Raw genomic sequence first — 71306 nt, forward strand, 5'->3', positions numbered from 1 at the left:
GTGTTGGCATACATCTATATCGATTGATAGTCCGTCGGTATAATGGCTTTTATTGACTACAAAGTAGTCGGTGTGACGGGTCTGTGGTATAGTGATTTTTACTACTGTTTAGACGTTCCTTCAAATTTCTACGCACACTTGTTAATGTTCCAGCAGCAGGAATGCAGAGAAAAATTTCCACATTAACTTTCGGCCTCACAGAGTTTCCTGACACAAATTGCCGTCCAAACAGGGCCTTTGTCGGTATGAGTAATACCCTCGTGGTCGTTCTAGACAGTGGACAGTCTCGACCACGCGGCTCCGCAGTGTCACGCACGCTGTGGTCGAACGACGAGTAGCCGGAGACGGCCGCGGTTCCGCGGGCAAGACCAACGCAGGAAGGGGCGGGCCCAATGTAATTCAAGGGTATTAGTGAATACCTATGATTTTTAGCAAACAAATTTGTATGTGTAGTATATCATATACATAGTTTAAAAAATAAAAATTTCACTGTATATAGGCCTATCATTTCTCCTTCTCTCACCCGATCCAATAAAAATAGCAAGTCCACCTCCCCCATCCTTCTCACAATCAGATGGCTTACATAGCCCTTACGGCCAACAACTGAAGCTTTGCTTAACCGAGCTAAGAGCAACTCCAACAACTTAATTTTTCCATTTCCCCTTTCTCATCATATAGGGAAATCCTCTTTTCTATTTTCAACTTATAGGGGAGAAGTGCTCCAGTAGCTAGATTTTTTCCAAACCTCTTTCCCTCCTCCTGTCACGTGGGGTCAACCTGTCATTCACATCTTCTCTTTCTTTCCCCTCCCCCAATCCCCTCCCCTCCTCTCCCCCACCCCGAGCTCACCCCCGCATCCGGCGATGACCTCGGCGGTGCTCCCCCCTTTGTTTCCGCACGCTGCTGGCAAAGGCAAAGCGGTGGAGGCTTCATGGCGGATGCTCGGAGGCCTCCGCCGCCGCGTCGGCATGCTCCGAGATCTCCCCCGCCACCTCGTCGGCCTGCTCCGAGATCTTCCCTGCCACCCGGTCAGCCTGCTGTGAGATCCCCGGAAGCCGTCGTCCGCCCCTACCCCTCGGCGCCCCCGCCCGGCCGCCCCAGCGAACCCGATCCCCAGCGGCCCGCCGACGCCGCCGCGGGCCGTCCCGGCGGCGCCAGAGCCGGAGCCTTCCCCCTCGGGGCGCGTCGCATTCAGGCCGTCGGACATGACCACCGCCGAGGCGCGGCAGCTCCGGGCGCGCCTCGCCGGCGAGCTCGGCCGCGTCCGTGCGCTCCTCTCCCGCGTCGACGCGTTGCCGCCGCAGCAGGACCCCCCTAGGCCGGACCCGCCGCCGCGGACCCCCCTAGGCCGGACCCGCCGCCGCACTGCTGGAGGCGATGCAGAGGTGGTGCGCCGAGATCTTGACGCGGCTGCGCAAGTCCAAGAACAGCGTGTGGTTCAACTCCCCCGTCGACGTCGAGGACCTCAAGCTTTTACGACTACACGGACACACGCGTCTGTTTTGCGGAGCGTGCTCGTCGGCGGCCATGGCGGGGGCGGCCGTCGGCGACGGCGGGACGAGGAAGCAACGAGGAAAGAGAGACGCAGCTGTCTCCCCTTTCTATTGGGGATTGGGGAAATGTTATTGGGGATAGAGAAAAAATATAGGGAAAAGGGAGATAAAAAATCAATCTGTTGAAGCAAGTTTTTTTCACCATCAATCCCCTATATTGAGAAAAAGTGGAAAGAGAAAATGGGAAAATAAGTTGTTGAAGTTGCTCTAAGTGGCCAGACTCCTCACCCCCAAACCTCCCATCTCCATAGCTGAGCCCGAGTCTGAGCGGCTGCCAAGGAACCCTAGACTGCCAGGCGCAGGTAGGCGACAACGGACTCCGGCCAGCCACGGACATAGGATGGACACCGACGGGCCACTAACGAGTTGCGTGTAGACCAGGCTGAGCTCTGTGCAGCAGTTGGCAGTGTCACGCCCACGCGCTAAGACCATGCACGGCCTAGGGCAGTCTCCACATGTCGCGGGTGCACTCGCACTCGGCTAGGGACCAAGGCGGCAACACTGTAGTAGGCCACAGTACAATAAAAGTGAAAAATATTTTTCATATTTTGTGAATTGATTTTTGCAATTGTTAAATACTCCTGAATTTTTGATAAATAGATAGTAATGTAGTGATCAAATATTTAAAAAACTTTAGGCTTTAAAATTTTGAATACCCATACCTCGTATCCTGGGCCCGCCCCGGCGTCAAGTCGGCGAGCCGACCTCCGACGTGTGCGAGAGCTGAACAGATCGACTCGCGTCGTTCCAGCTTGCAAAAGCTGAAGCGGCGACGGCGACGGCGACCGCAGGCGGTCTTCGCCGATGTCGCTTTCGTGGAAATCCATGTGGCGGTGAGCTGACCGGCAAAAATCTAACGATAAGTCGGAAAGGGACGACGGGCCGATACGGCGGCGACGGCCGACGGCGACGGATGCCACTGCCGGGCCGCCGGTCGGCCGCAGGTAAAGCAGCCAGCACCGGTCCAACTCCGTCTCCCGCTGCAGAGCCGTCACCTCCGGGACAAAAAGAGCCGTCGTCCAGGGAGTTCGATCGGAACCGCCGGGATCTTGTGTGTCGGACGTCTTTTGTGTACCGTGTTATGCAGACAAACATCCTCCTTTTCAGCTTTCTTACAAATCCCTTTCGAGTACTATTCTTCACCTCAAAGGACAGCATAGCTAGCTGATTAAGCATCGAACCTGTATTCAGCACACAACGCGCACGGCAGGCTAGTTATGCAATGCAAGGGGAAATGACATGTTATCCATTCAGTAATACTATTGTGCTGCCTTGTTCTACTGATACCTTAGCTTGTTCTGTCAGTCCACGATTAACATAATTGATCCCTTAACTGTGAGCATCATCATGATGACATGGAGAAATTTATTAGCTGCGCCGGATGGTGAGACTAGGGGTGCAAATTAGTGACCCTCATGTGCACCTCCAACCCTCTTTAGTTCAAAATGTTGTCTTAATTTTTTAAAATAAGATCTGATTTTAGAGAAGTAGTAGTATAAAATTTTGAACTAAAGAGGGTTGGAGTTGCACATAAGGATCACCTCTAGGTGAGGCTGTTTGTATCTCCTAATTTGTGGTTCCACTTTAGTGCTATTTTTAATTTTACATTCTGATTCTGATACCAATTGACTAAAAAATTACGCATTTGAATTTAATTTGGATTACAAAAGGTGAAACTGAAATGCTCGGTGAATGCACACTTTTATGTTGGCGGATGGTAAGGCTATCTGTATATCTCGGGGAAATGGACATTGATTTTAAATTTTTCATAACATTAATTTTGATGTTGTTTTTTCAAATTTCTAATTTTTAATATTGATAGTCTCAAATTTCACAAATTTTCATCGAATTTGGAATATTAAAATCTTAGAAATAAGTTGCTTGGGAATACCGAACATTATAACAATGAATGATGAATATACATTTTGATAAATGGAAACCAATTTTAAGGGTTGAATTTGAAAAATGTTAAAATTATAGGCATACACAACATTCATAATCCGATCCTGTCTTTAAACTAGAAAAAAGTTTCAGTAGCACTACCTTTGTCCCAGAAAGAATGCAATTCTACTGTTTGACTGAGTCAAACTTCCTTAAATTTAACTAAGTTTATAGAAAATACAATAACCATTTATAATTCCAAATAGGTATACTATGGAAATATTTATTTATATTGAAAACGTTTTTAATTTCAATAATAATTAAATAGTATCTTAAGCAATGTTATCTTTTTATATATATTTGATTAAAGTTGAGATACATCGATTTGATGGAACGCTAGAATTGCAATCTTTTTGGGATGAAGGAAGTACGATTTTGAAAATTTTCAATGTAATTTTTATGTGGCTACATATTTAGCTTTATATTAAGCACATTTCAACATTTTGAATATGGCATAAGACAAAAAAAATATATAGCTGGCCAAACGTATAAATGAGAACAACCGTATTAGCTAGAATCCTTTTGACCTATGAATCCTTTTGACCTATGATATTGGATATGAATCACTGACTTTTTTTAAACTAATACTTGTATATATCTCAGGCCAAAAAAATTTATTTAAGATGGTGGTTTTCTTTCTGCTCCTTACTGGTGCTAGTATTAATTTTGTTACATTCTTGTACGAAAAAATAAGTGTCGATGGTTGAATTAGGTGTTAAAGTTTGGTATCTTCCAAGCATAGCAAGCAAGCAAGCACTTTATTATGTACTTGAAGTTGTAAGCTTTTACATATCTAGAGGCTATCAAAAGTTGTCATCATATTATAGAAAGTCGCCTGCTTATTTGCTCTATGTCTATATTAGGATATCATCAAATGCTATTAAAACATTTTGTCTGATCAAGTGTATAAACTAAAATTCTCCTACACTCCCTGATAAAGTTGGTGCAGTTGTGCCTGATCCGCATAGGATCCAACTGACCTCCTGCGTGGGTCCCAGGGAGGTACTTTCTTTGGTCATCCTATTCAGCTCTTCTCCAATTAGGAGTCTTTTGACCTCTGCTGTCCAGTTAACCTAATCAGCATTCCCACTAATGCTCAGACTAATTCAGGTAGCGGTAGATATTTAATACTCGGCTAGCTAGTTCCAAGGCGCCTCATTTTTAGGTCAAAGATTTTTCAGCTTCCTACGCCACTGTGAACGCAAGGGACGAAAGGGGCAAAAGGTGAAGCCGAAAGAAACACGGCAGAATCGTTTTTAGGACCTTTATGCCTGCGGCTCTCTTTCAAGGGAAGCCCCTCAACTTAATAAAAATTGTGTGGATGGGTTTTGCAGCTTCTATGAATTCGTGGGTTTCCCGTGTTAGAGGAAATATACGGAGGATCTTTCATATATATTACTAAATTTATCTCTGCCCATGTTTATAAGTTTTGCCATAGGTGATACCGAGAAAAGTGTGAATACTTATCTTTTTAAAAAAATATATACAAGTGCTATTAAATGTTTACAATTGTTTCAATCATTCTTGGCATTGCTCGTCTCCTCTATATAAATGGTTCCAACAAGAGCAGGCAAACTTGTGCAGCCTTTTAATTAAAAAAAAACTTGTGCCACCCATCTAAAAATAGCAACGGGTAAAATCCGCACGGATAGTAATTTCAGAGACCCACCCCCGCAAGTCAAAACCCGCGCCCGCAACCCACGATGGTTAGAAACCCATACCCGCACCCGCTGTCCGCGGATACCCGCGGGCACGTCCGTGTACCCCCAAACTTTAGAAAATCAAGCATAAAATTCAATTTAACAGCAAACAAAAATTAATAATTAAACAACAAATAGCATATATATTAATTTAAACAACAATCAAAGAGCAATCAAAGAGCAAGGGGCTGCGTCCTGTGCGGGTCCCCTGGGATGGAATCGGCCTCGGGCCCTGGCAGCCTGGCCGAGTGGCCGCTGCGCGCGTCGTCTCTGAGCGAGGAGGGAGGGTGTCGGGGCCTCGGGGGCGCCTGCGCTCGCCTGGGCGCGTCCGCGCGTGGCCTGGATCCGAGCTCCGAGGAGGACCAGAGGAGGGAGGGGCGGAGGGGCGAGGGCGCTGGGGCCTGGGCGCGACACTGAGGCCTGGGGGCGCCGCCGGGCGCTGCGCCAGGGGGTGGGGGGCGGCGGCTGCTGCTGGTGCTCGAAGTGAGGAGTGGGGGAGAAAATCAGAGAAACCCTAAAGATGATATATATATATATGGGTATTTGGACCTCACGTGTCAGCGGGTTTGCAGATTTTCGGGTTCGGATATTAAATTTTCAAACCCGTTATACAATACCCGTTGGGTATAGAGTCATACCCGCTCCGCTCCTGTGCCTGCGGGTACAAACCCAGACCCGAATCCGCGTCCAGCGGGTAGAGTATCCGCGGATTCGCGGGTATTTCATAGCCGTTTCCATCTTTACCCATCAATTTACTATTTCCACCTTCACAACCAAGGGAACAAATCGTCCTTGCACCAGTAGCCTTCTCACTTGAACGCCCATCTTCACTAAATACTCTTGTACTAGCTTGTGAACCTCTAATCCATTGTCGGCCCCCATTGTTAGACTGAAGGCCTTGCCCTGGCGGTCTGAAATGAATTCAACTATATCTTGATCGGTGCAAAGTGCTCGCGGATTCAATGCAAGAAAGGTACCTGCAAAACCGCATGTTACTTTAGGGAGTTTTTAGTTTCCTCCTGCAGTGTGCCCATAGCCGTAGACCGGCCGTACCGTTTTTTCTTGGGTCGCCATTATGTTGGACCACTTTCAAGTATTCGATTTAAGTTTTGCATTATACTCCAGGTGCATGCACAATTTTTATCTATCATCACATCACACAACAGAAATTTTTTGACACACAGAAAGTACTATGTGATTGTTCACACTGCTAGAAAAATCAACACTAGTACCGGTCAGCAACCACCCTTTAGTATCGGGCTGTTGACCGGTACCGATTGGCCGGTACTAAATGGCACGCCATTTAGTACTGGTCAAAATGCCCGGTACTAAAGCGAATATTTAGTACCGGCCGATACTAAATAGTTTTACATCCAAAAAATAAAGAAAAAATATCTTGAACTCCCGGGAGGCCCACACAAATGCCCGGTACTAAAGCGGACATTTAGTATTGGTCGACAACATCGGCCGGTACTAAACAGTTTTACAGCCAAAAAATAAAGAAAAAATATCTTAAACAGTTTTACAGTCACAAGTCACGCGAATTTTTCACGCGTAAATACGCATGCACGGTCGCGAGGATTCGAACCCATGACCTCCGGTCTCGCGAGTAACTTCCTTACCATCCCACCTATGCACCACATGTGACTAGGTAAAAGATGCATTTCTTTTGAAGTAACCCATAAAGGATCATTTAGTGCCGGCCCAAAACACCGGCGACATTTAGTACCGGCCGGTGTCTTGAATCGATACTAAAATGGCTCAGGGAACGTTCAAATTTGGACCCGGCACTAAAATGACCCCGAGGCAATGTTAGTACCGGACCAAAATATACTCGGTACTAAAGGCCGCGGACGAATGAGCCATTTTCTAGCAGTGTCATGCACGTACTTCCTAGGTCGCATATTCTGAAATTGGGACTTATCATATATGGTTCCATATATCACCGGATCCTATGGTTCATAGCACATGGGAATACTAATGAACACGAGGTTTATCCTGAAAAACTGCCCCGGTTACAACTTCATCCCTGCTCCGGCGCCCCCGGCCGCTCCTGCCGACTTCCACACACACACTCCCGGCTTCGAAGGAAGCTGCAGAAAGGGAGGAGAGAAAGATGGCAACTGAACTGGAAAAAAAAATCCAAACAGAATTGGGAAACCCGAACAAACCAACCCATGGGATCCCGAGCCAAAGTTGTTACGCGAACTCCATCCGGATTCAAACCCTTCTCTGCTAGTCCCGTGGATCGCCTTTAGCATTCGTTCTTTCCTTGGCCGGGGGGATTTGGTTGCAGCCAGCGAGCAAGCGAGCGAGCGTGCCGGCAGCCGCGGCGCAGGAGGGACCCATGGCATCCTACCAGTTCCTCCATGGCCAAGGAAAGCATGGCGCTTTAGGGGCCCCCCTTGCTTGCTCCCGTCCATGTCCATGTCATCCCGGCCCTGTCGACGAAAGACGATCGCCTCCTCCCTTTGATCATCTACTAGTAGTATATAAGCGCGCGTGTTGGTGGTGCCTGGGAAAGGGAGGCCATCGCTGGTCGCCTCGTTTGACAAGGTGGTCTTGGAGAGAGAAAGAGAGAGAGAGAGGTGGCCTGGTTGGACTTCTAGAGAGAGGTAGAAGAGAGAGAGAGAGAGGTGGCTGAATTGTATGATGAGTGACTGGGAAAGGGAGGCCACGTCTGGGAGCTCGGAGTAAATGGTGAGAGGGACGCCGGGAGGAAGGTGGTAGTTCGGAGACGGCGCCGCGGCGGCCCTGCCTTCCAGTCTTTGCTGCGAGAGCGGCAGCGGGTGGCGGAGCGGAGGAGCGCTGCTTCTGCTTGCATGGTGGGAGCAGGGGAGGAGGCCGCGCCAGGTTCAGGTCAGTTTCCGGAGCTTGCGGGTTCTTCAGTTTCTCTTTTTATTCGTGTTCTTGTTCAGGCTTTGCGTTCGGAGTTCATGGCGTCCTGAGAATAATGTTTGTCCTTGCTCATCTTCCCTGATAGAAAATAAGGAGGTTGTTTGGATGATCTCGCTTACATCCTAGAAGTTTCTGAAGTGATGATAGGAACTGAATTGCGTGTGATCATTTTGGGCTCATCATGCATGCATCTTCTCTCTCGCTCGGTTTTCATGGCTTCCTGCTTCTCTGAAGAAGGAATTCACACCCGCAAAAAAGAAAAAGAAAAAAAAGAAGGAATTCACGACGGACCGCGAGAAGCAATTCAATAAATTCGGTGCATGCTGATTGTTGACACTGCACTATGTTCCTAGTTTCTCTACTTTTCAGATAGCTTCTAAACGTTAACTGTTAATTTGCTGATATCTAAACATGTATGCTGTCATTTCTGAATTTAAAGTATTTACATGCCAGAAGTCATATATAATCAGTAGGGGATTACCCCTCCTGTTTCATCAAAAAAAGAAGTCATATCGCTGAAACTCAGTGTTATTGAGGAACTCCTGTAGTCCTCTTGATGCCAAACTCATGTAGTGCCCATCTCACCGTGTGCAACGGAGCTACGTTCCGCCATAAGCCCATAACTCTGTAGGTTGACTCATACCTGTTAAAGACTTAAAGTTAGGTTAGGTACGGAAGCAAATTCAGTAGTCCAAGATGCGATCAGGAAATAAAGTCATCTTCCAAGAGATCAGTCTGAAGTTAGGTACTCTGAACTTTGAATAGATAGAAGGCACATTGGAATTCCTGACAAGTTAGGCTGGAGAAACTGCCAGGAAAATTTACATGCGTTTCACGTTAGAATTGATAGAACACACTGGAGAAATTACATATTCTGGTTGATTTAAACACTCTTTTATGTATCAGAATGTCAGTAACTGCCATACAGTTTACGCCGCACAAGTGGAAAAAAAGTTACTTCCTTGCAGATCTACATCCTTTGGTTTTTGCATGCAATCTTTATATGTCTGAATCGTGATCGGAGTGTAATTCTTGGAACTTTTCTGATGGCAGCTTGCTAGCATGGAACCGAGGAGGTTGGAGCAGTTAGTGTTCCTGCTCTGCTGCTTCGCGGCAATCACATGCAGGTTACACGCACTGGCTCAGGCCCAAACCACTCTGCAACACCCCACTGGAGCAGGTGAGTAACCCCTGATGTGTATCATAGACAAACCTCGCAGATTTTTTCGCCTTTCCGGTAACATGCGAATCTGCTTTACTTACAATAGAGATTTGTCAAGAGGTAAAGCAGCATGCCAGCACCGCAAAGTTATCCTGGTTAACTGTTCTGGTTGACATTCCTCCTGTCGATAGTGCATTGTTCCTTTAGCATGTTTTGTACTGTTCTGCTTGACAATGTTCTTTCCTGCGGTATATTGTTGGGTGTGAGTGGTACCTGATCTTTGTTGCTCGTGCTGATCAGCGGGTAGGATTTTGTCGGAGGCTGCGAACAGATCGGAGAGCGCTCTATCGGTAAGAACAAGAAGAATTGATCCTCTTGATGGTCTGAGGAAGTATGAGGGAGGGTACAATATCACTGACAAGCATTACTGGAGTGTAAGCTCTCTGCTTATCTGAACGTACTCCCCAGAGCTTTAGGTAGTAATCGCCTTTTTTGGGCTAGAAATGATGTCCAGGCCACAGATAAATGCTATTAGAGAATACATCATGATGTCAGGGCATGGTTTTCTGGCAGATTAACATGGCACTACAGCACTACTGAATACACAAAAATTCTGTTCTGATCATTCAGTCGTGATAAATGTTCAGAATGATAGATAGAAACATAGATATCGATATAAGGATTAAAACTGATTGCCGTTGTTTTTTACTTTTTTCAGTCGACCATATTTACAGGTAGATCTGGATACATGATTGCAGCATTGTGGGTTATTTGTGGTGTCATTTTTCTGGGAACTATATTAGTCTCCAAGATTTTCTGCACAAAAAGGAAAGAAAGATACACTGACTTCGACTATTTCCTAGAGAGATACCAAATTTTGACTGTCATACTCTGTATCATCCTCGCAGTTTTTGTCATGTAAGTTGCTCACACCAAGAATAATAAACTAATTATCAACAGTAACTGTTGGAAATCTGTAAACATACGCAGCACTGCAGTTTGTGATTCCGCAAGCATTTTATTTGCAGAGTTGCATCAGCTGTCGCCCTTCGCGGCACGGTAGAATTCCACTCAAGAGCAGAATCTGTGAAAGAGATCATTGGGACGACTGCACTTGAGGCTACAGCAACCATTTACAACATAACAGGAGCTATTGAGATGATGCAGAACACATCAAAGCTGTACAACTACACCAGTCAAGCATGGGATCATCTGAACTCCACGGTAGATGTGCTCAACTCCGAAGCAATGGAGATTCAGGCGAAGGCGGAGAAGAACATGCGCCTGGTCACTAGAGGGATCAACACATTGTAAGAATTTTTTGCAGAATCGGAAAGAAATATAAAAGATCCAGATAATATTACTTTTGGTATAAACTTCTGATCATCATTGGAACTGAAACATGTGATGAATTTCAGGGAACTTGTAACCATTTTAACCGTGGTGCTGAATCTTGTAGCAGTTCTAGTGTTGTTGGGTAAGCAAGTGACTCAGTTACTCAGAATGTGCAATATAAATCTTTGAATCATCATAGGTTACTACTGCTGAATCTAACACATTGCTTCTCTGAATGTTGCAGTAGGGAGCCCTCTAAAACTGCAAAAACTGTGCTACTTGTGAGTACCTTACCTTCAAACTTCAGAAACCCATCTGAATATACAAACCTGAATCATGCGACCTTTCAGCCTGTATGGAATGCTGACTACAAGAAACTATCTCCAACAGGTGCACGGCCTTCTGCTGGATACTGACAACCCTCTTCTGGGTGTACTTCGGCCTGTACTACTTCTTCGACAAGTTCGCCGCCGACACGTGTATGGCCCTGGACGAGTACCAGCTGAACCCTCAGAACAGCACGCTGGGCACCATCATTCCCTGCAGCGAGAAGCTCTCCGGCAGCATAATTCTGCACGACGTCGGTGCAGGGATCCATGACATCATAGATCAGGTGAATTCAAACATTTACACAATTAAATCAGAGTATCCGGTGAAGCAGCTGGACTACATCTGCAACCCGTTTGCTGGGCCACCTGACTACCGGTACCGGCCACAGAACTGCCCGTCCGGCGCCATCACCATCGGCGACATCCCTCAGGTAAACAGAAACTTCTATACACTTTCAGAATTCAGAAAAATTTGGGCGGTAATCTTGAGTTCTTGACATGGCGTTTATTTCGTCCTGTCTTGAAGATCCTGAAGAGGCTGACGTGCTCGGACTTCGGCGGCGCCGCCAACTGCCGGCCGGCCGACCTGTCGTCGGCGATCGACTACGACAAGGTGCAGACCTACACGAGCTCCATCCAGAACGTGCTGGACATCTTCCCGGGCACGGAGCGGCTGGTAAGCTGCGAGCTGGTGAAGGCCGGCTTCGCGGACGTCGTGGGCAACCAGTGCGCCCCGCTGCGGCGCGGCGCGCGCACGGCGTGGGCCGCGCTCGCCGCGCTGTCCGCGGCCATGGCGCTGCTGCTGCTCGTGCTCGTGGTCGCCGCGGCCGGCGGCGCGCGCCGCCACCCCGGCGACGACCGCCTGTCGGTGCGGCACCTCACGTCGGCGACCAACTCGGAGATCTCGGAGGCGGAGTTCGCCGAGATGCACGCCAAGAAAGTGCGGATCCGGGGCGGGCCGTGAGCCGCGCGAAAAGCTGACATCGGAATTCTTTTTTGCTGTGTTCTTTTGATCTTTGCCAATTGCGGAGGAGAAAAGAGACGAGGATGTATACTGCCGGCGGTCGAGACTGATCCAGGAGAGATCGTCCACCGCCGGCGCGCCATTGCTGCGAAAATGTTTGGTTCTATGTTCCGTGGGATCGGATGGTCTGGAGAATCCACCCATTGTGTGTTTGCTGGGATTTTTTTTTTAACTTTTTTTAATAATATTTTAAGTTTAACCTGATTGTCGTTTTATTTTTACCAGATAGCCCGTTTGGTCGCGTCAGATCCATTGGCACGACATACAGCCTTTGTCGCGCCAGTGCATGTGGCGCGACACGGGTGCCACGCTGGCGGAGCCAACAGTGGCGTGCCACGCCAGCCGCTGACGTGGACATGGCTGTCGCGCTAGGCGGGCTGGCGCGACAAGTGCTATGTCCTGGGCCCGCACAAGCCTCCTCCTCCACCACCCTCCCTTTCTCCTCCCTCCGGACCGAGCCCGAGCGGCACAAAAGGGTTGCCGCCGGCCGGCCGGCCCCTCAGTCCGCCCCCCACCCCCAAATCCATCGGTTTAGGGGGGGGATCGCTCCAGCCCCTCCCCCGAAGGTATTGCCCTTGTTTTTTCGGCCGGCCCCTCAGTCCCCCCCCCCCACACACACCCCCCCAAATCCATCGGTTTAGGGGGGGATCGCTCCAGCCCCTCCCCCGAAGGTATTGCCCTTGTTTTTTCTTTGTTTCATCCTGTGCATTGGTGGATTTTAGTGGTATTTGTTGGTTAGGGTTTGTTCTTTGATTTGTAGAAATATATTGTATATGGTAGTATGTTCATGTATGGTTGTTTAAGTGTTACTCAGATGCTTATCTGCTCCCGAATTTAACGAGAGGAATGACTTGCATGTCTCAAATATTACATTTGTTAGGGTTAGGTAGTGGTAATGAGAATATTAGTCAAAATTAGTTGGATTAGTGGCACAGTGGAACCTCTTGTATCATGTGCATGCTCAAACTTTAGATTTAAAATTTAATTTAGGCTAACTATGCAATTCAATGTATAGTAAATGTCCCTTCTATTTTGTGGACGAATGTACGTATGGGTTCCATTTGTTTTTGTAGTTGGTTTGTTTGCACTAGTGACGAAGGTAAATCAGTTTCTTTTTGTTGTAGATGGACGAATTAGTTCGGTTCTTTCACGGGGGTATGGTTAAGGAAAATGGAGAGTTTGAGAATATGATAGAGGATGTCGAACTTTTCGATAGTTCTCCATCGTTCAAGGATTTGGTAGACCGAGTTGTTGCAAAGCATTGTTGTGGCATAGATGAAATATCTCTGAGGGGCAGATTTGATTGTGGTAAAGTTAAACCACATTATGTTATGTCAACATTGGAATCGGAGATGCATTGGAAGAAGTATAAGGATATAGTAGTGCGTGCAAATGTGGTTTGTTGGGAGATGGTTGTTGAAATAACCCATAGATCTAGATCACAAGAATCAGTTGGGAGAGTAGATGAAGTTCCATTTCGCATTAAGAATATAACTCAAGAGTCAACCGTTGTAGAAGATGTCCCAAATGTCACTTGTGCTAGTGATTTTGTTGGGGATTAAGATATGGCCGTCGCTAACGATCATTTCGACAACGGTACCTTCGAGGAGGATGATGAAAGGGGTGGTGGAGAGGATGATGATATTTATTGGGGTTTAGAGGACAATGAAAACGATAGTAGTAATGAAGACGGTGATGATGAAGGCACTGGGGAAGAAGAATGGGAGGATAATGCTAGTGTGCCCCAAGTAGAGCAGGAAAATGATGACGGCGATGGATCCAGCTCTAGTGATGAGGAAATAAGTGGTGATGAGGAGTGTATGGATGAGTCAATGGGTCGGGTTATTAACACTGGTGATGCACGATTTAGTTATACTGCTGAAGAGATGCGCATGATGAAGCTAGCCCACGTTGAAGTCCCGTCGGTTTCAAATGCTAAGGATCTTAGTAGGATCCATAGAGCCATTTGTGACTCATATATCTTTGAAAGCGAGTCTGTAATTGACAGTGACAGTCCAGAGATTCGCATGGGCATGAAATTCAATTCACTTCTAGAGTTGCAATTTTTCTTGGCTGATTATGCAGTGTGTCATTATCGTCCATTTAATGTGGTTCATTCATACAAGAGCGTACGGTACGATGTGCTATGCAAGTAGGGGTGCCTATGGGGTGTATGGGCACAGATTGTTAGGGGCACTGGTCAGTGGAAAATCACCAGAGTAAGACAACCTCACACATGTGCATTCTCGAGACCGAAGCAAGTTCACGCACAGTGCACGACACGTTACCTAGCACATCGCATTCTTGGTATTGTTCGGAAGAACAGCGACACATCAGTTCCTTCGCTTATGGAGTAAATTTTCGGCATGTGTTCTTACCGGGTCAAGTACTCGAAAGCATGGCATGCAAAACAGCATGCTATAGCTCTTTGCTGGGGAGAATGGCTAGAGTCATATGCAAGGGTGCCTAGAGTCTTGACGGGCATGTCTCTATACAATCCAGGGATTAGGTGGTTCATACACACAGGAACCATGATGCTTCCTCACAACGGAGTGTACAAGCACGTTTTACAAAGGGTGTTCTGGTGCTTTCCCAGTGTGCTGAATCATTCCAGCATTGCCGACCTGTGATCCTCGTGGATGCCACATTCTTGACGGATAAATACAAGGGGACACTAATGATGGCAGTAGCCGTGGATCCAGAGAGGCAAATAGTTCTGTTAGCATTTGCTTTGACCGAAGGAGAAAACAACGATAGCTAGTCCTGGTACATGAAGCTAGTGCGGCTGTATGTATTGGGTCCCTCCAGACAAGTTGTATGATATCTGACTGGCACCATGGTCTCCTAAACTGCGCTAAAGAGCACATGGATGGATTTCCCCCTCTTGTGCACAGGTGGTGCATGCGACACTTTGCAGCAAACATGTGGAGGCGTCAAAAAAATAAGGGACTAATTAGAAAACTAAAGTTGCTTTGTTCAGTGCGCACGGAGAAAGCTTTTGAAGAAAAACTTGCATATTTGGAGAAGGAAATGAATGAGACGGCCAAGGAGTAGCTGAAAGGCAAGATGGTAGACAAAGATAAATGGGCTCTTGCTTATGATGAAGGGGGAAGCGGTACGGTATCATGTCCACAAACAACGCTGAGTCATTAAACAATATATTCAGCGGTATTCGGTCAAGACCTGTTGCAGGCATTGTAGAGTACTCATTCGAGAAGTTGAACGAGTACTTCGTCGATAGATGGAGTAAAGCCCGGAGTTTGTTGGATAAGGGTGAACAATGGGGACTAATAGTGAAGGAACACCTTAAGGATGCTGAGGATAGATCGGTGAACCAACTTGCAGCACCCTACGGCCCTGAAAGAATGATTTATGGTGTTAGAGGTGCAGGTGGTACAAATATAGGAGGAGAGAGTCATGGAGGACGCCATTACAAAGTGGACCTCAGATCTGGCGAGTGCACTTGCACGACACCACAGCTGTTACACCTTCCATGCTCGCACCTAATAATGGCATGTAGAGCTCGAGGGCTATGTTTCAAAAGCCCCACTTATTTGAGTCCGTACTACGCTCAGTCGAACACAATCAACATTTGGGAGTCCAGTTTTGAGCCTTACCTCGATCCGTCCCAATGGCCCGAATACAAGGGACTAGAGTACATGCCGGATGCGTCACTGTTGAAACCTAAAAAAGGAAGGAGGTGGAAGAAAAGGCTCAAAGGTGACATGGACGAGTCGCAAGGTCGGGCTAGTGCGGACTATGGCACCGGTGATTTCGGTGAGGACAGGAGCCAGAACCGTTGCTCCAAGTGCCATAGATTTTGTTCTCAGTGCAAGTGTAAGAAGAAAAAGAAATCAAAAAGAAAAAGAACAGCCCAACCTAAGTCGAGAAAGAGGATAAGACATAGCACACGGGGAGAGGTATAGTTTGTGCTTAGTATAAAGTTTACATAGAGGTCATTGTTACTCTATAGTTACAATAAAATTGATTGATTGTCTATAATTTTTGTTTTACTTACCATGGTCATTTTAATTACTTTTCGGTTTATTTTATGTTGGTTTGTACTATTCAAATTTTGATTTGCAGGATGTCGCACCCCACGTACCCCCTTCTGGAGACGTTTTACGACTCCAAGCATCGGGCTCACGTCCTAGTTGACCAAGGCGAGGTTAGTCTTTCGACCCCAATAAATATCGTAATACATTTTCATTATAATTCATTATTCATATTATATTTGTGTTTTTCCTCCTCTAACAAATCCTTTTATCAAAACAGGCGTTGCAGCCCCTTCGTCCACGTACCCACTCCCCACTATGATGGGATGAGCGGTATGTGCCGTACCTTCGCCGGGCCGGGATGCTTCCTCTCGCACGGGTTGTGTGCGCGGGCCTCCCAGTGATGGATGCACCTCTGCTCAGTGCTTTTGCGGACCGTTGGAGGCCAGAGACACATACGTTCCATTTGCCTTGCGGGGAGGTGACCATCACTATGCAAGATGTTGCTATGATTCTTGGACTACCATTAGAAGGCAATGCAGTAACAGGAATAGTTCAAAGTGATGGATGGAGAGATATGGTTGAGGCTCACATTGGTATACGTCCACCAGCACCACCCGACGGAGTCAAGGACAGGAAGACCTCAGGGGTGAGTTCGCATTGGTTGAAGCAGCATTTCAACCATTGTCCTCCCGGAGCACCTGAGGAGGTCGTTCAGCGCCAAGCACGTGCATGGATGTGGCACTTGTTCGGAGGGTTCTTGTTTCCCGATGGTTCAGGGAACACTATATCTTGGATGGTCTTGCCAATTCTTGGTTGGCAGTGGGAGAATATAGCACAGTACAGCTGGGGCTCAGCAACACTTGCTTGGATGTATCGACAGCTCTGTGACGCATGCAGGAATGTTGGAAATGACTCCAACCTTGGTGGATGTGCATACTTGTTGCAGATATGGATTTGGGAAAGGTTCCCTGTTGGCCGGCCATACCGTGGTGAATTGGAGGTTTGTTTCATGCTCTTAAGTTTGCATTTGATTACTTGAACAACACCTTTTCTAATTAATCCTAACTTACTTTTTATTTAAGGCATGGCCACACCATGATGAGGAGTCAAGGCCTACTGTTGCGTATTGCTAGAAAAATGTGGGCGCTGTTAGAGGGGATCCTGTGCGCCGCTACATGCGCTACATGGACGATTTGGATTGCCTAACACAAAAATCAAGTAATACTTCATCCGAATTTGTGAGTACTTATATGGTGTAGACTGATACTAATGTTTAATATTTGCATAGATATTCTGGACACCGTACGATAGAGATGAGCTGGACAACTTGGGCTTGAGTGACTTGTGCAGACGGGATGAAGAATTGTGGAGGTCATGCGTCCCTTTGATTTTCTTCTTTGTCGTGGAGATGCACTTGCCTTACCGTGTGAAGAGGCAGTTCTCAAGACTCCAAGACTTTCCATCGGAGGCTATTTCAACATCCCAAGCTTTGCACTGGTACATTAATTTTGTTTGAGGTCATCTTTCATTTAAATTATTTCATTCATACCCAAACACTTATATGCCCACCGAATTGTTATTACAGTATCGACAGGAAGAAACGATATACTGAGAATGATTGGAGTGTCAAGCACGCATTGCCACTTGCGCAGAGGGAACAAAGGCAAAGAATGGCTCCAGAATCAGGTGCCGCTCATTGGAACAACCATTACAAGGAATACCTACGCTGGTTCCATTCTATTGCAAGAGTTTCAGTGAAGCCTCCACGATCCAATGAACCTATAGAAGACCGTGCGGACACCGACGATGACGATGACATCGTCGATGAGTATGACAATATCACTCACGAGGGAGTTCAGCCGGAGAGGGGCCCTTTGCAGAATTACATGGTAAACCACACTCACTATCATTTAACTAAAAACATCAACTTATGCAAATTTGCTATTCTTTGTTCTCTAACTATTTCGTTTTAGGCACAACAACTTGGATGTCTTGCTAATGAGGCTGGTGTGGCAATGGTACATGAAAGTCATGGACAAAACGGAGGGGCCACCTTAGGGCATTTGCCGAGGTGAGTTGACATTGAACTGTTTGGAATGTGATGTGTTCAACAACTCCAATATCTCGAAACGGTTTTGGCTTAACATAGTTGTCTGAACTACAGAGGGTCTGGTGGAGTTGCAGGCGGATGGCGGCGAAGCTGAATTGCATGGCTCGCCCTGACGAGGCATTCGCTCCACAGGCCCCTGGTGCCGGTGGTTCGAGTGCACGTGGCCCCACGTCAAGCACACGGACACCGATTCACTACGGTGATGTTACCGCAAGAACTCCTTTGCCCTCCGGTTCCAGAAGTCATTCGCGGTCCACTTCGAGGACGGCATCACGTGCCTTGTCCAGGGGGAAAGCTATCCAGTCACCAGAAACCAGTGAAGAGTCCAACCGGTAAGACAACTCAGAAGATGAAGACCCAAGCTTTCAGGTACTCAGAATGTCTCAGATGTTTGATGCTCCCCCAGGAACACAGACACAGGGAGAATCGAGCCAGGTAAGCATGTGTAATTGAAATCTTTTAACTTAGAGGTGATACCGTTTCATTGTAAAGAAAAGGTGATGTTCCACACATTATTGCTCTTAAAGATGCCTCATAATATATTTTTTTGATGTAGGCACCTCAAGATGCTCCTCCAGACTCTGGGGCTGCTTCCCCTCCGCGTCGCCGACAAAGGCGTTCTCGTGACCACACCGACGTCGGTTGCGCGAACGTGCTCCCAACAGCTCCTGGAAGGCAACGGCGCCCCAACGACCCTTTCAGTCCTCCAGACCAGGGACGCCGCCGTAGATGAAGAAGCGGCAACACTTTGGTCCCACGCTCTATTGTAAATATGTTACCTAGAACCTATTTGTGCTTGTTATCAACGTCTTCTGCTTCGGACATATGTTTGTAATGGACAAAATGCTTGTAATGGACAACTTGAGCTTATTATGGACAATATGCTTGTAATGGATTATTTCTTATTATTATGGACCATATGCTTGTAACGGACTATATGCTTGCTCATCATGGTTCCTGTGACTTTCATGACCTATATATGTTTAGATTGGGCTACATGCTTGTCGTATTCATTATGCGTACGAAATGGTTTTCATGTGTTTGAGAAGGGCCTCGTATTCATTATGCGTACGAAATGGCTCCTGTGACTTTCATGGTTTTCATGACCTATATATGACTTTCATGGTTTTCATGACCTATATATGCTTACAGTCACGAAGAATGGCTAGTGCTGTCTGCATTCTAGCAGCTGTAGCAAATTCCATTCTAGCAGCTGTAGCAAAGGCAGGCCAAGCAAGGTGCTGTCTGCATTCTGCTGTCTGCCTTTGTCGGGCCAAGCCAGATGGCGCTACAAGCAGGCTCTGTCGTGCCAATGGAACTGGCGCGACAAAGATGGTCTGTCACGCCAGCGGCTCGCCATCGTGCCAAAAACCCAGGCGGTTCTGGGTTCCGCGAGGAGATGGCGCGACACAACAGCCTTGTTGCGCCACTCAACCTGGCACTATAAGCAGGCTTTGTGGCGCCAATTGAACTGGCACGACAAAGACATTCTGTCGCACCATTGCCTCGCTATCGGGCCAAAAATGCAGGCAGTTCTGGGTTCCGTGAGGAGGTGGCGCGACAGTACGGTCTTGTCGCGCCAAGAGGCCCGGCGCTACAAGCAGTGTTTGTCGCGCCACTGGAACTGGCGCGACAAAGTCGGTCTCCCATGCCATCGGGCAAAAAATGCAGACGGTTCTGGGATCGGCGAGGAGACGGCGCGACAGTTGTATACTGTCGTGCCAATATGACTGGCGCGACTGAGCATTTCCATTTCCCAATTATTTGTTATAGGATGAAATTGATTTTTTCTTCTTTAAAAAAATATCCCACAAATGGATCTGTGCACAAATACCTAGTCAGTTCAAAGAGTTCTACTTGATTCTCTTAAAATTGTTAGTGCTTCATTTAAACTTTATTTGCCCCTAGCAACGTACATGGTATTAGCTAGTAATAAGAAGACTTTATTTGACCAGTCTCGATGTTTAGCAACTAGGAGTATTGCGAAGGAACCGAACAAAACTTTAAACGTATGGATAATTATTGTGCTTTGGTTTTTTCAGTGCTTAGGTCTTTTTCACTGGCATCTACGACGCCTAGCCTTTTCAGTAATTTCATGTTTTAGTCAATAGCAAACCGATAAATGACTTTGGTCATGAGACTTTTCAGAGAATACCCTTTTCAGTTACTAGTCTTTTTAGTGTCTGGCGTGTCTGATGCCTAGACTTTTCAGTGATTTGATATATCATTCAGTCCACTTTTAAGTAAATAGGGCGTTCGAGATAGCCTTTTCGGTACACACAAGTTGAATGTGCCATTTGTAGCATATTAATCGTGTGGCATTTGTTTTTTTACCCTGCAAGAGTTATGCGTAAACTAAAGTTCAATGTGCCTATTCTGAGTTGTCTCGACTAGGTAATGCTTTATTAAAAAAAAGTCACACACAATGCACACATGATATTTCGGTGCTCTATGTTACATGCACATGCTTTTTCAATGAGTAGACTTCTCAGTGTATAGGCTTTTCAGTGACTGCCATCTACGACGCCTAGACTTTTCAGTGATTTCATGTTTCAGTCAGTACTCTACATGACGTCTAGAAATGTGTCCAGCTACCATCATTAAATAGGGTGTCCAGAATACACTTTTCAGTGACTAGTCTTTTCAGTGTCTGGCGTGTCCGATGCCTAAACTTTTCAGTGATTTAATGTATCATTCAGTCCACTTTTCAGTAAATAGGGCGTTGTAGATAGCCTTTTGAGTGCCCAGTCGTTTCATGCGCAGCTACAGCTAGCCTTTTCATATACCTTGACGCGTGAAGCAAATTGATTGCACTGGACCAAGTCCTGGGTAGTATATAGGGAGCCCAAGCATGTCGTTGCCGTTGAGCAGTGTAGTGAGCCATCAAACCAGAAACTGAGAGAAACCATGTCGTGGATGCAAGGCCCCATTGATCCGTCTCCTCCTCACCCAAACTTAGAAGTTAGAACCAGATCTTTCTACGGTGCGCACAATGCCCTTCCAGTACAATTCTAGCCACATTGTCATCATAGAAACGACGCTGTTGTACAGGTCTACGAGCTGTTTGGTGATGCAGGATGACGGTTCTTCCGTTGCCCTTACTATGAGGTTTGATATATTTGACATCTATGTTTTATTTCATGGTCGCACCTTTCTGTAAACAGATAAGCGTCTAACTCATATCTATTTAACGTAGGCTTCAGATTGTGGGTTCACTTACTGGATTGATGGTGCTATAGAAGTTCATGTTCAAGAATACATACGTCACCTGCACGTACTGAAACAGCAAAAGGATATAGAGTATGAAGCATGATCAAATCAACCAACTTCTGATTGAGAATCAAGAGAAGGCGACGATGGCCGAGCGCATCACACAATTGGAAGAAGAGCTGCGCCAGGAGCGTGCCAAGAACTTGATGAGACGCTTCATGCCACCGACAGTTACGGGATGGCGGAACTATTATGGTTAGTGGACATGGATTCATGTGCCCATCTCTACTTGGGCACGCTTCATGTCACAACAACTTATGCATCTCTACTTGCTAATGTAATATCAAATTATCCATCCTGTATTTCTATATCCATGTTTTAGGTGTCTAGTACTTTTCATTTCAATGGGGAATTATCTGTCCATGTAACATGTGTATGTTATGTCACTTGATATGTACGGATCCATCTAACATCTCATTTTGCACCCTAAAATTTTAGTTCAAACAATGGAGATGACCCATCATTACATTGTACATGATACAAACTAAATAAATTCCAAATTTCATAAGCATACAATGTTCGAAACTAGAAATAAAGTCTCATACACATACAACAACCACATGAATAGGTAAAGCTCATAAATAGTCCAGCAATAAAAAAAGTCCGTCACACACATAGTCCAATCGTACAGAGTCCATACAACTACAAATAAAACAACCTAATGAGAGTCGCCTTCAATCAAAAGCTCTCCCTATTCATCATCATCACCATCATCTTCGACTACAGCTTTCCCCTTTCTTGTCTCAATTTGGGACACTATGACCTCTACTTCCGCTGCATTCATTGCCCACCACTCGTCATCATCTCCATCATCAGGAACGTAGTCATGGTTAGAAGCACTCTTCCCTTTGTTCTGCATTGCACTATTCCCTTGGTTATCGACTATATGTGTGTTGATGGGCAAGTCTTGGACCACTGCCTTCATTGCCTCAATCTGAGAAGCCCTCACACATACTTTCGCTCCGGCCAAGTCAGCCACAAGTGCTTTCATTGCCTCAAATTGTGCCTCTTTTGCAATTTTGGCTTCCTTTGCTTTCAACCTTACCGCATCAACGTCAACACCCCTTCTTAGGGCCTCTTTTCACTGAAAGTGGTGTTCCCATGTTGCATTAGGGAAAACCTTCGTAAAATCACAAGCACGACGTACCGTTGCACTTATCTTTTCTTCGGAGTACATGCTTCTGTTCTTCCTCCAAAAAGTGATGAGTTCCTCTCGACACTCAAGACCAAGCTTGCCCGAATTTCCATGTTTGGCAACTAAATCAACGACAACTGGACCAAAAAGTATCCTTTTGTCAGGAAGAGGAACTTTGTACTCACGCCTTATCTTGTCCTTTTTTTCAAGGGTCCTTCTCGTCCTATACTATTCGGCATAACGACCCAACTTAATCCTAAGATCCTCCCTTCCAGGAAAGGTCTCCCAGTCACATGTTCTTCCCTCCTACACAACATGAAATGTATTGGCCAACTGGATGACAAACAAAAAATTTAAACAAGCATATAAGGGAAAAAAGTCATTTACCCAAAAGAGACCGAAAGAGTTGCCACAATACCAACCGTAGCTCAACTCCGTTGGAACAACACCCCCTTCGAACCAAAATGCCATATTTGCAACGAGGTCTTGGAGCCCGCTCACATGGCCATTTCTCCTTACCACTCTCAAATTCTTTAATTTGCTCTTCAGTGTAGTACCAGTGAGTCTTGGGGCCATAGATGTACTCCTGGAAGTCACATAAAGGCCATCCATCCTGCATTAAAAAAGGAATATGCAATACAAAGATACTCGATTAAATATTAGGTCATGCTAAACCAATTCAAAACCATTGCTAACGAATCTTACATGAGTAGTTAGCCTGCAACGGAAGAATGGAGTGAATTTTTTAGGGAGCTCAAGGTTGGGATGCTGCAGCTTGGAAGGATGTCCACAGTAGCAAAGGGGAGGGTTCTCCACGCGGATGCACGCTGCCGCTTGCTTTTCTTCATTGGTCATTTTAGGAGGATTAGGTGGAGGAGGCACCCACCTCTTGAACTCATTGAGTGGCTTTGTCTCATCCTTATAATGTGGGAAAAGCCGGATCCTAGGGTCAAACTTGTCTGGTCCATCAATCCATTGAAAGGACATACACGGCTTTGTCCAGTAATATGTATCTCTTCTGGCACTCACAGTGTGCATTTCCCACTTAACAGAACACATGTAGTATGCTCTAGCAGCTGTAGTCGGCCACCTAGATTGCTTCACCTCTGCCGGAATATCACATTCACATTTTGGGACAGGTAGTGCTGGAGGAACTGGGGCATCCTCGCATCTTACTGTAGGATAAACAATCTCAACCTTACGTTTGCGTTCCTCCATCAACCTGTAGGCGGTGTCATTATTGGACTACCAAAAAATCAAATTTCACTACTCATATATGTATCATCTAAACCTCTAATCAGGAATACACTGTCAACTACAAGACCATTTCTCGAATCAATACTCGGTCTACCAAATCCTTCAACAATGGACAACTATCGAAAATTGCAACATCCTCCATGGTGCCTATTAATTACTCCATGGTCAAACTCTAAATTTTTCTTTAACATACGACCGTGAAAGAAACAAATTAATTACTCCACCTTCAAAGAAAGCAACTACACAAAAACAATTCATGGTGCCTATTATCCATGAATTTGTTTCATAATATCCTTCCACCTACTCAACACTACAATTCCATATTAATCGATGCATGCACGTACTATCTCACGTCCAAATCACGAGCAGAGTACCATCTATGTGTCATCAAAATCTTTAATCATGAGTACACTACCAACTATATGACCATTTCTCAAATCAAAACCCAAACCCTAATAACCAAGAACTACCCATAACTCATATTCTACATGGTAAAATGAAGAGAAAATAGAGGCAATACCTTCGGGGAACCTTGGGGAATGTTTCCTCCCACTTTTCCACACCTCACGACGGATTTTGAGGGGATCTGGGGGGGGGTCGGCGGCCGGCGACGCCTGTTGGAGCTCGGGGGAGCAGAGGGGGGAAGGAAAGGAGGGTGGGGGAGAAGGGCTGGCGCGGGCTAGGACATTGGCCTTGTCGCGCCAGGCCGCATGGCGCGACAGCCTTGTCGCGCCAGTGCATGCGGCGCGACAGGCCTGGCCACGTCGGCGCCCTACTGGGTTAGGTGGTGCAAATAAACCCTGATACGGGTTAAACTTAAAATATTATTAAGAAAAGTTAAAAATAAAAAAAATCGTTTGCTGGCATAGGAGAAATTGATTGCATTGGATTCTGTACATGAACTTTCAATCTGCAAAGCATTGAAGAATAGTTTCAGTACAATTTGTTCTTTACTTGAACAGGAAAAGGATCAATTGGATGACAAATTGTAGCGTGGTAAATGCTGAAGGTTCTGCGTGGTGCTCTGGCACAATGGCTCCCTGACTTTTGGAACATGATGAACTATGCATTGGAGAGGTTAGGTCTATAAGTGGGAAAAAAATCAGGTGCACCCGAGGTGCACCCTGTAAGTGATGTCTTGATGATATGACAATATAGAAACTACTCATAGAAACCATAGGTTTGGGACTACCCTCAAAGAGCCACACCCCTCCCAAGAATGGATTGAGATTCAGTGACTTACTGAAGGCAAGTCGCCGAGCACTGTAGTGGTGACTTACCACCCCTCATTGAGAGTAGTCTATTGCATGATCAATGGCTAGATCTGGATGAACAGATTTTGTGCTACAATACAAAACAGTATCCTTACTACAATATCCTCTACAGCATTTGCTACAGTGATTGTTTTTGTCCTTTAGTGCAAGCCACGTTGTGACTTGCAAGAGCCAAGTCACTGAATCCCGGTCCCCCTAGAACATGCACCTCGGTCCTCGGGGGGCCATCCCTTGAATCCCGTCTGGCTGCAGTGACTCTGACTCTAGCCTCGTTTCTCAACTCCTTGGTGCGTGACAAGAAAACCATGCGTCGCAATTAGCATAGCATTAGCACAAAATTTAAGTTCTATCCTTCAATTAGCACCATAGTCTAACTTTCAATCTTTAATAAAAGCTAGCATCAACGGCAGTTGAAACATAAGAATACGGTCTTTTAGGCAGTTTTGAAGGTGGTTTTTATTTTCGAAAAATTAAAATAAGTTAGTTTAATATAAAAATTCCAAAAATAATTTCTTTAAATTAGAAAAATATGAAACTGGGACTAAGTTTCTTTTCCTAAAAATGCATCGTATCTATTGGTGCTCTATTTGAAGTTGTTACATCTTATTTGTTCCAATTCCAAGCAAAGCAAATATAAAACTAAGAACATGAATAAATTATAACTCTAAACAAGGCACTATGATATATACAAATACTAGGAACATGAAAAAATTGGATACGAACAACTAACAAGTAGAGTGCCAATAGATAGATTAGAATTTTAGAAAAATGTTGGCACATGTTTTATTTTTTATTTAAAATTAATTACTTATAATTTTTTTAGATTAAACTAGAATGTCACACTAAGAACATGAACAAACTTTTACTCTAAATGAAGCAATAACATATATTACATTTCAAAAAAAATACATGTATCATATTCATATAGTTATAAAATGGAAAACAACCTCTGGAATCAACCAAAGGTCCAAATTTGTCTGGATTCAACAGTCAAATGTCACCAGGTGCTCAGTTTCCTAATTAAGGTTGGAAATCAAACTTCTATGATAGTTGGGTGGTGTCAATAGAACTTTATCCAAAAAAATTGGTTTGTAATTGTAATGTACTTAGTTTTTTTTGAGAATTACACAGAACAACGTAGACGCCCACAACACGCACGCACACTCTTGTTTTCTTTCCGATCAGCATTCTTGGGCCAAATAATAGTTATTTCTCATTTTTGTGGTTGATTAGGCCCATTTACATGCAAGAATTGGCCAGGTTTCTAATTTGATTTGGACCGGGTTCATGTCTTGGTAACATTATTTGTTTTTCTTTCTTTTTAATATTTTAAAATTTCACAGAACCAAATGTAGTTTCTCATTTTCAATTTCCATATGTTGAGACAAATTTATTGGAAAAACATGCTCAATTTTTAGGTTGGGAAATTAAATTTTGTGTAAAAAAGTCACTTAATTCTTTTTTTATATAAAATGCTTAGTGTCACTCATGACATAATTCATTTTTTACTAACCGAGTCAATCTGTTGGGTTAACTAAGAAAAGGCTACACCAGCTCCACAACCAATTTCTTAAATGTGAATAGACTTATTTTTACTAAGAGACATTAATTTTGGCATTTAGCAGGATTCCATGTAACTGAATAGAACATAGCCACTGATGTCACATCCAAATCTAATCTCAAAATAAATGCTATCACATCCTCCAAATAAGTGATATCACATCCCCCAACCCCTTTTTCCCTCTGCTCTCCTATACTTCTGCATGGTATGCAAGCATGTAGCAGGGGTGCCAAGCCTCCGCCAGTCCCACATTGGATCCACCGCTGCCTACATATGCGGAGAAGCACAAATGTAGGGAGAGAAAGATCATGAGCCTTGAAAACTAGTGCTAACTTTCTCATCATCAGGTAATAATTGATTGTGCCCACTTAAAATAATTTTTCTTGATCCACCTCATATACTACTACACAATACGACGATTATATATAATAATGAAAACATTCAATTTACTCCCTTCAAGTATAAGCATTTTATAATTTTTTCAGGGAGGCTATCACCGATAATGTTGTGTGCAAAATAAAAGTTTTATTAGAGAAGATACATAAGTTCACTAACAAATGAATGATCAACATTAGAATATCTTGATATGATCTTTCACAAGGAGAATGAAAAAACAATATTTGATTTTATAAGTGTAATATTTTTTTCCGTTGAGCATGCCACTTTATTCGTTTTCTTTTTAACGGCATGCCTCTTCATTTTCTAAAGCAATTTTTGTCTCATGTTAATTGAGGGAACAAGAAAAATAGAAAACAATATCAAACACGGTGGCAATCAGAGCCTTTGCCACCCCTCCTCGCTTGAGTTCTCCACCTGCACCCTACACACCACAACTCATGATTCTCTAATCACTACCGGAATCTAGAGTTGCCTTGATGGCTGAAACCACCAAGGAATGTAGTGGGAATGGTCCTTGCCAGCCAACTGCCAAGAAAAATAATAAAGAGCTAAGGAAACTCAATTTTCTTAGCAGTTGACTGCCAAGAATTAGTTTCTTGATGGTTTGACTGCCAAGGAAAATAATATGCCAAAGAAATATTTCATCCTCCAAGTTAATAGCTTTTCTTGGCAGTTGGCAACCGCCAAGGGATGGTGTTACCTTGGCAGCCCTCAGTCACCAAGATATATAATAGAAGGCAGGTATTTATAAAGTATAATTTACAAAGGCCCAAGGCCTAAAGGAGGAAAGCCAAACATGTTAATTTAACACCAAATTTTGCTTTACTCTAAGAATAACCAACTTCATTTCTTTCTCAAAGGTCAACCTCCTTGCCACAAAGGTCAACAAAGATATGTTTTTATGATTCCAAATTGCCCAACACACCACGTATACTATCAACACTTTTGTGAATTTGGACACCTAGAAGTCTGTCTAGCTTGGATAAACCTGTCAAGAGGCTGAACAGAATTACCCTAGTGGATATCTAGATAGATCCAACAAACTTGACTAAAGAGGCAGTCAAAGAAGGGATGTTGTCTAGTCCCCTCATGTTCCACACAAATGAAAAGATTATGTCTCAAGGAATATATGCTAGTGCCTCAAGAGACTTCTGGTATTAAGTCTATTTCTAAGGAAAGTTAGAGAAAGAATTTGATCTTGTTTTGAACTTGAGATTTCTAAGGCCATTTGAGAATTGGTGAAGCTAGAATTGAACCCTGCAACTGATTGTAGGCCCTTTTGCTAGTGAAGATAGAATTTTCCCAAATATAAAACCATTGATCATGATCAGTCTCCACCCTTTGGACATCCATGACTAAATTCTGAAGTTCGGTCGGCTGCATGGCATCCTATGTAGAGAAAGGCAACCAGAAGTTTCTAGTGGAAGAGTTGCTTAAGAACTTTACAGCAAAGATGTTCCTAGATTTTGAAAAGATTCATTTGAGTAAAACTCCATTGTAGAACACCACAATTCCAAAGATCAGTCGAAAAGCATTTAATGTCTCCTTTGTTCATAGAGCAGAAGTTGAACATCACAAAATTATCCACCAATGACATAATATCTCTCCAGTGTCCGCTAAAAAGATTCAATAGATTTTTTGGCATGTGGTAACCTCCCATTGGCGTAGAAATATTTTCAAGTTAAATGAACCCACAACAGATCAGCCTTGTTATAGAATCTGTGCAAGAATTTAAGCAGTAGAGCTATATTTTGGGTTTGGGGATTAATAATGCCAAGACCACCTTTCTCTTTACATTGACATGCATGTTTTCCAGGCCACAAAGCATCCACCTTTCTTTAATAGATCCATCCATTCTAGAGGCATTGCTTTTTGTATTTATCCTTTTTGCATTTATCAATTTGTTTTAGAATCTTCCGGTAGTTTCATGTCACAAAGATAGAAGGTACATGGAGAAATAAATGGAGTTGACTAGCACTAATCTGCCAGCATAGGAGAGAAACATTATTATCCCCATTAGATGTTTTTCCATTCTTGTAACAATGGGCATAAACTCTTCCATGGCAGGCCTAGTACTAGTAATTCGCAAAGGTAACCCCAAATATGTGAAACATGTTGTCCCAATTTGACATTCTGAAATAGTTGTTAGGTGAATTATTTTCTCATCAGACACATTGATAGGCACCGGAAAGGATTTATTGAAGTTTACTTTCAAACCAGTTGAGTAAGGAAAGACTTGTAGAATTTCCTTTAACCATGAAACCTACGGAGTATCTACTGGCAGAATAATAAGGGTGTCATCTGCATGTTGTACAATAGAAAAATGTCCACCAAAGTTCTGACCAAGGGGATGGTTGATTAAGGTTTTGTTGCCTGCATCATTAATAACTAATTGGAGGAGATCATCTTCTAGCACAAACAGTAAGGATCCCCTTGTTTTACTCCCCCCTTGCACTTTGAAGGGTTTACCTGTCACACCATTCAGAAGCACTAAAGAAGCACTTGAGTTAATAGTGTCCTTTAAGGCCATTTGAGAATTGGTGAAGCTAGAATTGAACCCTGCAACTGATTGTAGGCCCTTTTGCTAGTGAAGATAGAATTTTCCCAAATATAAAACCATTGATCATGATCAGTCTCCACCCTTTGGACATCCATGACTAAATTCTGAAGTTCGGTCGGCTGCATGGCATCCTATGTAGAGAAAGGCAACCAGAAGTTTCTAGTGGAAGAGTTGCTTAAGAACTTTACAGCAAAGATGTTCCTAGATTTTGAAAAGATTCATTTGAGTAAAACTCCATTGTAGAACACCACAATTCCAAAGATCAGTCGAAAAGCATTTAATGTCTCCTTTGTTCATAGAGCAGAAGTTGAACATCACAAAATTATCCACCAATGACATAATATCTCTCCAGTGTCCGCTAAAAAGATTCAATAGATTTTTTGGCATGTGGTAACCTCCCATTGGCGTAGAAATATTTTCAAGTTAAATGAACCCACAACAGATCAGCCTTGTTATAGAATCTGTGCAAGAATTTAAGCAGTAGAGCTATATTTTGGGTTTGGGGATTAATAATGCCAAGACCACCTTTCTCTTTACATTGACATGCATGTTTTCCAGGCCACAAAGCATCCACCTTTCTTTAATAGATCCATCCATTCTAGAGGCATTGCTTTTTGTATTTATCCTTTTTGCATTTATCAATTTGTTTTAGAATCTTCCGGTAGTTTCATGTCACAAAGATAGAAGGTACATGGAGAAATAAATGGAGTTGACTAGCACTAATCTGCCAGCATAGGAGAGAAACATTATTATCCCCATTAGATGTTTTTCCATTCTTGTAACAATGGGCATAAACTCTTCCATGGCAGGCCTAGTACTAGTAATTCGCAAAGGTAACCCCAAATATGTGAAACATGTTGTCCCAATTTGACATTCTGAAATAGTTGTTAGGTGAATTATTTTCTCATCAGACACATTGATAGGCACCGGAAAGGATTTATTGAAGTTTACTTTCAAACCAGTTGAGTAAGGAAAGACTTGTAGAATTTCCTTTAACCATGAAACCTACGGAGTATCTACTGGCAGAATAATAAGGGTGTCATCTGCATGTTGTACAATAGAAAAATGTCCACCAAAGTTCTGACCAAGGGGATGGTTGATTAAGGTTTTGTTGCCTGCATCATTAATAACTAATTGGAGGAGATCATCTTCTAGCACAAACAGTAAGGATCCCCTTGTTTTACTCCCCCCTTGCACTTTGAAGGGTTTACCTGTCACACCATTCAGAAGCACTAAAGAAGCACTTGAGTTAATAGTGTCCTTTATCCATTGTACCCATTTATCAAAAACCCCTTGTGCTTGAGGACCTCCAGAATCACTTGATGTTCAATTTTGTCAAAAGCCTTCTCAAAGTACAATTGATACTAGCTGAATCTAGCTTTTCAATAGCAAAATCATTTCATAACCTAATAATGGCATCCTTAAGGCTAGAATTTCCCGTAGAAAAGTCCATAACCATCTAGCCCATGAGCATGGCTTGATTAGCGGATGTCCTTGAGAACTGCTTCTATCTCTTGTGAGGTGAAGGCTCATCCAGTCCTGGTAAGTCCACTTGGTGAGAAATCAACTGAGATCATAAAGAATATCAGAAAATTCAGATATGCCTAGCATATCTCTGAAGGAAGAGCAAAGGGCTCCAGCTATCCCGTCATGTCCAGTGAGGCGCCATCTGTCAGTAGTCTTTAGGGAAGGTATGTGATTTCTCTTGTAAGAATATGTAGCCATGGCTTGGAAGAACTGAGTGCTTTGCTTTCATCACCAAAACTAACCCATCTTGCAGTGTTTCTTTATTTTGAGTAAACTCTATTTGCCTCTAGAAGAGAAATAAGATGTTTTTTTGCCATGAAAACATATATCACCATCAAATCAACCAATAAATTTTAAAATGTGGACATACAATTAACCTTGCATTAATCCTTGTTGATGATGTTGCCCTGCTCTTACTCCACTTTCCAGCTTGTGCCAGCACACTACCTTTCATCACACATCACTTTTTCTTGTGATCCTCTACTCCCCGCCCCTAATCAATCTAATCTCTTGTGTTCTTGTGATTTACTTCACAACAAAGACATGAGATTTAATGAGAGCCTCATGAGCTTAGGCATGAGCAACCAGATCCTTCAAGACATCCCTAAAAATCCATTTTTCAAACTGGTAGAGGTGATGGCAATTTTTACCTTGCACGTTAGTTTGATAGGAGTTTCATAGTGTAATCTCAGGTAGAATTACTCACACTATTCGATGCGGAGCTCACAACTGTCGAAGCCTGCTTCAAAACTACAGGGCGTGCATTAGCACTATGGCTTTTCACCGAGAAGTTTTTGCTCATATTCACACGAGTGGACACAAAAAAGTGTCCACATAGAAAAGGAACTAAGGGCTCATTCGGTTTGAACCAGATTCAATCCGACCGGAAATAATAAATATAATAGAAGACTAGTGATAGATATAACATAAGAGTAGGATTTATTTCGGGTCAAAAACTAATTGTACATATGATAGGTACAACATGAGATCTGGATTCAGTCCATGAGTAAGAGGTGTGAAATCAACCCTGGTCTCTTATTGTACCTATCATGTGTACAATTAGTTTTTGACCCGGAATAAATCCTAGTCTCTTGTTGTATCTATCACTAGTCTTCTATTATATTTATTATTTCCAGCCGGACTGAATCTGGTTCAAACCGAATGAGCCCTAAGTAATTTATATAACCCTCCTTTAGAGTTGAGATATGGACAAACTGAGAGCTCATTCAAAAAGTCTAAAGTTTGAAATGCTAGTTGAATGCGCTGAAAGTTTAAACTCACTGGTCAAAAAGGTTGGGGATTTTCACCTACTGTAGAACATTGTGAAAATTGGACTCAGGCCATTGGAACAAGGTCTCAAGCGAATTAGCCCGTTCGGCCCAACCTAGTATCCAGCCAGCCGTTGGTCCAAGCCCTGCCCGGCCCTAGACCGCCGATGTCCATGCGGGAAAGCGAATTAGCCCGTTCGGCCCAACCTAGTATCCAGCCAGCCGTTGGTCCAAGCCCTGCCCGGCCCTAGACCGCCGATGTCCATGCGGGAAAGGGATCCGCTGCAGTTCGGCAGCCTGCAGTTGGGCCACTGACAGGTGGGCCTGCGTGTGTGGGTCAGGGACACCACTGCAGGTCACTCAACTGCAGCGGATCTCGTTCCGTCCATGCGTGTCCGTGAAAATCTCCCCGATCTCTCGCCCAAGTCCACTCCAAGCCTCGCCGTCCGCCTCCGCCCTCTCCTCGCCCGCCATGGCGCCGCCGCTCCGCGCTCTCCTCGCCCTCGCGGCCCTCCTCCTGCTCTCCCTCTCCCTCACCGTCGCCGCCTTCCAGTCCGACGAGCTCCTCCTCAACGACGACGAGGAGTTCGAGGGCGTCGGCGCCCGCCCCGCCTCCCCCTCCCCTTCCCCGCCGGCGGCCCCGGCGGTCTCCTCCTCCCGCCGCCGATCCGCGGACGCGGCGTCGGCGGGGGCCGGAGAGTCCAACGCCGTGCAGTTCGCCCTCGAGCACGACCTCGGCGCCGGCAAGGGGTTCGTCCCCGCCGGAACCTTCTCTGCTCGCCTCAAGACCTCCGCTCATGGCACGCAGGTAAGACAGCTTTGCTTCGCTTGTTTCGCTGATCTGCTTGGCCTGCCTACCCTCTGATCCGTAATCAATGGATGACCAGTTTCTTATCTGGTTCTGGATCGTGATTTAGCGTTGGATTTGTAGATGTGATCCAGTTAGCTTCGTCAAGCTGTTTATTTTGGAGAGGTGGCGAATCATTTGCTTCGAATTTGTATGGAAGGTGTAAATTGGGGAGTGGATCTCATGATAGTGGACGTTTCCTGCTAAATTATCATTAGACCTCGCTTCCTAGCACCACATTTGGTTTTGTTTGATCTACCCCATATGGGTACCATAAGATAAGTTATTTGCCGTTAGTGTGTTAGCGCACTATTTGTTTCGTACTTCTTTGCTCACTCATGGCCATGTGCTCAAATTATATGAATTTGGTTCTCCTTCCTGCAAGCAGTGAGTATTCTTCTATGATTCTTCATTTGCATGGTAGCATGCTGCTTATGTAGCCATTCTGGCTGCTTTCCCTGGCATTTACAAATATCTTCAATTGTTCTGCATTTGAATGGTAGCATGCTGCTTATGTGGCCATTCAGGCTGCTTTCTATAGCAATTACAAATATAAATGCCCATTGTCTGCTGATCAAACAACACATCAATGAAAATCATGAAAGCAACCAATATCAGTTTTTCATTTAAATTAGAAAAAAAGGAAGAACATGGAAATTAAACTGCGCTAACATCTTATGTCTAGCTAGCTCCTAATTTGCAAATCACAATTAGAACCTGTGAAGCTCAGTCACAATCATGACATGCAAAAATTCTGCTTCATACTGCTCGGAGCATGGGGCTGAGGTTGTTACCTTGGAAGTTACTGGCTACTGTCTCATCTAGGCAAATGACATTTCCTTACCAATTAACATGTAAATAAAAATAAATTACTTAAATCAATCTGACATTTATAAAAGATGATACAGACTGTAACCCTTTTGCAATATCTTTGTTTATCTTACTAAACTTTTTGGATGCTAGATTGAGAATAGTAATGAAGCCTGTATTTTATCCTGTAACTCATCATATGATGACCCAACCCTGATATGAATAGCACATGAATACCAACTTGACATATGGTTACATACTTACAGGTGGCAGCAATTATTAAGTACAACAGCAGCTCACATCTACATAGATAATTAGTTTTATGTGCCAGAAATCAATTGATAAGAACAGAACTAGCACAACGATACCTTGTATTTCACCATGGCTATAGCACAACACAACATTTTGCATTTACGAAAATCTCTTATATGCTATGCTGCTCTCCATGTTTGTTCTGCTAAGTACATGATATCTGATGTGAAATATCTTCAATCCTTCTTTTTTCATTTCATTGCAATAATGCATAATTGTGTGCCTTTACTTTGTAGTAGGATAATGTTGGCTTTTCACCAGGATCTAACACACACGAACACGAGAAACAGAAGAACACATTGATTTCTGAGGCTGCGACAGCTCAGCCTTTTCTTTTTCGCTATTTCTCACATTGCAAAATCCTATTACATGCTCTTGCTTATATAGTCCTGAGTACATGACTGGCTAGACCTACAAGCTACTGATTCGTATTCGGACTCTGTGCTTTTGGACATGTACTTACCAAAATAAGCATACAGCCAAGACTCAAACTCAAATATGATTGGCTGCCACTTTCCGCAAGCTCATAGACCTCCTATACGCTCTCGTATATGGCACCTGCCCAACCAAAAACTAGTTATGTTTCCTACCTTACTTCCTATGTGCATGCATGCAAATATGAAATACTAGTATGCTTTCTTTATATGCTTATACTTACTAAAGCAAGATTAAATCCCACAGATAGTTGATGTGATTGCAGTCTAAATTAGATTTCTTAAAAATCTCCTGTGAATAATTCCACCTCTTTTAGCTATGTACAATGCTTAATATTATACCCTTATGTTTCATTACACTGGACTGTGGTGTCTATATGCCAATTTTCAAATGGCCTGAAATTGCAGAAGCTTATCTTTTGAGCTATAGCTTATTTCAACTGAACTGTGTCTTGCAGAAGTAAAAATGTTGTCGCCTGATATATCCCTGCTAACTGTGTGTTTACAATATGATGTCACCAACTGTATAGAGAAGATGAAGAGATTGGCTTTCTATCCAAATATGATGTCACCTATGACTGCTTGAGCGATTTGGAGCAAATTGTGTGCTAGCTCCTTGTGAATTACAACAATCTTTTATATAGTTGGATACTGCTTAGTTGTTTGACGTCATTTCATGCCTTAGTTTTCCAAAGACATTTATAGGCTTGGAGTTCCTATATCTGTACATTATTTTGCTGTTGGTTGTTTCTGGTGTGCATTCTCCACCAGACACGATATGATTTATTGGGCTGATTAATACTTACTTTCACTTATTAGTGGTTGATACTTCTCTTAATTCATCTTTGATCTTTCATTGAAATAAGGAACTTTTGATTTGTTATTGCTTTTCTCTGTGCTTGTGTTCTAATTTGATTAGTTTTGATGATGACTAATCAACAATTGTTGCATAGCTCTCTATTGTAAATATGACTGCAGGGAGCTAATTATCTTATTTGACAGTAGATCTGTTAGATTTCTAGTGCCCTGCTTCGACTGTAAATGCTGTAAATGTGATGAGCAAAGCTATTTTCCTAACTTGACTCTTCATATGGATCAGACTCTCACAAAGCTTCGCTTTACAAGGAATGAGTTGACTGAGGATGAAAAAGATGCATTCAAAGTAACTTCTTGTCCACCATTCCTTTTCCCCTGCTGTCCTTAACCTGTGATTTTGTCAACTAATTTGGTGCTTCTGCCTTTGTTCGTCATTGAAGAAATTGCTTCAGGAAGATGGCTTTTATACAATTAGGCTTCCATCTAATGTGTTGGACCCTACAAGAAAAGATAATGTTGTTTCCTCAATCAAAGCTGTAAGTTGACTAAATTGCTCATCATAGTGTTTCTCCTTCCTATGATTATAAGAGAACTCCAATGATGAGTTATTCAAACCACTGGTTAGCAACTGATGCTTTTTAAATTATGATCTTTTCTAAAAGTTATATTGTTTTCAGGACAGAAATTACCTAGTACTTTGATTTTTTCAGAACATAATCAGTAAATAAAGCGATTAAAATTAGTTACAAGCAAAATTACTGACTTATTTTTTGATTCTAGATTTTTTTAAAGTTCCTTAACTGTCTTGCCTTTGTCTATGTTTCGTAGAGATGCATTCCACGTGACAGTTTGGATGAGCACATTGTTATCCATATGGTAATTTTCTCCACTTATTTTTTTTTGTATTCATACATAATCGCATAGACTATAGTGTAAATTATATCATGATGATGGGAAGTTTTGGAAAAGCCTTAAAACTATATATTTGTGGAATAACATACATTAATGCACTGAACTAAATTTCTATATTTACTTCTATTTGTGAAATATCCTCATCCAAATTTCTGATATTGATAGAGAATAAAAGGTGCACTCTTCCTCTCATTTGGCGATGAAACCTAGAGTCCTGGACATGTACCGATTACATATCTTGTTGGTTACTTGAAGTTTCTGAACACATTTTTTATCTTTGTCACAAGCTGCTAGTTAGGCTTGATATATTGTTTGCAAGTGGCTACACAGAAACAAATTATATACCCTCATACTGCAACCATTTCGTAGATCCATTAGCTTGTAGAAATTGATTACTGATAGTTCCCTTGGTGTTGTGACTCACATATACTCTTCTGCTGCCTTATTTGCAGGATGGTGTAAATATTTTGGCAGTTAACTATGGTTCTGTTGGCGGATGTCAATACCCACGACCAATGAAATTTGTAAGTTATTATAAGTGTTCAATGTAATTAATGATTGATAGTAGGAGTCTGATAACTTGTAAATTTCTGATATGGAAATTTCAAGAAAAAACGCTGTTGGGTACTTGTTTACATTATAGACTGGCCTTACAGTATAATTCTTGTATCCTCAAGGCAACCAAACAAGTTATGATGTAGTTGTTTTATTTTATTTAACTTGTTATCTGCACCAGTTACGTTTTTTAATACAGGTATTTGCCTTGTTTATGAGTAGGGCTAGTAAAAAGGTCATCTCAAAATTGCTTTGATAAGATTTCCTTCCCCTAAAACTTAAATAAATCAATTTTGAATGGATGTTGACTAAGATTTGGTTTGGCTCTGCATGGCTTGATGGATTATTAACAAAATTGGTTAGATATAAGTTGAGATTAATCAAAATTAGTTAATTTCGGCTGAAGCTCACATAAATACTTAAAAAATTTGACTCCTTTGGATAGGCCTCCCCTGGGTTTAGCCTAAAGATTAAGAGAACTCAACCACACGGTCAAGAAAAGACCCTGAAGTCTGGCCTGTAGCCCTGTACAGGGACCTGATTACCCACTGGTCAGCTCTTATACCTCTATTTGTCATAAGGAGGGGCCTTCTTTTGGGTGCAAGTGCAAAACTATGGATTGAACCCTCCTCGGTCGGCTCACCACTGGGAGCCCCAATGACTATGGATTGAACCCTCCTCGGTCGGCTCACCACTGGGAGCCCCAATGACCGCACTGCAAGTGTGTTTGCTAGCAAATACTTATCGTTGAACATCTTGCTCCCGAAAATACTTGGTAGATGTTCAACTGTACTAGCAAGATTACAACATTCTCGAAACTGTCGAGAGTTGTGTTTAAAGTTTAAACTTTCACCAAATTATGCTATATTACAAATAACATGTGAATGGGTGCCCTCGAGCACTTTTTTTTTTCTCTTGTATGCTCATTGGTGAGTAACAGTTTTCAGGTTTATGGTGACTTATTCGGATGCTTTGACTTTTTTGCAGCCATCAAAATGGACATTCAGCTCTTATACTATTCTGAAGACTGCTGAACAGGCACCAAGGTAAATTACTACTTTATCATGGTTGGAATATGGTCTGGAGGGCTCACTGCCCCTGTTCAGGTGTATCAATGCATGGCTTTGTCCCAGGCGCCAAATGCTTCATCTTGCAACTACTCTGTTGCAAACTCTTGCACTGAGTTCTTCAGTGGGAAAAGGGGAGCTGACTACAAGTGTGTGTCCCTGTGTTGTACATGCCTAACAGATCTATTCCCACTGGAAAGTTATCAAAGCATTTAGAGGGTTAAATGACACCTGGCTTCAATTCCTTTTAAATTTTTGTGCTTGCAGAACCCCATCATTTGTGGATCAGCTATTAGAAGCTGACAATGGACTTAGTGAAGTGATCAAACCACTGGAGAAATCTTTCTGGGCTAAATATGTGAGTTGCTGCTCTAGATATCTGTTCACTTTGACGTTTCCTTCTGTTTCTGCATATCAATATGTTTCTACCTTCCCCTTCAACCTGACTTGTTGTTTTGCAGTGGATGTACATTATTCCTCTTGGTCTCATTGTCATGAATGCCGTTACGGCAGCTGCAAACATACCAGAGGAACAAGCAGCAGGGCAGGGCCAACCTGGAGCACAACGAGCACCAGCTGCTGCTGCAAGGAGAAGATGATTGCTGTCGTTATGCTTTTTTTTTCCCATGTCATAGGTATCATTTGTCTGTTATCTTCAGACAGTTTTCTGTATTTTTTTGATATTGTGTGAATATTATCTTGACAGCTACTCAGCTAGTCTAAGGTACTGCTAATACATGATGATGTCGTCTTTTGTCTGTGTGATTGAAACGCTGGGCAAGTTTCTTTTAATGCATTTCCAAGAGGAATCTAACATAACTGAGTAACATTTGTACTTTTGTAGTTTGCCACTGCAGACCATGTACTATAAGACCTAGAGGCTAGCGCCTTCTCCACACTATCATCTGAAGTTGAATGCTATCATACTGCAATGCATAGCAAAACACACCTTACTATCTGTCAAATTTTTCTGCTGAGAATTCATGCTTCCATTCCATATGAATGCTGATAATTAATCTTTTTTTTGTGGCAATAAATTATTATTTGAACGGATGAACTTGTTTCTAGCTTCTAAGCAGTGCCTTTTGACTTCCAGATTAATGGTGAATGGACAGGAGACCAACATTTGTTTGCATTGACGTTTGCCAAAAGGAAAATTGGAGCTACACCTACACCTACACGAGTCATAGGATATGCTTGGTGAAGGCTCCCGTACTTTTAGCTAGTACCGAGAAGTGCGCCATTAGCATAGGGGCCTTTGATGGTGCGGTTGAACACTCGTATATTGGTGGATACAAACTGCAAATGAAACTTTAACTAGTGCAAGCTGTATGTGCTGATGTCAAGTGGCCTTTATTTGTCCATTTTGAATCCTGTATGTGGTTTTTTACAGATCATCCTTATTTTGTAGTAATGGAAGTCTTTTGGAAAAAGTGTATTTTTCATCCCTCAAGTATTGCAAAAGTGTGACATTCATCCCTCATGTTTCATTTGATGCAAATTAACTCCTTAACTATTTGAATGGGTGCATTTATCATCCCTACCTTAGTTTAACAATGATTTATGTCATATAATAGCAGTTTAGACAATGCAATCATCTTGCTAATTACTGCTTAGCCAAAACTTATGTTAGTCAATCTCTATAATAAGCGAGCGTGAATCAGTTTTATTAAAAAAATTTAGAAAAAATTTATGAAGTATCCAATTTAGAGAATTTACTTAAAACTTTTGTGAGCTTTATATATCCGACATAGCACATTGCATCCATAGCATTACTGATTAATCAAATGGTTATGTGGCACACACTGTTAGCAGATTTTACTAAACCTTTGTTAAATTATAAGGTGCCTCGGGATGATAAATGCACCAAATTAATTAGTTAAAGGATTGATTTGCACCAAATGAAACATGATGGATGAATACCACACTTTTGCAATACTTGAGGGATGAAAAATACACTTTTTCCAAGTCTTTTTGATTAGCCAACATGTGATGTTTTGTGGCTAGCAAATATATTTACAGGTATTAGACATGACTATTGTGAGATGGTTAGCAGTTTCATATAGATAAATAAAATAGAGTAATAGGCCTCTTATAAACAGATAGGGGAAGTTTGGTTCCGGCATACTTCGTTTCTGTATTTGCAGTCCGATAAGAGTTTGTCCCTTCGTATGCATGTACATATTTATTTGTACTTGGAATATACTGTTTTGCATGAACCCATGCTTGTGTCAAACCCAAGAACTTAGCATGTGTTTGGTTTGGGGATGAGTTGGGTCCATCCTTGTTTTTAAGGTTGGGTCCGACCCATCTAGTGTTTGGTTGAGAGGGTTGGGTCCGACCCAATTTTTTGTTTGGTTAGAGGGTTGCAAAGGAATAGGTTGTGGTTTATTTTGACACCGTTAAAACAGTCATCTATGGGCCCACTTGTCATCCCCTCTATTTTTTCTTTCTCTTCCATCCTTTTCTTTCTCGTCGAGCTCGATGCTCGGCCCCGCCGGACCGGCGCCGGCCTCCTCCGCCCGCCCACGCCCACGCCGGCTCCCTCCGCCCGCTCCGCCACCGCCATCGCGCCGGCGCTGGCCTCGTCCGCCCGCCCTGCACCGCCGGCGGCCTCCTCCGCCCACCAGTACTGCACCCGCCCCGCGCCGCTCGCCGCAGCCTTCACTGGCGCCGCCCACTCCCTCTCGCCCGCCATGGCCTCCTAGATCGACCTCGCCCGCCATGGCCGCCCAGCTCGAGCTCGCCCACCATGGCCGCCCAGATCGAGGTCGGCCCCCATGGCTCCCCCCAGCTCGAGGTCAGCCCCCATGGCCATGGCACCTCCTCCTCCTTGCCCACGGGCGCGCCGCACAGCCCCACCCGCCCCTACACCGCCGAGCTCCTCCGCCCGCCCCCCACGCCGGCAGCTCCGCCCGCCCGCCCCCGCGCCGACGAGCTCGGTAGCGCCGGTGCTCCGCCCGCCCCCGCCCCCGCGAGCTCGGCCTCGCGGCCGTCGCCCACGCCCCCGCGGACGGAGCCGAGATGGCGTCGAAGTGGGTTGGAGTGGTCCGCTCGATTTGAGCGGACCACTCCGACCCGCATCTGAGGGGAATATACCCCTTCGGGTTCAACCCAACCCATATCAAACCTCCAACCAAACGCGGGTTCAACTGGGTTGGACCCGTCCCAACCCACCCCGACCCAGCAACCAAACACACCCTTAGGGATGCAGGTTTTAATTAAGAGAAAATCCTTATTTAAAACTAGTAAAGTTGAGCCTTCTTATTTAACACTGAAAGTTTTTAATTTCTCTATATGACATGAAGTTGAACTTCCCTATTTGAAACTTCCATCTCTCTCTCTCTCTCTTTGCGGGTAAGTTCCATCTATTCTGTCAGTTAAGCCACACACATGAACCGTAACCTGTGGAGTCCTTCCTTTCTTTTCTGGGCTAAAACAATCATCAAAGCACCCCTAAAACTCATGAATTTTTATATAGAGATATAACGAATGAAGATGAACCCATTTTGCACAAAAACACATGCAACCTTTAAAATCTTAAAATTAAATGCACCAAAATAGGCATGCACCAAAATAGGCTACTTTTGAAAATTATATAAATTTTCAGGGCACGATATTTTAATATTTCTTGGAAAGTAGTGTTGTATAAATTCATATTTTAGATAAAATTTTTATGCATATATGTAAATCCATATCGCTCGACTAAACGGAGGCCTCCGAAGGCATCTGCAACTTTTGGCGAATAAAATTGTGACGCGTCAGCGCACGTCTGCCATCGCGTCTGGTTACGCATCGAAAAACCAGTCCTCTGTTGCTAATGGCGGTCTTGTCGCGTGTCCATAGACCCTGGGAGTCGACCTTGCCTCTAAAAATATCAAGTATACCATAGCTCCCCACGGAGTTCCATCTTCGTGCACGCCGCCTCACCCAATTCCTCGACTCCTCCGTTGAGCACTTGATTCCGTTGTTGATCTCTCTGCCACCGCTCCCTCCTCTTGTTAACCACATCCAAATCAGACATGGCCGACTTCCATACTGCTCCCAAATCCTGCACCTCCCTTTGCCTGTTCCCGTGCACGACACCGCTTGCCGTCCCCACGCCCTTTCGTTATGAAATCTGCCGCCGCCGATCCCATTGGTGCCGTTATCTCCTACAGCCATCTCTCTGTTGTGGAGCTGCGCATCGTCGTCACCGTCGACGCCCTCTTATCCACCGATTTATGCATCAACGCTGCCTAAGCTGGTGGTCGCGCGACATTGGGCCGCCCGCTGGATAGATCCTTGGGACCTATGTTGCTGTGCGGTGTGCGTACCATGGTGGGTGTGGCCACTGCTTGGCGGATCCATGAGTATGAGACCCAACCAGGGTGAATGAAGTTGTTCACGCTGTGGATGGATCCACAAGGACCATGAGCAACAACAGCCGTTCTCATCTCATCTTGGTTCAAATGGTATGGGAATGTAACATAGCCTCAGATTGATTTTTTTATTTTCTAAGAACTCTTGACTCACTTAGATGAATTGTCGTTTAGTAGCCTTCAGTGTTGGAGATCCTTCACCAATTTTGATGGCATGCCTTCCTGCAATTCCACAGGGAGATGACAAGACTGGCTAAGTGGTATCCATGGAACCTTGATGTTTCTTGTGTAGAACCTGCAGAAAAATTGTTTCTCTGCCTGCAGAAAATTTGTTTTTCTGCCTATGTTGATTACTTGAGTCAGAGCCTAGGTTGCATAGTCCAATTTGATTTTGTTCCTGCACTAGTTCATGCTGTCAATTTCCCTCTCTGTATCATTCTAATAGTATTTTAGTGTAGAAGATTTATGAGTAACTAAACAAGAGGTGATACTTGGGCTCTCAGCTTTCTCCATTATATTTACCTTTTCGGGACTTCATGAAACACAAGTATAAGAGTCCTTTGTGTTAATTGCAACCAACTCTTGAAATTTCCTTAAGTTACCTGTTTGCTGAGTACAATACGAAATTGTTTTTCCCCTAAGGATCATCTCCTTTTTTTTTGCACGCATAAAGTCATGTTACTCAATGATCATGATGCATCAATGTCATGGATCATAGTTCATGTTATCTTTATGGCTGGGTTTCAAAAAGGTTCTTAATGCCACTTTATCTGTTCAGATTTAGTGGCCTAATGCACAGATTCAGCTAACAATTTAATCAATTAATGTGTTGCTATATGCCACCTCTTTTTTTTTCATCTATTTCAGTTTGCCTTTTGCTGCTGGGATGCAATATGAGGGCTAAGATGACGAAAGCAGAGATACGGCACATCTTTGCCTTTTCTCAGTCTTACAATACTTCATGGCGTTCATTAGTGATTGCATGAAGCCATATGCAGTGGTTTTAAATTTTTAGCGTTAAGAAATTAGTGCCTTTTTGCCCGTGCTTGCGGTATTAGTGAAATGGTAGTGCAGAGAAATCAATGTCTTTTGTCATTGCTTACCTCATTTATGAAATGATAGATAATATATGCAGATTTAGGGATTTTATTTATTAACCTATCTGTTCTCCACAAGGTTTCATGCTAATTTTATGGATGATAAGATTGTTCTGACGTGTGCTTTTCAGAGTTTGTCATGCTCTGTGTTTCTGTAGATAAGATATACTGTTAACATGCTATCAAATGTTTTTCCAGGGAGAGATAGTTCTAATACCATAATGGACAATGTTTCTCTGTTACACATTCAGCAAAATACTATTTACTAATTCAGCTTTACTGATTTTTTGTCGAACACGCAGGAGAGCTGCGTATCTTTATATTAAGAGAGAAAGAGCAATCCAATTACAAAAAAAAATTCATTCCACACCTTGGACCATAGCGAGGAATGATCTGAGCTAGAAAGGCCAATTACACAAACTCACGCTTGAAGGACCTGACCATAACACCCCCTACTACTAGACCTGCACCACCTCCCTCTCAAGGTGCGAGGCAGCAAGCCTCTTAGCCCCGAGAGTTGCCAAAGGTGAGATTCCTCCTGAAAGGCCTGCAGAGCCACCTGCAGATTTGGGGCAGCCCCATCAAAAACACAACTATTCCTATGTTTCCAAAGGATCCATGCACCCAGGATGCACAAGGAGTTAAAGCCTTTTCTATGCTGCTTCTGAATTCTCCTTTCGGCCTTCTTCCACCAATCAGCGAACACTACACTCCATGTGGGCATCAGTCAATCCAGGTTCAGGGGCTTCAAAATGGCAAACCAAAATTGCCTAGCAAAGACACAAGAAGTCAGGATGTGTTGGATGGTTTCCTCCTCCTGATCACAAAGAGGGCAGCGATCTGGGTATGGGAGGCCTCTTTTTTTGCAGGCGGTCAGCAGTCCAACATCGATTCCTAATAGCCAGCCACACAAACGTTTTACATTTTCTAGGGGCCCAGGTCTTCCACACTTTCTTCCATGGTTTAAAGGTGATGGCACCGACAAAGAAGTTCTTATAGGCTGATCTTGTTGAAAAAATTCCGGAGGCTTCTAGCTTCTACCGGTGAATGTCCTCTGTATCATTCAGGTTAACATTTGCCAACATGTCCCAAAGCTCAAGGTATTCTGCTAATCCCCTCCATCCAAGAGCTCCTTGTATATATGTAACCCAAGTATTTCCTTGCAATGCCTCAAATACTGATTGCCTTTTCCTGATTCACAGAGATACACATTTGACAACATTTGGGGCTAGATCCTCAAGATGGCTGCCATGTAACCAACGATCAGTCCAAAAACATGTTGTCCTACCATTACCCACCAAAGATTCAGTGGCTACAGCAAACATAGCAACTGCATTGGGGTAAACTGGAATTTCAAGACCAGCCCAAGGCCGAGCAGCTCCAGTTTTCTCAAGTCAAAGCCATCTCATTTGCAGCGCCCAACCCATGATTTCGAGGTTATGAATGCCCAGTCCTCCAAGGTCAATGGGTCTCATTACCTTCTCCCAGACTACTAAACAACAACCACCATTGGCCTGTTTCCTGCCTGACCAAAGGAAGCCTCTTCTTATTTTATCAATAGCTCGAAGGAACCACTTGGGGACTTTAATAGTGATCAACAAATGAATAGGAATTGCAGTGAGCACAAACTGTACAAGCACTGCTCGACCAGCCAATGTTAGCAAGGAAGCTCTCCACCCTGGCAATTTGTTTGCTATCTTCTCGATCCAGGTGAGTAAGTCTCCTCTTCTCAGTTTTTTAATCAGAAATAGGCAGCCCCAAATAAGTAGTGGGAAAATTGGCAGTGTTGCACTGTAGTGTGTTGCTTACTTCCTCCAAAACCCCCTCATCACATTGTATGGGTATTACACAACTCTTCTGCAGGTTGATTTGCAGCCCTGAGGCTTCACCAAAACAGCGCAGAATGTCCTTTGTGAGCTGTAAATCTTCTTCAGTTGGTCTGATAAACAGAGCCACATCATCAGCATACAATGAGAGCCTTTGCCCGGTGGACTGTAGAGGAGAAAGTAATCCTTCAGCTTCAGCCTTGAGAAATAGACTGTTTAGAACATCCATGACTAAAATAAATAGCATCGGGGAGAGAGGATCCCCTTGGTGCAGACCTCGCTGATGTGAAATAGAATGCCCTAGTTCTCCATTAAGCATAATTTGGGTGGATGCAGTATGTAACAAGTTGGAGATGATAGTTCGCCAGGCAGGACCAAATCCCAAGTGTGAAAGAATCTCCAACAAGAAAGACCAGTCCACTGAATCAAATGCCTTTGAGATATCCAGTTTCAAGAAGAGGCTCGCAATTTTACGGTGATGGAGCACCTTAATAGTCTGCTGCACTAGCATGAAATTATCATGAATACATCTGCCCCTTATGAAGGCACTCTGGTTGGTAGCAACTAAAGTGCCGAGGGCCTTTAGCTGAGTTGGTTAGAGGAACCCAGTGGCACTCCTCAGGTCCTGGGTTCGACTCCCCGTGGGAGCGAATTTCAGGTTGAGGTTAAAAAAATCCCCTCATCTGTCCCATAGTGCCAAAGCACAGGTCTAAGGCCCGGCCCCGGTCGTGGTTGTCTCACATGGGCTACGGTGCCGCTGTGTAAGGGTGGGGCAGGGGTTCGGGGATTTTCTTGGCCGGTGTGAGACGGTCTCGGTCTTCTCTATCACACAATACTGATTAGCTGGGATGTAGATTGAATTGTCTCAACTATAGAGTATAGACAACAGTCTCTGTTTGTTCTTTGTGTAATATATTTATTGAAATTGTCTTTGCTCATAAGTTCAGTATATTTTGGTTTGGTAAATTTAGTTGGTTTGCTGTAGCATTTCTTTTCTAATACCACAATGGACAATGTTTCCCTGTTACACATTCAGCAAAATACTATTTACTAATTCAGCTTTACTGATTAGCTGGGATGTAGATTGAATTGTCTCAACTATAGAGTATAGACAGCAGTCTCTGTTTGTTCTTTGTGTAATATATTTATTGAAATTGTCTTTGCTCATAAGTTCAGTATATTTTGGTTTGGTAAATTTAGTTGGTTTGCTGTAGCATTTCCTGTACCATGACACTTCCTGACCAAAGAATGTGCGTAGCTTACCTTCCTGCAATGTCAATGCTTTGATATCTTTTAAGGTGCTGGCCCATTAGAATCCATTTGTCCATTGCCTACAAGCTCACTGACAACATCATTTACAACAAATATTTTTTTCTCATTTTTACCACTAAAAAATTCATTTTCTTATTGTAGTGCAGCACTCACATTGATTACCTTAGCTATGTGTTATGTTTCCACAGGTAACATGTGACCAATCAATGAGACCCGATTGATGGTTTGTTGATGGTTTGCACTAGCTGGAGTTAGCCTTTTCTTTGTACAAAATTTGGTTAATTTACCCATTCTTTGCATGGCTACTATAATACCTGCTCCATTGAGATCATTTTCACAATGATTTCACCGTGATCTGTATTCAAGACGCATGTCCTAATTCGCAAGAATATCTCTGATATCCGTATGGATCCTTTCTCATGCATATATTTGTATTCTTCCGTGCCTTCCATCAACATTAGTTTTGATTCATAAATATGGAAGAGCTACCGGGCGAGTTAACACAGTTTGAATGAGTTACACATCATAGGCTGCTGTTCACAAATCACAACACCGGCTGCCAAAACAGCTAATCGATGAAATAGACCTGCGCCGTGACTCAGAAGCGGGCACGGCGAAGCACGCCTCCCTTCCTAGTATTTAAGGTGCTTTTGCAGCTTGGGAGTACGGGAGCAGCCAAACTGTCATTTGTGACTTTAGTTTGAGGAATGGAGTAGGGTAACTTTGCACTTTGTTTAGTATGAGTAATGTGTAGTTGTCTAAAGTTTTCCTATACGAATTGGATAGATGCATAATAAACAGGCATTTTCAAACATGTAGCCCGAATCTACGACAAGCACTCTAGAAATCGTCGAAGTTGCAATGAGTTTTAGCCATCCATCGCGTCAAAACAGCAAATTCAATAGCCAAACCGATCTAGACTTGTGCTGCTGTTCTGAACTTACACACACAGAGTTCCTGAACCTCTCCGAACTCTGAAGTGCTTCAGACATCAACAACTGAAATTCTGGCGCCCAAAAATACAAAGAAAAATGATGAAGAATTGCTACAGTAATTGCACGACAGACTGGTCGCCCCCATGCGGCAAACCAAATGGTGGGGTTTTTCTTTGATTTTGAACTGCATGATTTTAGAATGTCTCGTGAGGCGAACCAAAGTGCAGTAATATCTTGTTTCCCATAACCAAGTATGCAAAAGCTATCAGGATTGTTTAAACGAAGGGTATAGGAACACCAGCAGATATATGGATTGCTACCATCAAATAACAAGAAAATTTAACAGCAAAGGGGTTGTGTGTCTTGAGCCTTAGCTGGTGCTAATTTGTTGTCAGAGAAAAGTACTGCTGGTTGGTTGCTAGTTGATGGCTAATGCTGATTTTGTGTGAGAGAAAAACACGGCTGACTGACAAGCCAGCCGGAATACTAGGGGTAGGATGTCTGATGCGTCGGATGCCCTTCCCACCATTCGAACCAGCGACACTGCTCCACGCCTGCTCCACCAGTAACCGCAGCCGAGAAAAACACGGCTGGCTGACAAGCCAGCCGAAATACTAGGGGTAGGATGTCTGATGCGTCGGATGCCCTTCCCACCATTCGAACCAGCGACACTGCTCCACGCTTGCTCCACCAGCAACCGCAGCCTGCTCCCGCTGGCAGCGCTCGCCTCCGCCAAGCCCCGCCTGCTGCAACTCGCCCACCTCTGCTCGGCTGTGGTCACGGCCAGCCGACCTCCGCTTGTTCCTGGCTGCGGCCCATCCCCAACCGCGGAAGTACGCGAGGGTGGCCGCATAAGCTCCGTGGCGGCGGTGCACGAGGCCAGCGGCAAGCTCCGGGCCGCTGGCAGTAGGGTGTTGGTGGGCGGGTGTTGCAGTAGAATTATTTGAATGTTTCAAATGGTTGACTCGAGGTGTTGCAGTAGCCTTGTTTTAATGTTTTGCATGAATTTGAATGGATGTTGCGTCAAACAATGTTATTATGATGTTGTTGGGTGTATTTTATGTGTTTCAGTACATGCTTCTGATGTTACAAATATTAATCCTTTATGTTGCAAGCGTTCATTTTTAGTGTTGCAACGGAGCGTCTGTTGGAAAATTTTCCATCGGGCGCTAGCAGCGCCGTTTATTGTATGGCGTATGGCGTATCTTTCCTTCTAACAGTGCCATGAATGGGGGAGCCAAGAGGGGGCTAGCAGGGGCCACGGCCCACCTAATGGTGAAAATGTTTTTTTAATCCCCTTTCTTCTTTGCAGCAAATAATTAGATAAGTAATTATATCCATATTCAATTAAAGTCCAGCAATAGTTTAATAGGCAGCAACTACAAGCAAGCAAAAAGTAACGTTCTAAGAGCTTGTTTGGTATAGCTTGCTCACTAGCTTTACCACTGTCAAAGTGCTATTTTCAAAATGGTTTCATTATGGGTCCGTGAATAAGCCGTAAATGGCTTTACTTACGTGACTGAAGCAAAAAATTGTAGCTTCTGCAGCTACCGTGATTCTAAGCGATTGACGTCATTTTTACCAAACATTTTTTAAAAATAGCTTCAGCTTCAACTTTATTAAAAAACTACAGTCGGAGCTATTTCAATAGCCGCAGATTGAAGAAGACCCTGGGGACAGGAGCTGGAGGGGCGCGGAGGGTGATTCCAGGCGTGCCGCGTGCAGAGGCAGGGATGCCACCGCGCGCCCACACCATCGCCGTCACAGCCATGGCTATCACTATCGGCTCGCCTTCCCTTGACCTTCCGGCCCCTTTGGAATTTTTGCTGGCTCCGCCACTGACTGCCATCAGTCAATCTAGCGTTTGCACTCATGTTAATAAATATGTATTATTTACTTGGTTTTACCAGAATATTTTTTAGAAACTAAAAAATTAACATAATAACAAGGATAGAAAAGATATGATGAAAATAAATGCCTTTATAAAGAAGAAACAGTATAATTAGTGTGCATATGTGGCGACAACAATCTGACTGCCAGTAATTAAACAACAATGTGTTTCTCAATAATGTAAAAGTGTACTTAAAATGCTAAATACCTTCCATACACAAAAGTAACTCAAAGTTAACGAAAGTTGACCAACATCATAAGCCCTCATTACAGAAGTTCATAAGTAAACAAGTCTGTGTCCACATTTATTTAAATGGTAAAGCCATATTACGATGAACACTCCAAGTTCCAAACAAAGTAATAGATTCATGAAAGCTACTACAAATGTTGCCCATTATGCAGGATAATTGTTTCTCTCCTGCAAAAGAAATAATCTATGAGAATAGTGTCCACATAATTACAAGATAAATACTCGATAAAAGATCATAAGAAAGGACAAGATAAAACTTCGTTTCTGAAACAGTATGGGTCTTTTTTTATGAAAACAGAATATTTTTTTTAGATAAAGGGTTAACCCGGCCTTCTATATCCAGACAGTGGATACAACCAAAATATTACAAGAGCACTTAGACTCTAAACCTCAATGAGGCATTTCACAAAACAAGGGGAAAAACTAGAAAACAAAGCAAGAAAACTAAAAGACTAAGCTTCAATCTTCTTCTTCGTTCCCATTCCAACCATGCGACATCATCACACAAACACCAAATCCATCACATCTCTCGTCTACTTAGAAACTTGATGTCTGGATCAACTATTGCTTGTCAACTCTCAACCCCCGCCACTGATCAAGATGGCCCTCCCAAGGACTCCATAGCGACGCCCCAGCAGGATAGCAACATCAAAGATGCCGCCGTCGCCCGAACCACTCAGTTCATCGATTTTCACCTAGAGCAATCCTTGGAGATTGAGGTTCTCACAGCAACACTTTCAAGAAGAATGATGCACCATGGCACCATCGTTACCGGCTACGGTCTTGACCGAGCTAGACTTTCATCTGAGAACCTGCGCATCCTGACAACCATCTTGTTCCTTCCAGGAGCCGAAGAAACCGATGAGCACCACGACCGCTGCCACCGGCTAGAAACACTGCGCAAGGCCACCAGACGACCGGAGGCTGACACCTCATGACCCGAGAAGGGGCCACGACGAGGCGTCCCCTGGTGCAGCGGTGCAAGAGGCGACGGCTCGCCCCGAGCAAAGGAAAGTAGAGAGTAAAGGAAAGTTGTACATTTTAATTTTGACCAACGTTAAATTAAGACATACAATTCTTCCCAAGTAGAGAGAAATTAACAGATAAAAGTTGATTCTGATCAACGCTACAGATAAAGTTTTGAGGTTACTCAGCTGTATAGTTGAGGTTAAGAAAGAAAAGTGCTTATTCCATTCTAATTTTTTTTAGTCGATATGGAAAAGAGATGCAACTGTTTTCGAAAAAGTTTTGGTTTCTCTCACTAAAGTTTTGCGAATATTGTAATTCGTTAAATTTTCTGATTAAATTGGAACCAACGGGAAGATTTAATCAGAAAAGAAAGTATATGTGCATGTTTTAGTCATTGTGACTAAAGTTTTATCACTATATTATGTTTTTACCTTGCCCTTCAACAGTAAAGATAATGGTTGAAATGAGTTTGATGCACGTTCAATTTAACCAACGTTGAATTAAACATGCGTTGCAAATACCTTTGAAGTTTTAAAGTTTTATACCGCCTGTCGGAAAAGTTTTGTCACTTGTGTCACTTATATCCTGCTTGAAAGGAAAAGTTGTGATGGCTCATATGCTACTTGAGTAGCACATAAAAGTAAAAAAAGTCTGGGGGAGCTTTTAAAGCTATTCTAGCAATTCCCATGCACTGTTATAGTGGCACGTTGAATAGTGACTTGAAAAGAGTCGAAGGAGAAAAGAAAAGTTGTATATGAACCAAGATTGCAAGCATGACTTGCTAAAATATAGCAAAATGAAGAACTTGATGAGTTCTTGAAAATGTAACAATAACAAGAACTCTGATGAGCTCTTGAAATGGAACGAGGAAAATGGTACTCCCATTATTTTGCATGACTTGATCATAGAATAAAGTTCAAGTAATGAAAAGGCTCCTCGTTCACAATTGCTGAAAATACTTTCGAAATCATGGCAGCAAAGCCTGTGCCATATTTCGAGGGGGAGAAAGGTTAGAAAGACTAAGATTTACAAAGAAATTCTCCTCAAAATTAAATCAAGGATGATCTATTAAAGTGAATATGACCGAGAAGGGAGTACAACGGTCATAACATTGATACCCCAATAATAAAAGTAAGCGAAACTCCTGGAGTTTTTCAGCTCCAAATAGGAACAAAAGATAGTTGAGCCTTAAAGCAACCGAAAAGAAAAGGTGCTTAAAGCACCCTGCGAGGCATGTAAAGTCAAACCCAAACAAAAGCAAAGATATTCCATCTTTACAATAGAATGGGATAATCTGGGGGAGTAAAGTATGCCGAGAACTAAGGCTTGAAGAGAAGTGGGACTGTATATTCACTCCTATAATTCAAGCACTGAAATTGTCTCAACATATGTTTTGACGTTGTATGAATGTCATAAATTGAGTTGTCTCATTCATCGACGTGGCGAGAAGCCATGGAAGATATAATGAGACCTAAAAGTTCCAAATTTATTTTGGAACATAGAATAAGTTCTTAATGGAGTCAAGACAATAGGCTATAGTGGGTCTACAAGATTAAAACGTGACTCCAGAGGGAACATGAAAAGTTGCTAAGCGCGACTTATGGCAAAAGTTTTGTGCAAAGAAAAGAATAAGTTATAACGAGACATTTTATTCAGTCTCATGAAAGGATTCTTTTAGAATCATAATGACATTGGTGCATACTAATTTGACAATTGATCAGATGGATGTTGGAGCAACATCTCCTAACATAGATTTGTACGAGAAAGTATGTACCTGACATAATCAAATGGTTTCATTGTGGAAAGAAAAGAACATTGTGATACCACCTGATGAAATCAGATCACAGAACAGTGTATCAAAAGTTTTGTGAGAACAAAGGAAAGTTTTGGGTTTTAAGTAAAGATGACAAATCGCGAATGTGCAAAGTTCAAAGATGGGAAATTCTTTTCCCGCAAAGTTCAAAGAAGGTTATTATGATCTCTAGTTCTAGTTAGATAATCTCGGTGAAGAACCATTCGTTCTAGGAATGGAAATTTACTGAGATAAAAGAAAAGGGGGTATCAGGACTATCGCAGAGAGCATAATAAGAAAAGAGTTCTAAAGATATATAGTATGCATGCGAGTAACCTACACTTGTCCTATTGTCAAGGGTAATAGTTTTGGAATTTTTAGGTTTCCAGGAACCGTTATATGATTGATCAAAAGAAAAAAAGGTTCCATGTGCTTCAGCTGTTGGAAGCAAAATTAGTGCTCAAAAGAATTTACCCTGACATAGCCCAAGTATCCGGGACATTTTGGCAGAAGTCCAGTCCAGCAATAGATCACTGGAATGGAGTTATAGAATGTTTTGCAATTTTTGCAAAATATTGTCAGCCTCATACTAAGTAAGAAAGGAACATGTACTCTCAAAAAGTTGTGAGTAAAAAGAATTAAGTTTTGGCGAGATGTTTAGTGAAGCCCACAGTAGTAGCTAACACTCGCGCTTGGAGTTTTATTGTGGAAAAGCTCCAAAGCAAAATAGTTGTGGTTCATGGGTTGTGTACCCAAAGTTTAGCATGATATGAGGCTACAGGACAGGCAAAATGGTTAAGAAAACCATTACCCGGAATTGATAATGGTAGACAATAGCAATATAGCATTCGAATGTTTACACTCATATGGCAACATGTTAAGTGTGCTGCCAAACACATTGACAATGGCTTATATGTTGCAAAGGAGAAAATCCAGAATCATATGAAATCATGGAGCACCAAAGTATCAAACAAGTGTTTGCGGATCCGCTTACCAAAAGGCCTACCGCCCAAGTCGACATGGGTTTTACGGGAGGCCTATGATTTCTGGATTACTAAAGGGCCCAAAGAAAGGTTAAGGTCTTGTTTCAATACAGAAAGGTGCATTGTGGCTGTTAAGTCTGACGGTAACTAATAACCGTCATGATGAGGCACGCCCTACATACTGATCTGCAATGAGATGAGACCAATAGCAAAGCGACTAAAGAGAAAGTAAAGAGTTAGGTTCAAATTGAGAAATTTTAAAGTACTAAGGTGAGATCAAGGGGGAGAATGTTAATATTGATCTCCACCGGGCCAGTCCAACAACTGGGCCAACCTTGACTCGCGTCCTGATCGGGGACGCCCAGCCCAATAGACGGCTGGTGGGCCCCCGTCACGTAGTGCCATATATAGAGGAGGTGAGGACTGCGGCACTGGACACGAGGTTCGCCACCGCTACAATTCCCACCATCCAAACCCTAACCCAATCTAGAGAGGGGGCGCTGACAGCGACGGGAAGCCGCCACCAGCACCGGCACTGCACGTCGTCCTCCACCTTGAACCACTCCGGTGGCGCGTCCATGACTACGCCGGCGGCACTCTGGACTCCGTCATCATGCTCGTCATCGACCATGGACGGTTTCTTCTTCAAGAACCAGTTAGTAGTCCCTCCGATCTACTGCTAGATGGTCCTAAAGTATCTAACATTGGAATATCGAAATCCTCTGGAAACAAGCTTAGACACAGTAAACAAGGCTTTAGATAGGATGGCATGTCACTGTAACTAAGGTGTAATATATTTCTCATATTATCCAATGTCTTGTATTTTTCAAGTCCAGAACCCATGGAATTGTACACACGATACCATTCGTACTTTGTTCTGTTGGGCATACTAGCTAACATACTTGCAATAGTAATGATAGCTAATGGTATCCCTCCACACTTCTTCAAAATATTCATTGTTACCTCTTCCAGATCAGAATGAATTCCATTATCTTCGTTAAATATCCTTTTACAAAGAAGCCTTCTGGAGTCCTTGTGTGAGAGAGGATCCAGTTCATACACATCACCATCCATTGAAGAGAATTTAGCCACATCCATGTTACGTGTTGTTACAATAACTCTGCTACCAACATTCTTGTCTATAAGAGCACAATTGATGATTTCCCATGCTTCCGTATTCCATACGTCGTCAATTACAATGAGGTACCTGTGGATTTGCAAGAGCATCAGATGCTTATTTTTTGAGATGTAGCCCAAGCTTACAATTATAATAGAATTATGGCTACAGTAAAAACAGTCAAAATGTTGCTTGGGATTAAAAAATATTATACCACTAAAATACTATGATTTATAATATGACATCGTTGATATTGAGTACTGGAATGGGATCAAATTAATTGATGGCATGCTTTGCCAACAATGAAAAATATGTCATGTCACGCATTTCCCTTAGTTTATCTACCCTCTACTATGTCTGTGAGTCACATCAGATGCATGCAGGCACACCGAGCATCACCTCACCAGTTCTGCCAACTACCGGCGTCACTCCGATGCCCCTAACAGGCTCCACTAGGTAGTTGCTGCTCACCGCTCTGTCCTGGCTCTGTTTCCCTTGTTCCATTTACAAGAAATCACTCTGTACACCACTATGGCCGCTCGAGCTTGCCTGCCACCCGAAGTCGTGCTCGATGCGGCAACTTTGCCTCCGCGGCCATGCTCGTCAGCGCCCACATTGCCATCTGTTGCGTGTGCGCTCGCGTCGCCCGTGCTGCACACGTAAAAGCATCTCCAACAACAGATTACTCATACCTTAAATATTCTCTCTCCATTACCAATAGCTACTTTTATTTTTTAGGTAATGATTGTTGCAGCAGATTATCAAAATCCAATTACCAATAATAGGGTAGAGGGGAAATCCCCTTCATTTAGGTGAGGGAGAGGTGTGTTTTGGTGATTATTAAAAAATTATAGGTAATGGGGATTAGATTGGTAATCTGTTGGAGCACCTCCATCGCCAAAACATCAATTTTTTGATATTAGGGAGATGGATGAGTAATCTGTTGGAGATGCTCTAATGCGTCTGTGCATGTGCGAGTCTTCCCCAATACTACTGATGGAATATATCTTAAATAATCATGTTCCAACAGCCCCCAAACCAAATATTCTCATAACTTGGATACTCATTCGTCTAGATCTCTCCCTCCAAGCAATCATACGGTAAGAGATAACAGGGGAGGGGCAGTGACATGGACGCAGGAGAGAGCTAGTGCTCATGAACATGAGAGATGGTAAATTATAGTGCATCACTAGCGTTTGTCAGTGCATGTTTTATGAGGGCTTCAATCTCATTGAAGGACATGCATGTGAAAAATATAATAACATAGCATGAGATTTATGAGGTGGGAGAATAGTTGGGTTCGATCAGTTACCAAGGGCTTTGGAACTGGAATGAAACCACTTGGAGCAAATCATTTAATTAATCGCTAGACGTTTGATCTGTCCCATGTTGTCGTGCCTGCTATACTATACATTGATGAAATATTATGGTAACCTATGAAAATGTAAAATGAAGTTCTCTATATTGAGAGAGGTTGTTTCATTAATCAACCTAAGCCACTAAACAAGACATGATAGGTGTTGCACGGTTAGAAGCTTCTTAATGAAACACTGCAGTGGAATGGCCTTAGTATACTCCGCTATGGACCGTGAAGTAGTACTGATGTTATAAGTTGTTCCAGAAAAATAAAGAAATTGTATTAGGATTAGGATATATGTACCTCTTCTTGACGAGGAATTCCTGGATGCTCCTTAGAAGTTCATCCCGATCCTTTTCTCCAGCATTAGTACACTTGTCTTTACTAATTTGCCGGAGTATGCTGCTAAGAATCTGCTTCATGTCTGGTTTAAGTGAAACCGACACAAAAGCATAACACTCAAATTGTTCCTGTAATCTTTCATACACGAAATTGGCAATGGTTGTTTTGCCAAGGCCTCCCACCCCAACAATGGAGACAACCCTTAGCTTCTGTTTTTTCACACCTTCTCTTGTTAGCAAGTCGACAAGCTTTTGTGTTGGGCCATCAATGCCAACGAGCTTTGCTGCATCTTGGTAGAGAGATGGCATGCGTGGATCAATATCGACTGTGTCAGGCTGCACTCCAGCACCTAAAGAGTTGTACCTTTCTTTCCTTTTGGAAACATCATCGATGCGTTTCTTGATGTCTTGGATGTCATCGGCGATATGATGGCGACTCTTGGCCTTCGTCAATAAGGCAATGGTCCTGTTGAAAAATCTTCTGAAGCTATGCGGCTTGGCGTGTGTAACATCCCGTAATTTTTACGGAATGTTATAATTCCCAAAAATGCGAGTTTTCAAATTTTTTTGTGTAAATGTGAAAATAGTTAGATAATATAAGGTTGCCTTCTAAATTCCTAGTAAATTAAAAACAAATTATAAGGACTCTAATGCTAGTGTGATTTCTTTGGATTTTGTTTGGAGTTTTTGGATCTATCATGTTTATTTGGATTCAAGTAAGTTTATTTTCTCTTGTTTGAAATTGTGTGGGATTTCATTTGAATTTGGCCATTCAAATGAAATCCAAATGCTAACAACTAACTTGGGCCAGTACCCAACTAATTTCTAAACCCACTAACCACTCTAACCTCAAACCAGCCCAACCTATCTCCTGACCAGGCCTAACCTTTGATCTCAGCCCAAACCCACTTAACATCCCGCCGGCCCAACCCGCCGGTGCGGCCTGCTTCGCCATCCCGAGCCAACCTACCAGCCCGCCAAGCCGAGCTGCCATTTCTTGGCCCAAACCGGCCCGACCCGCTTCTAACCCGCACGACCTGCGCTGCGTTCCAGCCAACCCAGCACCGCCCTCACCTTTCCGCTGATATCCCGGTCCCTCCTGTCAGCCGCACAACCACCCTCCCTGTTCCCCTTTCTTCCCCACGCGGATGACGCCGTCCTGCCCCGCCTCTGCTTTTCCGGTCGCCGCGCGCGCGCGCCTCGCTGTCCCCGCTCCGCGACAAGGCAGGGAAATGGCCTCGCTCTCACACCGCGACGCCCGCCGCGAATCGCGCTGCCCTGTCCCCCTTTTGCTTGCGCGCCAAGCCCCATCGCGGATCGCCTAGATACGCTCCACGTCGCCCACGCCGAGCCCGTTCCATCCGTGCCGCTCCTCGGCATCCGGGCCCACCGCGAGCTCTCCACCCTAGCCGCACCGCCTATAAAGCCAGCCTTGGCCGCCACAGGAACCCTAGCTTAGGGAATTTTCCCCTTCCTAGCCGCCGCTGCCAAGGAGAGAAGAGAAGCAGAGGATGGGCAAGGAGAGGAGAAGAAGAAGGAGAGGAGGAGGAGATCCCGCTGCCGCCAAGGACGCCGCCCGTTGGAGTTCTTCATCACGCCGGCGCCCCCGATCGACGACATCGACGTTGCCACGCTACCTGCACAGCACTGACTCGTTGCGGCCTCGACTCGTCATGGTGCCTCGTCCCTTCTTCCCCAATCTGACCCGGTAGGCCACCGTCCGTCCTCCACCTCGCCGCCGTTGAGCCGTAGCAACCCTAGGGCCCCCCTACCCCCTTGTGTGCAGGAGCCCATCGTGTTGTTGTGACCCACTCACCACCGTCGCTGTTCCACGCCGCCGCATCGCGCCGCGGACCCGGGTCGCCGGTGTTCTGCGAACACGGCACGGCCACGATGCGACCCTGGGATGCCAGGAGCTCGCGCGTGAGCGCGTTCCCGTGGCAAGCCAGAGCCTGGCCTTGCCGTTGCCCAGATCCTGTCGCCGTTGTGTCGTTGTGCATGCCGGGGTACCGGTGTCTCGCACACAGCACGACCGTGCGCGGCCTCGGAACACCGAGAGCCCGTGCGCGAGCACGAACCTAGCCGCCTCACCCTCACCCTGACCACGCGCAACCCCGCCACTGTCCAAACCCCCCCCCCCCCGCGCACGCCTCTCGCCGTGTCGCCCTTGGCTCCGCTCCGCCCTAGCCTTGAGCCGCCGCCTTGACCCTGTCCTGAACCCGCCTCACCTTGCCGCCGCTCGCGGCCGATGAACAGCCGCCGTACCTCGTCTCCGCTCTGCCCTGGACCCGCTCCGCCGTCGCCGTCGCCGCCGCGCGGACGTGCACACACGCGCCAGCCAGCCGCGTCGCCATGAGCCCGTGCCTGCCCGGCTTCGCCTCGCCTTCGCTGCCCGAAGACCCCGCTGCCGTCGTCGCCTGGAGGACGCGCCATCGCCGGACCAAGCCGACAGAGGGAGGAGCAGCTGCCGACCCACGGGCCTGCGCGGTCAGCAAGGGAAGGAGAGAAGAAAGGAGGAGGAAAAGAGAAAGAAGTAGAAGAAAACGGGCCGCCATCCTCTACCAGCTCAGTAAGCCGAGTCGCGCACCCGAGCCGGCCTGCGAGCCGCTCCCTTAAGCCAGCCCACGTAACCGAGCCGCGGACCAGGCTGAGCCATGCCGAGATGTTGGGCCTCCGAGCCGGCCCAACCTCTTTGAGCCCGTATACACCCCCCTTGCCCTTTTTCTTTTTCTTTTACCCGGACCTGACACGCGGGCCCCACATGTTAGTGTCTCCTGTGAGACTGACCGGTGGGACCCACTGACCGCGGACCCCGCTGGCTTGGCTGTGGACCCGTTGACCGTTAACTTAGTCAATGTTGACCAAGTCAACGCTGACGTCAGCAGAGCCTGACCCCGTGCTGACGTCAGCAAGACACATGGCACTCTCTGGTGCTGCCACGTGTCACGCCCTGTGTTTTTATTTTACGAAAATCCTTTTATTAATTCCAAAAATTGTTTCAAGCTTCAAAAATTCATAATAAATCAACCGGAGCTCCGAAAATTATGAAACCAGTTTCATAATTCTTCTAAAATCATGATCTATGCGTTAGAGTAGGTTTTGTTGTGAGTTGGATCTTATTTGAGTAGTTTTGTGTGTTTTTGCACTTTGGCCCCTATAGTAATCCGTAATTACGAATAGGTCCTGCTGCTGAAGAGAAGACCGACGACCAGGACTACCAGGAATCTCAGGAGTTCTACGAGGAGCACCCAGGTTCACGCCCATCTATGATTTGAATTCCTATTTAGGCATTTGCTTGCTAGAAATGCTAGTGCTCTACTTGTGTGTATGTGATATAAGCCTGCACGACCTACTTACTTATCCTATTCCTTGTACCCTATGACTCCTTGATGGATTCTTGAATGCTTTGGCTACTATGTGAGAGATTGGGGTATGGGAATGCCATAATATGATAGTATTGCATGCTTGAGGACCCACTTTGTGAGGAGCCAGAGATAGGGCTTTTAGCGGGGGCAAGCTACTGGCCGGGAATGTGTATTGGGCACATTCTGGGGAGCACCTGTGGCGGGTGCAGGAAGAGAAGGAGGGGCGATACCTGTTATGGGTGCCCAAGGAGAGGCTAGACCTGTTATGGGTGCCTTTGTCGGACCACTGCGGAGGACTGCGAGATGTGCTTGCCCGGCTTCTTATGGACATATGTGGTATCTGAGATTTGTAGGACTTTTCGTGCACGCCACTTACCCACTGTGATGGTGGATCCGGTCCGAGCTAGCTATGCGCGTCACCAGACCTGTCAGGAGTAGGGTAGTGCGAGGGAGGCCCGATGCGGAGGAGCATGGGCGCTTGGTGGAACTTCGGATGGCAGGGGAGAGCCACACAACTCTAGGGCGCCCCAACCACTAGGGGGTTGCATCCCAACCTGGGGGGACATGATGGTGCCGTAGCGGTTAGTCTTGCTCTTTGGAGTATTTCGGTAGGCCGGTGTCTCGGTGTTGATGCTCCTTAGCGCCCCAATTTATATAACGCAAGCGCACGGGATCGTGTAGCTTTTCCTTTAGAGTATTCCCCCAAGGTTTATCAATCCGTGGATCGACAAAGAACTACCCAAAATTTTCCATCTAATCTAACGGATCTATCCTAACATGAAGCATGAATTGCACATATAGAGTAACCTTTAATAGATATGAGTGTTGTGTAAAGGTTGATCTCATCCATGAACATAGGCGTAACCATAGCAAAACCAAAGACATGACTAGGCCTATTGTCATCTAGTTGTAGTTCAAGCTAACGAGCAAATAAATCATGCATCTCAATCAATGGCATCTTTAAACCCAAAATCTCCAATCCAATCCTTCGATACCCCATCTACTAAAGCAACGCCCTGTCACGCCCCCCCTTTGGACGAAAGCACCCTGAAGCAAGTCGAACCCCCTTTGGTAGTTCCGCCATGAACCTCTAGCCACCATGACTACAAGATCATGCTAAGCAATCTATCTCGATAATAGATCTAGGATGAAGCAAACCCAAAGAAAAGAATGAAATCGAAAGAGAGAACATGGTCACTAAAAGATTCGGAAGACATGATTATCATTACTCACATAATAGATTCATTTGGATCGTCACCACCGAGTACATACCATTGACGACTCCAACTAGCTCATGAACTCCACCATGGCACAACCACGCAGGGAGGCCATGGCGGCTAGGGGCGGCCTAAGCCATCTCCTAAACAACTTCGAAGACTTGCGGCGGCCGTCGTCTCCCTCCAGTCTTGGCCCTAGGTTTTCGTCGAGTTCTGGGTGGATGGATGCCCCGAGTTGAATAAGGTGCGAGCTATTTATAAGTCGAGGAAGCCACCGGTCGAAGGGGAGGCCGAACCACCTCGGAAACGGGCTAGGCCGGCCGGCTCATGGGCCTAGGCCGGCCGGCCTACCCTCTTTCGCGTGTAGACTCCTCACATCTTCTAGAGTTTATGTCCTTCACGATTGCACCCCTTTGGACGTCGTTATCTTGGAGATATCTTCGAGGAAAGAATAGGATAGGGAATCCTTAAATCTTCATTTGCTTTGCTTAATCCCGAAGTATCTTGATCTCATCTTCGTGGGCTCGGTCCTTTGGGCTCTCTTGGAGGATGGATGTGCATGAATGGGATTCGAATCAACATGGGCTTTGGTCCTCCCTTTGGGATTTGGCCTTCGTCTTTCTCCGTGTTAGCGCTCGATCACGGGCCGATTCGTTTCATGCTCCAAAATAGGCCAAAAACCTGCAAAAACGAAGTTTCTCCAAAATATATGTGCACGTGTGAAAATGACCAATAATTAGGCCGGGGTTAGGACGGTTAGTGATTTTGATATTAAATTCATACCATTATCAAGGATAAACAAGGGATAAAAGGGGTACTTAAGGGGCGCCAACACTCGGAGATAGTCAGGTCGCTCCGGCTAGATTCGTGGCGAGTGGGTACAGGTGTACAACCCCTGCAGGGTGAAATCTATACGTATAGCCGCGTACTCGGACATGTACATTTTCCTACACTTCTATTACTTCATTTAGAGTAGTAAACCCAGCTTTCTACCTCCCTCTAGTCCACTTCCCCCTGTGGAGTCAGCTGATGTGCAGGGAGAGGGAGTTCCTGCACCGACCTGGGATGGGTGAGAGATATGATTATGGATATGTGTAGATATTTATATACTTGTGCTTGCATAGGAAACCTCAGCCTATCCTTGGCTACTTTTCATACATTTGCATCCACTTAAAGCTTGCATACGGATGGTGACGTGAACCTATCCTGTCCTTAGGGATAGTTTGGCAAGATGCAGGATCCGATCAGGAGTTTGACGCTAACACCGACGGATGGTACGATTGAAGCTTAGAAGCCCGTGCTACGCTCAAGTGCTGCCTGTGGAGTTGAAGTTCGAGATGAAGGATGGCCTGAAGACCAGCTACCGCTTCCGTTTTTTGTTTGTTTCATTTAGCCCAATGGGCTTGTAATAAATTCGTACTACAGATCCTACGGATCTTGTAATAATTAAATCCATGTTTGAACCTGTTTTAAGTGAGTATGAACTGATTTACTACCTGAAATGAGTTCTGTATGTGATAGCTACTGATCCAGGGACTATCACGACGATACAGGGATTCGGGTTCTTCTTTCGAAAACCCGGGTTGTTTCAGCGTGTTCAGGAGCATCGACACGCACCATGAAAGTATCAATGCTGTCCTCAATATCATAGACCAGCTCCTTCAAATCCCGCACCTAAATCTTGTTGAGCTCATCAACCTGATGAGCCGGCAGCTTGGACACCTTGTTGAATTCCACCCTGTTGAGGGCAGCCTGCATGCTCTCCATCTCAGCTTGCAGGAACCTGATCTCCCCCCTCACCCCCTTCTGCAGCTTGTATTCGTCGCTGAGAAGGGTGCCGAGCTTGGGGAGGAGGCTTCCTAGAGCCGCCACTGCGAGCTCCATGCATGCCTTGCTCTCTTTGGTGGCTACCTTGCTATTTTCGTTCGGTATGGCGAGTGGGAGCAGTATTGCCGGTGCCTATGGAGAAGAGAATGGCGTCCAAGGACCATGAAAGTTAAGGAGAGACTACTATAACCAAATCACGGAGTTCAAGGTCATATTGCTCTCTGAAAAGAACAGGGGAAATACAGAGCTGGTGAATGACCAGGCGGCTAGTATATAATGTTATCACACGAAGTTGCCAGTTTGATAGCATGTGCGCCTGTCACCAAGCAGCACAAGATATCCTCATGGTTATAGATGGATTCAAATGAGCACTACACCGATTTAAAATTTCATTTATCTATGCATATGCGTTGATTCCCTCGATTTTTAGTTTAATTTGTCACAGATTCCACATTAAAAAAACAAATTCGTGTGGTGCCCCGTGAATCCATCGAAGGGCCATGGAGGCAAGTCAACTCTGAGGGATCCATCAGTGAGATGGCTCAATCACCGAGGGCAAAGTCTTCTCCTTTGTCCATAAAACAAACACGAAAAATTGAGAGCACGCCAATGATGGTGAGGTGTAGTCGGTGATTACATTACGATACAATTTTGAAATGTAACTTGTAATAAAACATGTGTATCGACGATGCACTCCATAATTGGCTAGCATGTGCCTGTAACGCAGCTGCATTCCGATGTAGCTGCATGAACCCAAAAAATGAAAAAACTAAAAGAAGGGGGGGGGGGGGGTCAGAGGGGAGATCATTTTCATACACATAACTCATGAAGCTTCACGTTGCTAGCAAGGTCTAACTTTAATTTTGACTTCTGTCAGATTTGATCGTTACCATAAGAAAAAAAATTCTATAGGGATCTCGAGGTGTTTAAAGATTATTGAGAAAGCAGAGGGTTGAGACAGAGTTTCAAAACTTTTATTGCCTGTATACATGGCCTTTGTGTAAGCTAATTACTCGACACACTGCCGCATCGCCTTGGGACATATGCTCGTCTCTATCAATTCTGTGAAATCTTTTGCAAAATACAACACACTCCTGCACAAACCCATGAAACTTTTGAATGAATTCAATTATGTTGGAGGGCCTTTGGAGCCAAGAAATGAAGATGCTAAATATATAGGGATTTCGTATGAGTTTCGAAGGAAATCTAGTATATAATGTTGTCACACGAAGTTGCCAGTTGGATGGCATGTGCGCTTGTCACCAAGAAGCACAAGATATCCTCATGGTTATAGATGGATTCAAATGGGCACCACACCTATTTCAAATTCATTTCTCTATGCATATGCGTTGATTCCCTCGATTTTTTAGTTTAATTTGTTGCAGATTCAACATTTAGAAAAAACAAATCGTGTGGCTGCCCCATAGATCCATCGTAGGGTCATGATAGCAAGTTAACTTTGAGAAACCGTCAGTGAGATGGCTCAATCATCGAGATCAAAGTCTTCTCCTTTGTCCATAAAACAAACACGTACGAAATATTGAGAGCACGCCAATTGTGAGCTGTAGACTGTGATTACATATTTACTTTACGATACAATTTTAAATTGTTAGCAGACATGTATCGACGACACCGCGCAAAAAAAAATGTTAGCAGACGCTTTTAAATTGTTAGCAGACATGTATCGACGATGCCAGTCCATATATTGGCTAGCCTGTGCGTGTGAGGCAGCTGCGCCTGATATCCAAGTTCACATCAGGCATAGACTATAGTGTAGACTATAGTGTAGACTATATTGTAAATTATATCATGATGGAAATTTCGGAAAAGCTTAAAAACTATATATTTGTGTAATATACATTAATGCACTGAACTAAATTTCTATATTTACTTATGTGTGAAATATTCTCATCCAGATTTCTGATATTGATGGAGAATGAAAGGTGCACTCTTCGCTCTCATTTTGCCATGAAACCTGGAGTCCTAGACATGTACCGAGTACATATCTTTGGTTACTTGAAGTTTCTAAACATATTTTTTTTATCTTTGTCACAATCAGCTAGTTAGTCTTGGTATATTATTTTTTGCAATTTGCTACACAGAAACAAATTATATACCTTCATACTGCAACCATTTCGTAGAATAGTAGTCCATTAGCTTGTAGAAATTGATTACTGATAGTTCCCTTGGTGTTGTGACTCACATATACTCTTCTGCTGCCTTATTTGCAGGATGGTGTAAATATTTTGGCAGTTAACTATGGTTCTGTTGGCGGATGTCAATACCCACGTCCAATGAAATTTGTAAATTACCTTTCAGTACTTATAATCGTTCAATGTAATTAATGATTGATAGCAGGAGTCTGATAACTTGTAAATTTCTGATGGAAATTTCGAGAAAAAACGCAGTTAGTTACTTGTATACATTATAGACTAGCCTTACAGTATAGTTCTTGTATCCTCAAGGCAAACAAACAAGTTATGATGTAGTTGTTTTATATTTTTAACTTGCTATCTGCACCAGTTACTTTTTTTTAAAATTTAGGTATTTGCCTTGTTTATGAGTAGGGCTAGCAAAAAGGTCATCTCAAAATTGCATTGATAAGATTTCCTTCTCCTAAAACTTAAATAAATCAATTTTGAATGGATGTTGACTAAGATTTGGTTTGGCTCTGCATGGCTCTATGGATTGTTAACAAGATTGGTTAGATATAAGTTGAGATTAATTAAAATTAGATAATTTCAGCTGAAGCTCACAGAAATACATAAAATTTTTTGATTCCTTTGGATAGGCCTCCCCTGGGTTTAGCCTAAATATTGAGAGAACTCTACCACAGGGTCAAGAAAAAGACCCTGAAATTAATGGTTTAGAAATCGAGCATCAAAATCAAAATCAAAATCCAATTGCACAGTTGTGTTTGTTCGATAAAAGCTTTAAAATACTATCTCACACCACTATATTTCAATGATATATTTTTTTGAGAGAAAATATTTTTTCATGTATTCTAATTTGCATATGATGTTTGCGAAAATTACTTATGGATTTACATAATATTGCTTCGCATGCCTGAGTTCAGTCAAATGGATATTGGTGTTAATATTTTGAAGATGATTGTTTGGTGTCATTAGCGGATAAGGATAAACAACTTTGTTAGGTTAGTAAATGTTGATTGCATGGATCAATAATAGGCAACTTTAGCAGATCAGTTGAGCATTTAAACTAACCTATTTTGATATTTTTTCATTGTACATAAAGCAATTTATGTGTTTTTGAAAATATTGTCGAAATATATTCAAGCGGGGTCTTATTTTGAAGATATCATTTTATTTTGAAGATCTCATTGAAGGAGATACAATTGTTAATCGGAATTTGAATTTGATGTATGGTTTAAGAACTATAATTTTTTTAAGTTTCGGGATCGTTTGCACGTGTCACTGCTCACACGCTGGAGTGCCAATTTAGACTGCCATGCAGTAGGGTAAATGTACGGCAGGCCTTAATGAAGTAATTACCATAAAATTAATATACACCAAAATAAACTACTTTCCAAAAATATCTAAATTTTTAGGTCACAATGTTTTCATATTTTGGAACATAATATTTTATATATTAATATTTAGAAAACTTTTAATTCATGTTTAGGGTGCTTTAGCAGGTTGGGAGTATGGGAGCAGCTAACCTGTCATTTGATACTTTAGTTTGAGGAATGGAGTAACATTGTACTTTGTTTGGTTCGAGGAATGTATAGTTGTGTCAACAGTTTTTATATACGAATTGGATAGATGCAAAATAAACTGGCATTTTCAAAAATGTAGCCCGGATCTATGACAAGCTCGTCAGGAATCGTCAAAGTTGCAATGAATTTCAGCAATCCATCGCGTCACAACTGCAAATTCAATAGCCAAACCTATCTAGATTTCTGCTGTTGTTCTGAACTTGCACACACACTGTTCCTGAACCTCTCTGAACTCTGAAGTGCTTCAGAGATCAATCACCAAAATTCTGGCCCCAAACATACACAGAAAAAAAGGAAGAATTGCTACAACAATTGCATGAAGACTGCAAGAAGTGAGCCCTCAAATCTTTAAGTTGGCAAAGGATGTGTCTCAATGACGATAGACTGGTTGGTTGCTCCCGTGCTGCAAAGTGCAAACCAAATGGTGGGGTTCTCTTTGATTTTGAACTACATGATTCTAGAGTGTTCGTGAGGCCAAATAAAGTTGTAACACCCCAAGTATCACGCAACCCTGATATGGTACACTCTACACTACCAAATGCTGGAAATTAAAATTTCAGCAGCAAAAACCTATAAACAAACACGATGCGGAAGCAACAATAGATAGATGTATATAGAAAGCGTGATGCTCCAACAAGACAACCTTACATCATGTACAAATATGATTTAAGTTATTATAAGTTCTAATAAATTTAGAATTATGCACCAAATCATTATGAAATCCTATAGAAGTGTATGGTGTGCAACTAACCCATTCCCTTCATGCTAGCTTCAAAGGATAACCTAGGAAGGGATAAACAAGGGTGAGATTGAATAATCTCAGCAAGTGAACTACTTTAACAAGCTATTTAAATTGCAATAAATTAATTAATGATTTGACAAAGCATCAAGTATCAAAAGATAGCTCCACCATTCGCGAGATGTACCCAAGCATAGCAAGCTAGGGTAAAATAATAATATTTGATACCGAGCTATTAATAATGAAAAATGTAAGACCCAAATACAGTGATGGTAAGCAACCCTTAACACAACTATAACATATAGGTCTCCGTAGCAACTAGAAATAAAAGTAGCAATGTGCTGATCATATAACCAATAAAAAATAGAATGATATTTGTAATCCAATTAAGGTGCAAATGAATGCTAGGAAACAACACGTGCAATATATCCTCAATCCCATAAGTCATACAAAACGCTCATCACCATGGAGAAGTATCACTATCAAATTATTTTCATTGCAACTATATCCACCATTATCCAGATATCCATGCAATAAAGCAAGTGAATGTAAGAGACACACATATGGTATATCCAACTCTCATAAGCCACATCGCAGTGTGTGTCACCATTGGCTATAATATATGTATGTAACAACATATCTCCATCACATCCAACATTAAGCTATAAAATGCATATCAATGCACATGAACTCCTGCCTTCATACCCCATCATGGTATGAAGCTGTATCACTATGCCAAACCAATGATGTATGCAAATGGATGCAAATGAACTCCTGCCTTCATACCCAACAAGGTATGAAGCTGCATTGTTATGCCCAATAAACGATGTTGTACCAGTACGGTCGCAACCATAGGTTCGCGACATAACTCCAAATGCCATGTAATGTGATGTAGTGCAGTGCAATGCAATGCAATGCAACGGGGTCTCCAAAGCCAGATATCATATACTCCAAATTCAAATACCATGTGCTCCATGATGAAAGAAGAAAATAATCCCCGATAGTTAATGCCAGAAATGCACATAGTACTCCCTCAACATAAACAACACCACTCATGATTGAATAATCATATGTTCCAAGCATCAACCAACCATGACTGAATAATCATATATTCCAAACATCAACCACCCATGACTGAATAATTATATGTTGCAAACATCAACCAAACAATTGTTCACACTATTATATCTATAGATCTTCTTAGTCTTAACAGAATTAGAATAGCATGTAGCCATTATGAATTTAAATGTACAAAAGAATAATTTTATAATCCAAGCCCCAAACATATCTATCATATAAAAAAATATTACTAAGTAGAGCTAATCAACCAAAGATTCAATCTATATATTTGAACACATATACCAAAAAATTGTAAGAAACTATTTGAACCTTGCTCGTAATCCAAACTCCAATTTATCCACATATGATGGCACTAGAAGACATAAAGTGGCGTCCAAAGAGATTTTCATACACCAAGGTTAACATACCTCTACTAAAACAAGTCCACCCACTAGTAAACCGCTAAGGATTTCATAGATTTTACTCAAAGGAAAACATGTATAGCATAAATTACTAAGTATATGTCATGCATAAATATATTTTCATCCCAGCCATAAATTTAAAATCCGTCACATATAGACCACCACATTTATCTATCCACCTATCTTGAAGTAAAAAGCCACGTTACCTCTAGATTTATATTAGCAACAACATTTCATACTTCACCCAATCATTATGAGTCATGCCCCATTTTGTTATATTATCACATATGTGTGCTGTATTTTATAAGTGGAGGCAGTAAAAATAGAATGTTAAAGTTGTAGCAACGCAACCGCTATGTTCACTTGCCTTCACCGACCATGTAGACATGGCATAGATGCCTCGTAGCAACATCACCTGCTAAACCACTCATGTATCAGAAAAACAACTCCAAATGACATAGCTATGGAAATACAAAGTGATTCTTAACCCAAAACCTCAATGCAAAAGGGCACCTACGAACAACAATACTTGTCACAAACATCGATGAAGATCAGCAGTGCTTCTCTTTTTCATATCTATTTTTATACAATGAATGAGGTGCTAAACAAATAGATATTTCAAAACTATAGAGAAATATCTAAAACTTTCATGGAGGAACCTTATTTTTATTATGGCCTTAAGATGGACAACACTGCAGTTGAAAACAGAACTTCAAATCTGCCCAGAAATCAGGACAACAAGCCTAAATAATTTTGTATCTCCGAATCCGTACCTCCAAATATTAAGAAACTTTACCAGAAGATGGATAACTCCATAAACTCCAATTTTGGTGGTGTTAACTTTTACTAAAAGAGTCAATAAGATGGCCTAAAGAAGAGCTTAACCTTAACTCAAAATTCTGCTAATAAAACAGGGTGGCTGATTTTATAAAATCTAAAACTGCAGCTATACTTATCCCTAAAATAGAATACTTACCAATCTGGAAAGGTAATGGAAATTACTACAAGTTCCCTGAGGTTAGAAAGTCTAATTGTGCCTTTAAGATTTTCAAAAACCTTCTTGTTCCAGCACTGTCCAGATTTTCGTCAGAAAATGACAGGTAGCTCATAACATCCATATCTCTCAAATCCATTGGGCTAAAATCACGAAATTAGACAAGCTACTAGATCTGAATGTCCCATACAACTTTGTAGTTCACCACGTGACTTAGTTCGGTCTCTAAGTGCCCCGAAAATCTCTCCCAACACTACTACAGAAAAGTGGCGAATCTGAAATCTTAGAAAAGCACTAGAACATCATTCCTCCCTACTAATCCACTAAATCTCTAACCCAAACTCTATCATGTACAACTAATCAGAGTAGGGAAGGGGAAAAATCGGACTCACCTTGGTTCTCCCCAAACCCTAGGTCAACGTAAAGGCAAGGAAAAGGGCGGATCCACCCTCGGAGATACACCTCTCCATGCTCCTCTCACTCTCCTCGTTCCATTTTGGTATTTCCCAAGGATTTGGTGCTGGAGAGCTTGGATTTAAAGGTAGGAAGCCATGGGAGGGGAGGGAGAGGGGAAGAACGTGAGAAAGAGGGGGGAGGGGTCTGTGAGGAGGGAGGGGCACGAGTGAATTAGAATTAGAGGTGGGCTGGTTGGGCCTTTACCCCCTTCTAAAACCCCCTTCTCTTTCCTTTGTTTTTTGCTTTTTTTTCCATAGTGTTACATTCTAACCCCCCTTAAAAGAATTCGTCCCCGAATTCTTCCAACACAAATCATGTATTGTAAAAGATATTATCAGCTATGCTGTTCATGTTAACCCACAAGGCACCAAAACTCAAGAACATAAGGTTCTTTTTGCTTAGACTTAATTGTCTAATCAAATTTTTCGTCATGAAAATATCTCACCAAGGCACATGCCAATAAGACCAAAATTATGCACCGATCACCCTTAATTTTATCATGCCATGCCATAACCTAATTTCTGAAAGAAGACTAAACGACATAAGAAATGGAAATCCTAAATATACCAATATTTATATATGCACCAAACACTGACCCCACTTAGCCAAACTCCCTTGATAGACCAAAATGCATGAGAACCGAGTAAGGTATGGAAGTCCATTAAGGAGGTAATCGCCTACTACGATAACTGCGCTCAAAGCTACCATTCTTCATACTCCTCGACCAAGCCCTTCCACCTTTAAACCACCAAGAAAAAACATGCTAAAGAGGCGATGGATTCGCTAGCATAATGTTAAAAGGGCATTTAACTCTCTTCCCCAACCTGCTCTAACAAACTCAGGCATGAATATCATAGAGCACTCACACAATAATCTAATTGCACCTCAACAATTTACTTAGGTAAGACGACATAACTTTGGGCAACACTTCAATCAAAACAAATAATCCAACCAGACTCCTCAGTCTCAATACTTAGCAACACACATGGATCGGTCATATGATTCCAATTCAAAGAGGTAAGTACACGCCGCAAGACAAATTCACTTATAGGCCCTGTTTGAACCACGAAGGTAACATGACAATAAAACAAGGATCATGAATTGGACCATGCAAGAAAACACTGAAAGGAAAGCCAGTCCCTATTATAATTTGTTCAACTATAAGCCAAAAAAACATAACTCATTTCACCACGAAACTCACCAAATGAGACCCTCGAACCAGAATGTTAATGCCTCAAATAATGCAC

At 43.3% G+C, this 71306-nt stretch overlaps 4 protein-coding genes and 2 long non-coding RNA genes across 13 annotated transcripts; 4 read left to right on the forward strand and 2 right to left on the reverse strand.

Moving 5' to 3' along the window:
• The first annotated feature begins 7253 nt into the window (after positions 1-7253).
• LOC120686298 lies at positions 7254-12111 on the forward strand. Of its 2 annotated transcripts, XM_039968497.1 has the most exons (9): positions 7254-8053; positions 9146-9272; positions 9555-9688; positions 9973-10172; positions 10283-10564; positions 10673-10731; positions 10834-10870; positions 10980-11349; positions 11445-12111. In XM_039968497.1, exons 2-9 carry the CDS (start codon positions 9155-9157, stop codon positions 11880-11882), a joined length of 1638 nt encoding a protein of 545 aa, XP_039824431.1. In that variant the 5' UTR covers positions 7254-8053; positions 9146-9154; the 3' UTR covers positions 11883-12111. The 2 variants fall into 2 exon arrangements, with proteins under 2 accessions (XP_039824431.1, XP_039824432.1); XM_039968498.1 differs by lacking the exons at positions 7254-8053; positions 9146-9272 and having other exon boundaries at positions 9279-9688; positions 9989-10172.
• A 20583-nt stretch (positions 12112-32694) lies between these two features.
• On the forward strand, positions 32695-39530 carry LOC120684366 (ER membrane protein complex subunit 10-like). 4 transcript variants are annotated; one of them, XR_005679256.1, is made up of 9 exons: positions 32695-33109; positions 35804-35866; positions 35961-36056; positions 36349-36396; positions 36885-36956; positions 37975-38033; positions 38094-38205; positions 38322-38412; positions 38516-38873. XR_005679256.1 is itself a non-coding variant. In XM_039966230.1 (9 exons), exons 1-8 carry the CDS (start codon positions 32774-32776, stop codon positions 38651-38653), a joined length of 903 nt encoding a protein of 300 aa, XP_039822164.1. In that variant the 5' UTR covers positions 32707-32773; the 3' UTR covers positions 38654-38689; positions 39151-39530. The 4 variants fall into 4 exon arrangements, 2 of the variants coding, with proteins under 2 accessions (XP_039822165.1, XP_039822164.1); XR_005679257.1 differs by having other exon boundaries at positions 32696-33109; positions 38121-38205; XM_039966230.1 differs by lacking the exon at positions 38094-38205 and adding an exon at positions 39151-39530 and having other exon boundaries at positions 32707-33109; positions 38516-38689.
• A 1276-nt stretch (positions 39531-40806) lies between these two features.
• LOC120684886 (predicted GPI-anchored protein 58) lies at positions 40807-41142 on the forward strand. The gene has a single exon (XM_039966752.1). The coding sequence runs from the start codon at positions 40807-40809 to the stop codon at positions 41140-41142; it is 336 nt and encodes a 111-aa protein (XP_039822686.1).
• A 765-nt stretch (positions 41143-41907) lies between these two features.
• Positions 41908-45792, forward strand: LOC120684367. Of its 4 annotated transcripts, none has more exons than XR_005679259.1 (5): positions 41908-42508; positions 42652-44612; positions 44715-44972; positions 45074-45222; positions 45376-45792. It is a non-coding gene; the product is annotated as an uncharacterized LOC120684367 (long non-coding RNA). The 4 variants fall into 4 exon arrangements; XR_005679261.1 differs by having other exon boundaries at positions 42652-44356; positions 44444-44612; positions 44715-45222; XR_005679258.1 differs by having other exon boundaries at positions 44715-45222.
• An 8282-nt stretch (positions 45793-54074) lies between these two features.
• On the reverse strand, positions 54075-56743 carry LOC120684888 (toMV resistance protein Tm-2(2)-like). Its single transcript, XM_039966753.1, has 2 exons — positions 56207-56743; positions 54075-54636 (listed from the first exon to the last, which is right to left on the reverse strand). Exons 1-2 carry the CDS (start codon positions 56551-56553, stop codon positions 54075-54077), a joined length of 909 nt encoding a protein of 302 aa, XP_039822687.1. The 5' UTR covers positions 56554-56743.
• A 9751-nt stretch (positions 56744-66494) lies between these two features.
• On the reverse strand, positions 66495-70225 carry LOC120684369. The gene is made up of 2 exons (XR_005679262.1): positions 69996-70225; positions 66495-69024 (listed from the first exon to the last, which is right to left on the reverse strand). It is a non-coding gene; the product is annotated as an uncharacterized LOC120684369 (long non-coding RNA).
• Between the last annotated feature and the right edge of the window lie 1081 nt (positions 70226-71306).

Source organism: Panicum virgatum, chromosome 8N (genome assembly GCF_016808335.1).
Source record: "Panicum virgatum strain AP13 chromosome 8N, P.virgatum_v5, whole genome shotgun sequence".
NCBI classification, from domain to species: Eukaryota; Viridiplantae; Streptophyta; class Magnoliopsida; order Poales; family Poaceae; genus Panicum; species Panicum virgatum.

Coding starts and splice junctions, on each gene's coding strand:
- LOC120684888 (XM_039966753.1), bottom strand. CDS start 56,553: ATGCCATCTCTCTACCAAGATGCAGCAAAGCTCGTTGGCATTGATGGC. Junction 54,637..56,206: donor GAATTCCTCGTCAAGAAGAG/GTACATATATCC, acceptor GCAAATCCACAG/GTACCTCATTGTAATTGACG.
- LOC120684886 (XM_039966752.1), top strand. CDS start 40,807: ATGGCCGCCCAGATCGAGGTCGGCCCCCATGGCTCCCCCCAGCTCGAG.
- LOC120684366 (XM_039966231.1), top strand. CDS start 32,774: ATGGCGCCGCCGCTCCGCGCTCTCCTCGCCCTCGCGGCCCTCCTCCTG. Junction 33,110..35,803: donor CCTCCGCTCATGGCACGCAG/GTAAGACAGCTT, acceptor CATATGGATCAG/ACTCTCACAAAGCTTCGCTT. Junction 36,957..37,974: donor ACCCACGACCAATGAAATTT/GTAAGTTATTAT, acceptor ACTTTTTTGCAG/CCATCAAAATGGACATTCAG.
- LOC120686298 (XM_039968497.1), top strand. CDS start 9,155: ATGGAACCGAGGAGGTTGGAGCAGTTAGTGTTCCTGCTCTGCTGCTTC. Junction 10,732..10,833: donor AGCAGTTCTAGTGTTGTTGG/GTAAGCAAGTGA, acceptor TGAATGTTGCAG/TAGGGAGCCCTCTAAAACTG. Junction 11,350..11,444: donor CCATCGGCGACATCCCTCAG/GTAAACAGAAAC, acceptor CCTGTCTTGAAG/ATCCTGAAGAGGCTGACGTG.